General features: G+C 43.4%; 2 protein-coding genes and 4 non-coding genes across 7 annotated transcripts; 4 read left to right on the top strand and 2 right to left on the bottom strand.

Annotated features, from left to right (window-relative positions):
* Positions 1 to 12,497: 12,497 nt before the first annotated feature.
* On the top strand, positions 12,498 to 39,357 carry LOC118473345 (ribosomal protein S3, mitochondrial). 2 transcript variants are annotated; one of them, XM_035962581.1, is made up of 2 exons: positions 12,498 to 12,595; positions 14,438 to 39,357. In XM_035962581.1, exons 1-2 carry the CDS (start codon positions 12,522 to 12,524, stop codon positions 16,041 to 16,043), a joined length of 1,680 nt encoding a protein of 559 aa, XP_035818474.1. In that variant the 5' UTR covers positions 12,498 to 12,521; the 3' UTR covers positions 16,044 to 39,357. The 2 variants fall into 2 exon arrangements, with proteins under 2 accessions (XP_035818474.1, XP_035818473.1); XM_035962580.1 differs by lacking the exon at positions 12,498 to 12,595 and having other exon boundaries at positions 14,292 to 39,357.
* On the top strand, positions 37,960 to 38,655 carry LOC118473346 (ATP synthase protein MI25). The gene has a single exon (XM_035962582.1). The coding sequence runs from the start codon at positions 37,970 to 37,972 to the stop codon at positions 38,627 to 38,629; it is 660 nt and encodes a 219-aa protein (XP_035818475.1). The 5' UTR covers positions 37,960 to 37,969; the 3' UTR covers positions 38,630 to 38,655.
* A 5,145-nt stretch (positions 39,358 to 44,502) lies between the features above and the next one.
* TRNAF-GAA (transfer RNA phenylalanine (anticodon GAA)) lies at positions 44,503 to 44,575 on the top strand. The gene has a single exon. It is a non-coding gene; the product is annotated as a tRNA-Phe (tRNA).
* Positions 44,576 to 47,523: 2,948 nt separating this feature from the next.
* TRNAD-GUC (transfer RNA aspartic acid (anticodon GUC)) lies at positions 47,524 to 47,597 on the bottom strand. The gene has a single exon. It is a non-coding gene; the product is annotated as a tRNA-Asp (tRNA).
* A 3,641-nt stretch (positions 47,598 to 51,238) lies between these two features.
* On the bottom strand, positions 51,239 to 51,310 carry TRNAE-UUC (transfer RNA glutamic acid (anticodon UUC)). The gene has a single exon. It is a non-coding gene; the product is annotated as a tRNA-Glu (tRNA).
* A 2,049-nt stretch (positions 51,311 to 53,359) lies between these two features.
* On the top strand, positions 53,360 to 53,434 carry TRNAP-UGG (transfer RNA proline (anticodon UGG)). The gene has a single exon. It is a non-coding gene; the product is annotated as a tRNA-Pro (tRNA).
* The last annotated feature ends 18,196 nt before the right edge of the window (positions 53,435 to 71,630 follow it).

The raw sequence follows: 71,630 nt of genomic DNA, 5'->3' as shown, positions 1-71,630 counted from the left end.
AGTCGGGCGCAGGTGCCAGATCCTCAAAGTATCGTAAAGTTAAGTTAAGTATCGTAAAGTATCGATCAGCCTAGTGTACCAACCACGTGGTACGACGGGCACTCAAAGACCTGGCGAATGAGGGCCCACCCAAGAGCGCTTATGTCATATGGGAACTCTTGGCTGGAAACAATCCTTATGGTTTTTATATCCGGTTAGAATAATAAGAAAGAATCAAAGTCCAGGTTGGTTGGTGAGCCTAGTGATAGGAGACTATCTAGCTTGGTTCGGAGAGCACTTGTTGGGTTTAAGATTAGTTTTTTGCTAAATGTTACGGCCTAAATGCTGAACTATTGACCCTACTTGTTCGGATGGGTGTTCACCCCAAAGTGTTCCCGGACTGCATGCATACATCCGTAAGTAACTTAGTGCAACATGGCAAATTTCATTGAGAGGAATCAGCAAAGAAAAGAAATCTTCTCCGGGTGACTGGATCGCCCCGGAACCACAAGAATCCTTAGAATGGGATTCCAACTCAGCACCTTTTGTTTTGGGATTTTGAGAAGAGTTGCTCTTTGGAGAGCACAGTACGATGAAAGTTGTAAGCTGTGTTCGGGGGGGAGTTATTGCCTATCGTTGTCCTCTATGGTAGAACCCGTCGGGGAGGCCTGAGAGGCGGTGGTTTACCCTGTGGCGGATGTCAGCGGTTCGAGTCCGCTTATCTCCAGCCCGTGAACTTAGCGGATACTATGATAGCACCGAAGGTTGCCAATTCGTCAGTTCGATCTATGATTTCGCATTCATGGACGTTGATAAGATCCTTCCATTTAGTAGCACCTTAGGATGGCATAGCCTTAACGTTAATGGCGAGGTTCAAAAGAGGAAAGGCTTGCGGTGGATACCTAGGCACCCAGAGACGAGGAAGGGCGTAGCAAGCGACGAAATGCTTCGGGGAGTTGAAAATAAGCATAGATCCGGAGATTCCCAAATAGGTCAACCTTTTGAACTGCCTGCTGAATCCATGAGCAGGCAAGAGACAACCTGGCGAACTGAAACATCTTAGTAGCCAGAGGAAAAGAAAGCAAAAGCGATTCCCGTACCCGTACCGTAGTAGCGGCGAGCGAAATGGGAGCAGCCTAAACCGTGAAAACGGGGTTGTGGGAGAGCAATACAAGCGTTGTGCTGCTAGGCGAAGCGGTTGAGTGCCGCACCCTAGATGGCTAAAGTCCAGTAGCCGAAAGCATCACTAGCTTACGCTCTGACCCGAGTAGCATGGGGCACGTGGAATCCCGTGTGAATCAGCAAGGAAAGGACCACCTTGCAAGGCTAAATACTCCTGGGTGACCGATAGCGAAGTAGTACCGTGAGGGAAAGGTGAAAAGAACCCCCAGTGGGTAGTGAAATAGAACGTGAAACCGTGCTGAGCTCCCGGAGGGGAAAGTGATCTCTGACCGCGTGCCTGTTGAAGAATGAGCCGGCGACTCATAGGCAGTGGCTTGGTTAAGGGAATGGAACCCACCGGAGCCGTAGCGAAAGCGAGTCTTCATAGGGCGATTGTCACTGCTTATGGACCCGAACCTGGGTGATCTATCCATGACCAGGATGAAGCTTGGATGAAACTAAGCAGAGGTCCGAACCGACTGATGTTGAAGAATCAGCGGATGAGTTGTGGTTAGGGGTGAAATGCCACTCGAACCCAGAGCTAGCTGGTTCTCCCCGAAATGAGTTTGTTTCTATGGCAGAAATGAGCTTAGCTTCCTTTCTGGAGTGAAGTGGAAGCATGAGTGCTTACACGAACGGAGGAAAGCGAATTACTTACTTGCTTGGGGCTCGGTGGAAAGCTATTCCACTGGCCGGATAAATAGTGGCTATCCCGGCACCTTGACTTGAATTGAGTTGACTGCTTCTTAGCATTGACCTCTTAGCCGAGTTCTGTCACAATCGCCGGCTAGGCTGCTTACTCGAAAGGGACTGACAACTCTTTGAGGCCGGTGTGAATCTACCCATTTCTTATCCATTGGCCAGGTCCCTGTTCTGTCTTTCGTATTCTACTCGCATTGAGTGAACTGACACATTGATTGGTATTGGTACCAGATGTGAATGAATGAGATCATTTCTGTTTGTCGGGATGGGATGGGAGCTGATATCGGTCCTTTGGACCTTGATAGGTGGAAGGGGAGTTCATGAAGTCGGAAGTTTGATACAGCCTAAGATTGGATCTCTTGATATCTGACCTTGTTTCCAATTCGGCTGCCAGCAGATCAGAAAAAGTGTGTCCAGCATTCAAGTAGGCAACCCTATTATTCCAAGCGTGGGCCGGGGCAATCATTCCTTGCTGCTAGAGACTAGAGAACAGACAAGAGATTTGAACCGAGGCTGCAATCAATCAACGGCTTTCCTCCCTTCTTCGTGTAGTGTAGATTGGCAGTACGGGAGACTGTTCTTCTTTTGTTATTGGAGTCGAGGTACCCACCACCGGGAAAAGGAAATCGGCCTTCATTCGTTTTTCTTCGTCGTAGTCGTTTTCGTCCTCGGCTAAGGTATCATCAGATATAGAAGAAGCAGAGAGTGGGGTAATAGCAAAAAAGGAATATAACTCGTCCGAGGAAGTGGGCTGTGGCAAGGTCTCTTTCGTAGAGAGGGTAAGTTCTTGCACCAGCATAAGCTTTTCTTGCACCTTCTTTAGCATAGGGTTGGGTTGGAGGTGAAGTTATGGCTCAGCTTTCTTGATCTGCTTTCTTGAGTGACAGTAGTTGTTTCTTTTCGAATAGGAAGTCACTCGGATTCGGATAAAGGAGAAGGACCACGATCAGAAAGAAAAGGGGAATGCCGAACTGGATACTCTGCTTAAAGGAATAAGCCTCCCTTGGATAGATCGAAGAAAGAAGCACTGTGCGTTACCAGGTGTAGTGGAGAAAGCAAGGGCAAAGGTTTCATCAGAAAGAGATGCTCGAGCGATACCAGGATCACGATACGATTAATCTGATGGCGCAGCACGAACAGGAAATAGATAACCGCAAGGAAAGGGAACAGTTTAGTCCCTCCGATCCGTCAATCAACGATAGGGTTACCCAGAATTCTAATTAATAGGAAGGTTGGACTACCTCGAATGGCAACATGCTCGCTGATTCCTACCACTCCTATCTACATAACTGCTCCAGAGAAGGGAAGGCAGATGTCGAACCAGCGATTGAGTGTACTAGTTCATTTAATGATTGCAAAGCGGAGGCTAAGGACATAACGAACAGTGCGCAAAGAAGAAAGCATGGGCATGGATACGAGACCAGAAGGAAAGAACGATCACCGTAATGCGATTAACCAGAGTAGCCGCCAGGGTGCAGTGCACCCTACGCTTTGAATTCTTCTTGGCAGCTCAAGACCTTTCTTGTTCGTTCCTTGCTCCCAGCAAAAGAAGCAGCTTCTTAAGTGGATTTATCCGGGACTGATACTCTTTTCCGAACTAATAACCAATGATTTCCATTTTGACCAATGGATACAGCTCATGGTAAGACAACATATGGCTTCTTCCTTGAGGGAATGTTCTAGCCGCCTCCTTCCGCCGTGCTTCCTCCGATCAAACAGCTACCTAGGCTTCCTCGCATACTCGGCTTTATCTAGTTTAGGATTGACTATTCTCTGGTGGATTATCTGGTGTCATAGTAGGAATCACCCCTTTCTTCTCAGATGGTCCAGTATATTGGTCAAGGCAGCTTGCTCCAATCATGCTTTGTTTATTGAATGAAGAGTTCACTCGTAGAAATGTCCGTTCTTTCCTTTGAGCATATCCGTTTGATTGCTCGTAGCGCTAACTAGCATAGCATCCGTTTTCTTGCTTGGTTTCTTTAGTATCACAAGCCACGGATTGAGCAACTAGCGCGGTCGGGTAGCTGCTTTCCTCTTTTCCAACCTCTTACCAACTCGGGATGGCCTCCTCTCGGTCAAGGATCCGACCTTCCCCTCGCTCCGGGGTTCTATACTTTCGATGCTTCTCTCGATAGCTATCCCCTGTTTAGTTTCTCGGCTTCCTATCTCTTAGGAAAGACTAGCTGGATCAGGTTAAGGGAAGGAAGTACGGGTCAAGTAAAGAAATACAACTGTTATCCACGAACAACCTTTTCTCATATGAATACCGTGCGCCAGTAAGTAGTCCATCAAAGCTAACCCGGGTTAACTACTCTCTAGGAAGCTTCCCCGTCCTAATCTAAGGAATGAATGAGGGAAAGTCTTGTCTCTTCTTTTCCGACACCCACTTCTGGATTGCCAATTCTCAGATTTCTCGGTTCCTTCTTTGGCTCGCCTTGACGGATTACTTCGATTACTACCGGACTTCCAGATTAGCTGCTTTTTACGCTTCACGCCTTTCCCTGCTGGGGTGGTGTCTTTCGTAGTCAGAAGCCTTGTTTGGCCATCAGGCATTATGTAGTTGGCACGGGATGCGTACTCCTCTCCTCCTAAGAAGCAAGGCAAGGGATTTTTCGCAAACTAGCGCGTTGTCGACGATGAAAAGAATGCGAACCGAAGACCCCTTCCTCTCGAAGTGCGGTGCGTGCCATCGTAAGTGTGACCCTCCATCTCATATTTATTCATTCAGCAGAAACATAAATCTACTCGAGGAATCACTCCTTTCTTCTTCATTATATATAATCTAAGGTGATAAAGAGTAGGATTTGGAAATTCCTGATCCCGCCAAAGCAAAGTCCGTCCCTCCTTCCTGACGAATGCTTATTTGCCATCTAATTTCCCAGAAGAGCAGAAGTATATCTGGGGATCGTCCACATTGAGGACTTGCCATTTGCATCTTTCATCTCAATGAAATAGTATTTTATCACGTTGAGGATTTCCCCGGTAGTTGTTTTGGTCTAATCTTGATTACTAATCATCTGGCTTAGCTCGACCTACCAATTTAACTTATCCTAGGGACTCGTTCGTTCACCGTGGACTATACTCTACTAAACTCAGAGTCGAGGTCTCTTCTTCTGGAATTGATCCTTTTCTGAGTTCGCTTATCAACTTATCTTTCCTATCGTCGTACTGGTTAAGGGTAGAAATCCAAGGATAAAGGAGAGGAAAAAGCGTTCATTCTGCCCAATGCCTTGAACCCGTTCGGTCTCCCTTAATTGTGATTGAAATGACGATGGCAACAGGTTTCGCTTCTGCAGCGGGCATATTATAAGCATCAGCCATAAAATCTAGAGATCGCAATGCGTTACCCACTTTTGGATCCGTAAAACGGAGAACATCAGTCCATAGAGGGACTTTCCTGAATTAGTGATACGAAAAAGTAAACGAATAAATGTGGGAAAAGTTGGGGACAGAAAAAGTTCCGTAATCGTCCTATTTTTTCGTCCTTGTGGAAGCGAGAAATGCGTAACGACTTGATTTTTAGATAGAGGATATTGGAAAGAAGTGCGTAGGTAGGCCTCAACGTGTTCATTGAGTAGCTTGAGGAAGTTTGCCATTGTGAGACGGTTAAGGCCACCCCTAAACTCCTGGACCAGTCTACCAGTGCTAATACTTTTCCCCCACATCTTTAAAGGAATCCTAACTTTGATGCCCCCACTATCTGTAAAAGAGACAAGCAACCCTGTCCCACCAAGAAAAATGAGAAGTTTCTCAGAGGTAATCTCCTCCCAGCAGGTCTAACTTATCGCAATAATTTTTGAGTCGCATTAAAGAAATTTGGAATTCGTGGAATGCCTAACAAGATGGTGATCCACAGTAAGAAGATAGTATGTAACTAGAGGGCGAGAGTTGTAAGCCAATAGGGGGAAGTAGAATGCTCAGGTGGGAGGAATCCAAGCCTAAGCACCGGATAACTCGTACAGAAGGATAGAGGAAGAGAACCGGGTGGCTTGACACCTGGTGATGTTAGAAAGAAGACAAGTGCTTATGCTTATAAGGAACCCCAAGGTTAGCTTATAGCTCTTGAGTCTTATCTTATCCCTCCTTCATCCCTATTGCTTCATGCTATGCTTGTACGACTTCTTACTGATTCCTATCTTCTCGGCGTTGGCTTGTACTTCTGCTTATAGGGTACCTGCGTTCTTCATCAATACTGAAAGCGGATGGACTGTTGGCCAAGCTAAGGCAAAGCCGAATCTCAACTAAATCTGACTTATTTTCACAGAGGAAGAAGCTTCTTTTTAGCCTAGTGCTTAGAACGAAAGCCATTGCAAAGAAGCGAAGGGCGCTAAGCGGGGATGGTCAAAAAGTAGAAACTTATACTTTCTGGTAAACAACTGGTTAGAAAACCGTATCCCTGCCCCATTAAGCGTGCTTGGGAAAGACTCCAGCTTTATGAAAGAGGTAGGCCCCCGTAACCAATTTGAAAGGGACACTGGCCTACTAGGAATTTGCAAATAGAAAGCCAGGACATGAAAGTAAGACAGATAGGAAAGGGGATACCTAACCCCCCACCCAGGAAAAAAACTATGTGTGGTCATACTCTCTGCCACAACTTTACTTTACTTTTGCCCCTTTCCGCCCTATGGTTCTTGCTATTTGTGGGTCCTTTCCAAAGGGTTTCAAGTGAGATAACTAGTAGTGTAGTGCAAATAGTGGGCTCGTAGCAGGCTGTCTTAGGGAGTTTGACAAGATCCCAAGTTTGATTCTTTTCAAGTGCTCTTAGCTCCTCCAACATGGCCTCTTGCGGCTCCTACGAGCTTAGCTTACTATCAAACAAACTTATATCCTGCTTTTCATCTGTAGGTTTTCCCCCATTCATAGGTCATCTACTTCGGCTTTTCCTTCTTCATCTTGTTGTTGAAGAATATCGTCTCCATCCATTTAGGGAATTCATACATCTGGACTCGTTGCCCATTCATTTCACTTCTGCTCGCAGCACTTCCGTACGGGCCAGCAGTGCCTAAGTCAAAGCCTTTGATTCTTCTCCCTTAGTGAAAGTGGGGCAAGATTAGACCTATGATGAGACTACCTATTAGTGTGTTGCTTTGGTGCAAGAGGTGATCCTATTTTATCATTCGTTGAGGAGAAGAAAACTGCGAAGGAAGTGATAGATCATGGCACCGGGGATGATGCGATTCAAATATTAGGGAGGCCACATCCAGTACCACACATTTTCTTCCGTGGATAAGAAAGCCTATTATATTATATTAAGTAAGGGCCTATGGCTTGGGCTACTGTGACATCTGTTTAGTCATAACTGCTTTTATAATTAATAAAGGCACTGCGGCATCTGTAATGGACTACCTTCCGCTACTGTTTAGTCTGTTCTCTTTAACTGTCCCTTTATTGTTTATAGGACTCGTATTGAAGTCTTGGAGTTTTATTTTACTTGATCTTTCTCACCCACTAGACTCTTTCAATATCATATAGAAAGGATGAATTAAATATCATTAATCAAGGCGCGTAGCGATTAAGGTGAATCAAATCCTCACTCTGTCCTTGTGTTCATGATAGCCCTAGGCAGCATAGTTGGTGTCCTGTAGGAATGGTTGTAGAAGGTAGGCAGTCCCAATCCTAGCCCATTGCTTTTACTTAGTCCATACACTCCATGGCTTACATGACATATCGGACATACTACAGCATGAGGCATACTGGACAGACTGCATAGGCTTAAGTAGTAGACTCATGGCTTACATACTGGACAGACTGACTCCTGTAATGCTTATTGCCAATCTAGCTAATGGGCTGACTTCATTGGCTTGCTCTCCTCACCTATGGATTCGTATTGAAGTCTTGGATGATGTAGTTTATCAATCTTAGAGCATGGTTCGTACCATACCTGTAGTGCCGTTCCTTGTGGTTCTTCTCCTGTGGTTGCTTTAACGAGCTGGAAGCGCCCTTCGACCGGCCCAGCGTTGCCGAAGAGGATTCGAAGACAAATGGCAATGAAAGGTTGTGGGAAGAGCTTATTTGAATGAAAAGAGCAGAAAGAAGCAAGTCGGGGTGAAGAAGACGTACGGTGAGACAAATACTGACTTGTAATCGCTGAGTCTACTGACTTGTATTCGCGGAGTCTATAGTATGCTCTTTTCTCTCTTTCTTGCAACTTCGTTCTTTTCTTTTTTGCATCCTTTTCTCAATGTCTTATTTGATCTCTTCCACCTTGCCTATGCCTATCGGGTATCCTGCCCCGGTGTATGTACCATAATGGATTTTAGCATAAGAACAGTGCTCTTCCTCGTTGGCTCGGTCCCCCCTCTCTCGTTGTCAGTTTGTCCACTAATTCTTCTTACCAAGGCACAAATCTGCTGCATCTATTTCAAGAGTTGCACCTCACTCGTCACCACGCCATATTGGCTTTTCTCTTTCCACTGCCTCAGCCACCACTCCTTAGCTGCATAATCCTTGACGAGATCGTAATGTTTAATTAGTTCCAGCCACGCTGTGTCAGATTTCATTCCTGATGCATTTTTCTTTTATTGTCTGGTGATTTTGAAAAGTCGGCACCCACAGATCTTCAGTGCGAATATTAGAGCAGACAACTCAAAATCGTGCGTAGGATAGTTATGCTAGTGGGCAACTGGCCTTTCCCATAGGCTATGACACAGCATAAGAAGAAAGCTTCGCTCAGCCTAAGTCAATAGGGTATGATCCGTCTCTGGCACGGGCATGGCTAGAATGGGCACGAACTGGTCATTGTCATAGGGATGCTAGCCATGGTGTAGTAGCATGATTATAATAGGGTTGAGGTCAAACTTTCTATTTGAATAGGGACCAGTTAATATATACATTTTGAAACTAGAAGGTGTTTCCTTAGCTTCAAAGTCTGGGTCGAATAAAGAGAAACTCCACTGGTAATGTGAAAAGAGCCCTACCCGCCTTCATAGAAGATAAGACGGAACAAACTTCTTCTTTGAAACTAGGCTAAGGCTTGTATTCTTTAAAGTATTTGTTTTCATTCTTTACCTTTCTTGCAGCTTTGGAAAGAGTTATCCAGCAAAATGAGATTCAAGTCCCTTGCCCTGGTACTTTCCTTATGATAGATGGTAGTTCGGTCGTTTATTCGCCCTCTCCCTAGTTTCAGTGAAGAATTGCTTGCTCTACCTACTACAAGAAGAACCTATCGTAGCATACTATGGAAAATTGAAGGGTGTGCGGACTTAATGACAAAGATTAAGGCCAGTACCTGTGTGTACTTGTGGTGTGGTATAGTAAGTGGTAAAAGGCAGGCTACTAAAGCGTCCGATGTGTGCACCTTTTTCACTGCTTCTACTAAGCCTTTTTGCATGGATTACGAACAAGACCCTCCTTCATCCCTATTGCTTCATGCTATGCTCTAAAAAAGCATTACCATTCATCCTCTCATTTTCCATAAGAGCAAAAGCAAGCTCAAAATCCAGAAACTGCGTTCGCAGCGGAACGGAAAGAAGACCCTTCCATTTTACTTTGAGGTGAAATGCAGAGAGTACACCAATTAATGTCTGCGAGTTAGGCACCAAGAGCAATAAGAAAGCGTTGGAAATGTTGGCTAATGGATGCAAATCTCATCCTTTGTCTTTGAGTTTATCTCTACCGCTGACGTCCACAACACTGCCTGGATTGAGACTCATTATCTCCTCCTGCCCCTACTTCTATGAGAGAATCATCCCACTTTAAGCCATATATCCCCCACATTGCTAATTAGTTTCCTTGCCAAAGTTTTTATTTCGGTATGTTATTTGAATACCGAACTTCTGTTCAAGCTATTTTTTAATAACCTTCACTGCAACAGGATAGATCCCTTTCACTTGAGATTCTTATTAATTATAGAGCTATCCAACCTTTTCTTCCTTCTTTCCACATCAAATCCACAGCACGCATGCTCAGGTTGAAAAGTCTTAAGTTAGACCATCTTCGCCAACTTATGCATGGATCCAAAAACGATATTCCTGCTTGACACACTTTGCCTTTACCCAGGATCACTCTTCTTCGGAAAAGCATACTCCATCTACTTTTTAATAGCTCCACTAAATGCTATTGCGTGAGGGTACTGTGCACCTACTTACATCTTAGCCTTGTACTGCGCCGGGTGCTTTGCTCACTATGAAAGCTGGTAATAAGATTCGATATAAGGAATGACTCAGCTACGCTTCCTTCTTCCGCACCAGTAGCTTCTAAGTCCAAATAAGGTTATTTCCTGGTCAATCGATCACATGATGACTTCTTCAATAACTCTTTGACCCTAACTATGTATGCATCTGCTTTGCCAATAATGAGATTTCCAAGCATTCCAGGCTTTGACACCACCTTTTTCTAGGCCATGTCAGAGCTAAAAAGAAGTTGTTAATTGATAAATAAAAGCAAAGAGATTTGAGCCATATGCATAAAGCTTAAACTTACTTATTGGCATACGAGCAGAAGCACAGGAAATGATGAGAGGCGCGCAGCGATTGATTACTAGCATATTCAATTAGACAGGTTTCTTTTCAATCAACACAAGCAGCAGGCGTAGCTTTTCATTCACTCGCTCTAAGCACGGGAATAGAATAAAGGTATGGGTCCCCCACCTTACCATCCGTTCTGTCAGACCAATTGCTAAAGAGTTTTATTCGATTTGAGACAATCAGGAGATGGGCCTTTCTCAAATTGAACAGCCGGCCGCTACTAAGCTATACTATATATAGGCTCTAAAGGTCTTACTTTAAGAGTACTCCTATTATGTATGGGTGGATCCGCTCTACGTAATGAAGCCAGCCTAATTGGATAGCAGCAGGACTTGCGAAGTACCCAGGCAGGATAGTAAGCTACTCATAAGGTTTTAGGGAATGGCGTTTGGACTCCAAGTCTATGCCTCCAACCATGTTACAAGTGCCCAAGTCTAAGTTCTTCCAAGAGTTCAGACAGGGGATAGGGTATTTACCGGTAAGCTCTTTCTCAATGCATATTTTAAAATCGATGGGGGTGGGTCGGATTTGAAAAGAAAGGACCCCTATTACGGAAGTAGCTCAGTCAGTCAGCTATCTTGAACGTTCTTTGCAAGCACTATTGAGCACTAAGCAACTCTTGCTGTCCCTAAAGGGCCCTTCTACCTTTTCAGAGATAGCTGGTACATGACATCCATTATATGCTATTTTGGAAGTGAGAGAATGCACAACATACTGACAGATAGGCCAAAGGCTCCCTTGGCTCCAAAAAGGAAGGACGGTGCCCTCTTTCTCGCTACATCGGTTTTCGTTTGGTTTATGCTTGCTTTCGTACTGTGTGTGATCTTTCCGACCTCTTCTCTTCCTTTCTTTTTGGCGAAGCGAAGAGAAAAAACGGGACCATGAGCACAGGAGCCGCAGGCGAGGGTACATGGACCGCATACAGGGTAGTTCCCCGCACTTGAAGCATAGCCCACGAGCACGGCGATAAGTTCGTTTGGTAAACAAACGGCTCTGCCCTAGCTTCTACTTCCTAGTTTAGTTGATATCTAGGTTCCAGTGTAGTAAGTCTTCCAAATGTATAAACACTTTTCTGGTGTGGTTGAACCTATGATTATGATCGGTTGGGCGATCCGCCTATAGCCAGCCTTGGTCCAGGGCGAGCATTCACAAAGGTTTTTCTTCTAAAGGAAAGAGGGCTAAGAAGTTCCAGGTGAGCGATCTACTCATCTTCCTGCTAAAGGCAATCTCTATTACCGGAACGTTTTTTCTTATTCTTTACCCAGGCAGGCCTATCTCAGTTCCGTTAGTAGTTAAAGAATATAAGGTACCATGATGTATTATTAGTTGGAACCAAGCATTATAGAAAGTACTAGTTATTACAAGCCTAGGTAGAGTGCTTTTATCCAGCCAGGTGAAGCTCCACTCAACAGCTTCCATCCGCTGGGCTCTTCTTTACAGTACAGGCCATCAACAAGTAGAGGAAGGTCGATTGGATCATGTCCGAATCCCATTGCAGAAGAGTGAAAAGCAGATTTATGTATACATACCATATGACTGAACAACTCTTTTGACTGCAGACCCGTAGGAGGAAGGTGGAGTTAGTTAGATGAATTGCACCCGACATGGCTCGATGCGTCGCAGCACGCCATCCGTGGAAGAACACACATGAATAGAATAGGCCTCCATACTTGCCCAGCCCACAGCAAGCATCAGTGGTGGTCACAAAACCTGCACATTGTAATTCGATCATAATGTGAGTGCTTCCCCAGAGGCAGAAGCTGAGTCTACAAAAAGGTGGGAGCATAAAATGTAGGTGAGTCAATTGCGTGTGGCCTTCAAGTATTTCGTATTGTAACAATATTCAATCGGCATCCAAACAAAGGTGCATGTACGGTTCCTAAGGGATACAATTTTGTCCTAATCAACCAAACAAGCAACGGATTGAGCAACTAGCGCTAGGCGCATCCGTTTTCTTGCTTCATCGAGAAAGATTAAATAAGTTGATAGCGCGATCTCGTACTAACACATACTCTCTAAATATTGAAGAACTTGCATGCGGCCACAACCGCGGTATGAGTTCTGATCTCAGACTTTGTTTGGGGGCTGCTTGCCCCTTCGCGTCGACAAGGAAACTGTGGACGACAATGGGTTTAGAATTAGAATAGAACGAGGACCCTATCGAACAAATAGAGGAAAGGGCAGAAAGGGGCAAAAGTAAAGTCTAAGCGACATATGGCACGAAAAGGAAATCCAATTTCGGTAAGACTTGATCTGAATCGTAGTTCAGATCCAAGTCGGTTCAGTGAGGGCGACCGCGAAAGTCACCGAATGGGTTCGGTCCGTCTTTTCCTGATCTTTGTTTGTCCCCCCAAAGGCGTGAGAGGACGTTGCAGATGTCCGGGACGGACACGACTTCTTCTAACGCTAGAAGACCACAGGAAGAAACCCGGGACCAGAGCATGTCGTGAAAGACGCACACGGGGCGGGCGTGCTTCGACCGTGTCTCCGGGGCACAGTTGAATGTAGATATCATGAACGCGAGGATAAGGATACCAGGCCGAGAAACCCGGGCAAGTACTCTACTCCCCTAATGTGCCGATCGCTAGCGCATCCAGGGCCCCGGCGCCCAGCTCCGCTGGAGAGGCCGTCACTGATCTTAAAAGTGCGTCTGCGGTTCGGATAGACTGATTCTGCGAACGCCTAGCCCCAGGAATCAAGAAAAAAACAAGTGCTAAGTTTCATTTCAGATCAGTGAATAAACCGAAAAAAGAGACCTTTTTCGCTCGGCGCCGCACTATGCTCCGCTTCAACAAATGAGAGTTTTCGGTGGAACCGGTGAACCACGCGAGCTGGTTAGATGCGTGGGGCAGAGGGCTCGTAGTACCTGATAGCGCAGCTATGCAGTGGAAGGGAAGGAGCCTAAATCGACCCCCTTCTTTCTTTTTTATTCAAAGACATAAAAGCACAGTACAAAGAGATTGGACTCTCGGATGAGACCTTGCAGCTACCGTTCCGACGCGCCCCTGACCCTATCTTGATTAAAAAAAACCGAAAACCCTCTCTAAGGTGGAGCCTAGTTGAAGCTGTCATTCAAAGAAAAAATGGGAATCAAAATCCACTTTTAGGGATATAGATGAAGTCTCGCTCAGTAAAGAGAGTTGTAGATTCGTAGAAGAGGATCAGAGTACGCGCGCTACAAAAGGCAGCTAGCCAATGAAAGTAAGTGGAAAGAATATAGTACTTTTGTACTGACCCCTCCGGGGCCCCCGGTTGTTTTGGCGCGCCCTACCCCAACGTTAGACTATTGCCTTTTTAGCCTACGCTTGCTGCTTGCAGCATGGATTCGATAGATCTATCGAATCCATGCTTCCCCCGCCCCGAAGCGAGACTCTATCCAGATCTCAAAGAATAACGAGCTAGGCGGCCGGCGGGCAAAGAAAGGGGGCGGGCCGGCCGGTCGGGGCCTTGGCGATACGTTCTTCTTTCGAAGCGTTTTGCCAATAGAGCGAGGGCGTCCTTCTGGGGTGGGGCGTTTACTTGAAAATGACAACCGCCTGTTCCAGCAGCGGGGGCCTTGCACGAAAGCAAACCGCCCGATTAAGTAGCAGTTGCTTCGCTGATGGGCCCTGCGAGGGGGGCATTGTCCCTCAGTTCTTACCAACCTCAGGTGTGTAATCGACATCTAACTTATTATCTTCTATTTTTCATGCAAGCTACTGAGATATGCCTCAGCTGTCCATTTCTTATTCATTCAGGGCGCCCCTAGTGGACTTGGCGGTGCTCCTTTCTAAAACCAGAACAACTCTGAACGTTAGGGAAAATAAGGGAAGACCACCTGAGCGAACCGACCGAAGGGACTTTCTTACTTATCCGAACCGAACGTTAGCGGCTTAAGCTAAGCCTATCACGAGCAGCGTTGCTGCTTGATCGGCGGGGAGGAAGATCTCCAAGTATGGGGCAAAGGATCAAGCGCTTTTACTTTGCTTTGTCCCCCGGGATCCACCACAGGTTGGGTTTGAGAGCCGTGTGATGGGTGACTATCTAGCACGGTTCAGAGAGCACGTGTATGTAGTCTGCGCTGGTGAATGGAAGCCCCCGCCGCAAAAAAGAAGCGGCTTTTCCCACGGCTCTGTCACCATTGACTCTATTTATTATTATGGTAAATCATTGTATCAAGATGTCAATCTTAGATCTTATTTCAGTTCGATACGTCCACCTACGAGACTCACCTTTGGCTTTCGTCTCGGTAGGTGTATTATTCTACATTTTCCCAAAAGGACATTCATTCATTTCTTTCTTCCCCGTCGACCACTACGACTAAAACGACGCGACAAATCAAGACCCGGAAAGGATAAGGGCCGGTGGTGGGCATTTGGGAAAGTCGGGCCGATCGGGTGTCTTCATTCAAGCGAGGGTACAGAGGAAGAACGAAACGAAGTGAGAGGCCGGGGGGCAGGGAAAAGAGTCGAGTCGATCGACCGGGAGAAGCAAAACGAAATCAGGATTTGGCCGAAAAAGATGCAACGTTATGGATACCATGACCGATCACCATCGAGAAAGAAGAATTTTTCTAAATCACTTCGGGTGAGCGGGGCCTTCAAGCATCCGAAATACGCCGGGGTTGTAAATGACATAGCCTTCCTGATAGAAAATGACGACTCCTTCATAAAAACAAAGTTATTCAAGTTCTTTTTTTTACCAAAGAAGTCCCGCTCTGACGGCCCGACGAGTCATCTACTAAAAAGGACCCTCCCCGCTGTGCGCCCCTCCTTGAATTATTCGGTCATGCAATACTTTTTTAATACAAAGAACAAAATGCATTTCGACCCCGTCGTAGTTCTCAATCATTTCGTGGCACCGGGTGTGGCTGAACCATCTACGATGGGGGGAGCGAAGGGAGGAAGCTTAGATAAGAGAATACGCTCTCGCATCGCTTTTTTTGTAGAAAGCTCGACCAGCGATAAAAAGTGTTTGGCCCGAGCCAAAAAGAGGTTGATCCACTTCATTCGCCAAGCGAATGATCTTCGCTTCGCGGGAACAACAAAAACCACCATCTCGCTCTTTCCTTTCTTCGGTGCTACCTTTTTTTTTTCAAGGGATGGGGTTGGGGTGTATAATAACCCATTTTATGAGTATGCCCGGGAACAACTCCTAGGTCAATTAAGGATCAAATGTAGGAACCTCATGGGTAAGGATAAGGTAATGGAATTGATAGAGAAATTCATAGACCTAGGTAGGATAGGCAAATTGATAAAGGGAATAGAGATGATGATAGAGATCATACTGAGAAAGAGGAGAATTCCGTACGGGTACAACTCTTATTTGAACGAAGTGCAAAAAATGCGATCTTTTTTGTCTAATAGAACAAACACTAATACCTTAATTGAGTCGGTAAAGATCAAATCAGTTTATCAAAGTGCTTCTCTGATTGCTCAAGACATCTCTTTTCAACTGAGGAACAATCCAATCTCATTTCGTTCCATTTTTAGTAAAATAGTTAAGGATATTCCATTAATAATGCCAAAAGGGGTGGAGGGGATACGTATTTGTTGTTCTGGTCGATTAGGGGGTGCGGAAATAGCTAGAACTGAATGCGGAAAGTATGGAAAAACATCTTGTAATGTATTTAACCAGAAAATCGATTATGCTCCTGCGGAAGTATCTACTCGTGACGGAATTTCAGGTGTCAAAGTGCGGATCTCATATAGTCAAAATAAGAAGGGACGTGCTATATCCGAAACGTACGAAATATAGTAAATATAGTAAATGCAGATGTAGTAGGGGTCGCGAACCGGATGGTACACAACTTGGTTTTGGAAGATATGGCACCAAAAGTAGTAGAGCTGGTCGTCTTTCATATCGAGCCATTGAAGCAGCGCGTCGGGCTACAATCGGACAATTCCGTCGTGCTATGAGCGGACAATTCCGAAGAAATTGTAAGATATGGGTAAGAGTTCTCGCAGATCTTCCTATTACGGGGAAACCCGCAGAAGTTCGAATGGGAAGAGGAAAAGGAAATCCTACGGGTTGGATTGCTCGTGTGTCCACGGGACAAATCCCATTTGAAATGGATGGTGTGAGTTTGTCAAATGCTCGACAAGCCGCTAGATTAGCGGCGCATAAACCATGTTCGTCAACCAAGTTTGTTCAGTGGTCGTAACGTAATTGGTTAGTGGGGAAAAACCGGGCCGGGACTCAAAATAATTTTACGAAGTGTTTGTTCCGGAAGTGGAAAGACAAAGAGGGATAGGGAGCTCGCCTCCTTCTTTTTTGTAATCGCCGAAATGGAAATTGTACGACGACCCTTCTTGTTCCAGGCATACGACCCTGAGACGTGACGGTGTCACTTTTCCGGCCCGGTAAAGTGACAGTTATATAAAAAAGAATAAGAAAGAGAAGCGTGATGTTGTCAGCAATCAAATTATCGTAAATAGATAGTATAGTACGGTTGCGTTGTTTCAATTTCTGTTCGTCGGTCCTTGGGTTACGAAGAAGAAGATGCACAAAGACTCCCATGTCTTTCTTTTGGTTGGAAAACCCAACCTGCGATTTCAGATAAGTCTTTCTGCTTAGAGCAAAGCAAGAAGCGGAGCTACAATCATGCTTTCTTAAGTATGGAGAACAATATTTTACTTAGTTCATTTGAAACGTCAGTACTACTCTGTGCTATTTGTACTATTATTTTAGTAGGCACGGCCACGTGCAGAAGATTAAGGGGGAACAGACCTCACTTGGTAAACGACCGAGGGAAGATGAAATTCTTGACTTACCCCAAAAGCGAATTTGGAAACGGGGGAGTCATCATCCTCCGGTCAACCCGGAAGCCCCACAAATCGAGGGGGTCCCGGAAGCCCCTCAACTAGAGGCGGGGACTCCAGTGGCTTCCCCCGTCCAAGTAGAAGAAGTGAAGCAAGAAGGACACCAGAAATGCAGGGACATAATTGGAATTCAAGATGAATCACGGTAAACACTTGTAGATCTTTCAGCTACACCATATGACCTAAAGTGAGAATAACTATTCGTTCTGGTATCACCCCTCTAAGCACCTCTTAATGATCCTAATTACCTAAAAAGAGAAAAGACTGGGACCGTCTCAACTGTAGCAGGGGTAATGTGCCCAAGAGCTCCTATCCTAGGCTTTCCCAGGCACCTAACCTAGCCTTGACATAGCATTCCTGTCTACACCTCTAGGCTACGAGCAAATAGTATTTCTAATACATAAATTAGAGTGCTTTGTTGGCTGAAAGACTATGGAATTAGAGAAAGAAACAGTCTCCCACTGGCAATTCTTCACAAGTTCGAAACTTAACACGAACCCTTGATCGCTGTAGCTGAAGTGGTAAAACAAGAAAAATTGGTTCTTTTAGCCTTTCCTTCCCTATTTGACTTTCCTTATTCTAAATGGGAATCTTTCTTTGAAGAAATAAGAAAGGACTACTTGGAAAGTGACACAGACACTGGTACATCAGGAAAACCTTTAGAACTCACCGTTCAACTTGATCTTCGCAGGAAAAAGCTTCTTCTCTATTAGGACCTAATAGCAATAAATAGACCAGCCAGGCGAGTGAGAAAGGAGGAAACATTACTCTCTTTCTGCAAAGTCCGAGTCCCATTTGATGAGCCAAAAGAACCATCTCTATCTCTTCTTATATTCCAGAGATTACTCGCTCACCTACAATGCTTTGGGCCCAGTCTTCTCTATGCATGGATGGCTTTGAAAGAAAGATAACTAGAATCAATCTCTTCTCCTAGGAAAAGAATCGGATTTCTTCGAAGAGCTGCGAACTTGACCAGAAGAAAGGTCAGTGTAGAGAAGCTCGGTCAGTGATAGTCTTCCCCCGACCGTATTCTGACTAGAAAATCTGGCTTCTATTACAATTACAAGTTCCGTTCCTAATGAAACTACTCAAATAAAAAAGTACGTGTACAATACAGAATTGTTATATGGGAAGTTTACTATTGGATATAACATGAGAAGAGCAAGCGGAGAACCTGTGCCCTTTATCATAGGTCATGCTATTTCTCTTTGGAAGATTCAAGTGGGAATGCTGCGCCCAACATGGATGTCTATGCTATTATTGAGAAAAAATGAATCAAAAAAGCAGCAGAATACGAGAAGGATTTATTTTCTGAAAGGGTGTATACATTAGAGTGTACCTGCTTGGTAGGCATGAAATCACTGACAAAGAGTTGCCTAGCTCCGATGAAATTGCAAGCATAATTTGGAATTTAATAGAAGCGGGCATAGCTAGGGGTGAACCACGAGAAGTTAGAGCAAGAGCTCCGGGTAGGTATCGTAAACATCCTGAGTGTATCACGGCATTGAAGCAGAAGAAACAGAAATGTTTTCCTTTCATTGTAGCCGATATAGAGACTGTTATACTAAATAATGTGCTTGTACCTTATGCTGCGGGGCTCTTAGTGGTGAATCCGGGGGATGATGTGGCTGCCATGGATGATCAAATAGACACATATTTTTTTGAAGATTACAATTTGATAATACCTTCCCTTGAAGAAAGGAGTACTAAAATGTTGGTAGATTTTATAGAGCGTATAGCCAAACTGGGATCTACTCACAAGGGCGTGAAAACAGTTTACTTTTCGAATCTAATTTCTCGATCCGATCGACTTAATGAAGTTTTTAGCCAGTCATATGGTCGAGTACACCATCAAACCGCTGATGAGGAACAAGAAGCTTTACCAGTTATCAATTTATAGGAAAAAAAGGGGGAATAAGAAATTGGTGTTCCATCTACGAGATTCATACACTCAACTCCCTAATAGTCTAGAAACATTGGCTAAGACTTTATGTCCGCACTTAGGTTCAAAAGGCTCAATAGCACATGACGAAGTTCAAGTGTCTTCTCTTCAGGAGAATAGAGCCCAATTGTTGGATTATATGGAGCTGGATATCAGTCTTTTAGGTGATGTGATGCTTCGGGCTAAATCAATTTATTGGACTAGATACAATGTGGATATCGGGGTATGTTTGACATTGTCATCGCTAGCTAAAAAAATATATCGAATGAAGTATTTGCAAAATATGAATGAAAATGAGATTCACGAAGGGATTTGTGGCAGCCATCAAGGAGCCAGAACCTTAGCTAAGCGAGTCCTACGAGATGGGTTTTATTGGCTGGCCTACTTTGCGAGCAGAAGCGTAATATTTAGTGAGTCTCAGTTTGAAAAGTGCCAGTACCACAGTCGTATGACTCACAGACCTCCGACAACCTTGACGAGTATAGTGACCTGACCCCATGGCCGTTGCTTTTGAACCTGGGGAGTTTGCTTTTGTACTTAAGCAAGGGAATTTGATGAAAGTGATTGAGCTGACCTACTATCTATAGTAAGACATGCCCTTTCCACAGGAGTGGAGGAGCTCCCACGTGATGGTGTAGTGTGAGGCTGTTTGGAGACCCCTCTGGAACTTGACCCTAGCTCCATTTCTTTTCCTCTTAATAGCAAGATTTTCTTTGTCGTAAGACGGTCGATATGGGTCTTTCCATTGCATCCACACCTCACTGGCATAAGCTTATTAAATGGTTAAGGGTGAAGATCGGGCATGGCAAGGACTGGGCCGTATACATAGGTTCTTTGAGCTGCTGTAAAGCTTCTTACGAGTTCTTTTGAAACAGTTCGGTAAGCGGGCTTGCTGATCTACCCATACCCAGGCGCTTCTGAACCGATAATATCTTAGCCTGAACTCCTTCATTTAGTAGCCGAACATTTCACATTGCCTATATCTTCTGCCGGGTCTGGACACCCTCTGAGGCGCGAAGCGGTGAGCTCAGCTCTGAGACTTGCGCCTTTCTAGCTAATAAAACCTCTTCGACCAATCCCCACATTAGAACTCCGCGTTGTGGAACTACGACATATGTCCCTCCCGCGTATTCCCTAATAGTGCTTCTCGGAAGGCCGTCTTAACTCGGATTGTCCGTCCTTTGAGAGTATTCCCAATTAGGTTAGGGATTTTTATTGGTTGGTGAGGTATTTTTATCATTCCCTTCGTATTGCAGGAAGTATGCTATTACCAATGTGTTGCTTGTACTGGAGAAAAAACCCTCAGATCAGTTGGATTTTTTAGAGTCACGCGTTAGGGTAGGAGTCTTTGATCATCTCTGAATCAAGTATATATTTTGGAATGAAAAGAGGATTTTCCTAGTAGAAATCCCTTATATAGAGTAAGTATAATATATTAGTAGATCGCCATTCTTTCTATCTATATCATTTGGAGAAACTCAAGACTTTGTGAACTGGATGACTACAGCCCCGGGGTTCCCTCACTCAAAACTCTACCAAGTGAGCTGAATTGAGATACTCTATATAGATTTCGAATGAGCTAATCCGTATAGTGAACTCAACGCCTAGTTCACTTCACTCTTTCGCTTACCAGATGTGAACCAAGCTTCTTTTCTTTCTCCCATAGTTCTACTATCAGTGTTTTGCTTTGTTCTTCAATCCATTGATTTCTTCTAGTTATTAGTACAAGTAGGGCGTCTTACTTTGCTTTTCTTTCCAAGCAAGCGGACCACCTATTCAAAGAGATCTGACTTCTCCTACTACTACTTCTTCCTAGGTAAGCAATTCCACTACTTCTCAAAAGCCTGACGCTCCGCGCCTCGTGCCTTTCTTCAATCAACTCGTAGGCTCCTCGCTTGACTATATTTTATTAGTGCATATATTTCTATTTTCGTAGTGATTCATTGCGACTCGTCCCGTTTCATTAAGGTCATTGGAAGGCTGCCGGAGTAGCAAACTTCTCTCAAACCAGCCCCCAGCCAGAATTTTGATTTACCTTATCGCTAGTGCAAACCCAAAATACAATACGATCTCATGTACTCTTAGAAAAATTATATGGTTGCAAATAGACAACAGCTAGACTAGTGGTAGTAGTAGCAAAAGTAATGGGTTGCTTTGAATGAAGAAAATAATACGAAGCTAGGCCTCGGGAGATGGGAGTTATTAAGAAGAGAACGGATGACACAATCACCACCACTGGCTTTACCCAAATCCCCCCCTTTGCCCTCGAGAACCACTACAAGAATACCGCATCTTATGAAAAAAAAAAGAAGATAATTACCCACACCCCAATCATGATTGAATCGTTTCATCATATCATGAAAACAAGAATTAATGATTCTCCTTCTAGGCTGATCCCTACAATGGCTTACCATTACTGTGTCTTCTTTCTCTCTCTATGGAGCACTGTTACTCTATTATCTTCAGAAAGGATAGTAGATGGAACAAGAGACTCTCGAAGAATTTGCTATCGAGCTCTAAGTTGAACGATAAGTAACGATGGGTAAAGCAAGGTATGCATGGGCTAGACTAAGAGATGTAAAAGGATTACGAGGGTTTGCTTGAGAAGGTTCTAATAGGGGATCGGGATTCAGGCCCAGAAAACAAACCACTGACCGACCAGACCAATTCAAGAAAAGAAGGACTCTTGAATTCAAAGCAGGATGTGGAAGCTGAAGGAAGGCCCAATTCATCACAGAGCAAGCTTCACCTTCTGTTTTTTCTTCAACCGAAGCACTCTGGCATAAACGTTTGTTTAGGCCATCCCTCCAACAAAGTCATCAGTCATCTGTTCTATGAGAGGAGAATCCCAGTCAAGCCAGATGATCAGCAAAGTTGTTCAGCTTGCTGTCAGGCCAAGGCACACCGGATCCAGAGACCTAATCTACGATAGAATCACTCTAGGGTTTGATCCTCATAAATACACATCGATTCACTCATATCACTATGAACGCGCGCATAGGAAAAGGGAGAGGACAGAGCTCTCCATTCCTTCTTTGAGAGAAGAGATTGTTGAGAAATCCACTGTGAGAAGGCAGGGACAGGCTAACTGGTTGGTCAAGGGCTACGACTCAGCTTAAGAAAGCAGCACACTGGACCTACATGCGGGCCATCTGAGAAAGAAGAAGACGCATCTGAAAATACGAAATACCAAAAAGAAAGTAACTAAGAAAAGCAGTCCGCACTCCCATCCCAGAAGCAAGTCCGATCGGAATTCCTACTCCTGCGTATTGCCTCTCGCAAAGTACGAGTTTAGTCCAAGAGATGAGGGTTCTTCCTTTCTGCCACTCCGTCCAAACCACTCACACGCTTCTTCGCTGTACTCTCTATACTCCTGCCCCTGGTCTTTATGCATTAGTTTCTTCGAACCTTCTCTTTATTCTGGGTGAAGTAGCTCTCTGGAGTACTAATAAGGGGCTGGCTTTCCTAAGAGTTATTTATAAGTCAAAGTTTAAATTATAAGGTAAAGTAAAAGTTGTAGTCACTCTTGTGCTTGCAGACTCTTGACAAAGGTTTCTTTCCATTGACTAGTGAGATGACAGGGCGGGAAATCCAGGTAGGTGAATCACTGAAAGGAAGATTTCTATCACTACAATGAAATTTGTAAGCCCATCTTATTAGCTTATGTCATTCTTCCAAGTAATAAGCCAGCTTTTAACGCCTAAAGTATACCTTGAGTCTTTTTACCTATGGGCAAGCAAGCCCTTTTTCCATACAAAACTCATGTTCCGTAGGACAGAAAGAAACTGACGGGAAATACAGCACGGATTATAGGGAGTTATACTGCTATTTCTATTCAGCCGTAGACCTTAAATCTGAATTGGAACCCTTAAGAGCCCCTTTTTTCAGTCTCAACTCACCCACATCGCCAATGGAGGAGAAGTGCTTGTGGGTGGCCAATCCCTGGCATGCATTTCCACGAAATGGAATAGAATGCTTAATAGGCAGGCCCCTCCTTTCATGTTAACATACGTCTAAGATTTTAAGTTCGAATCGTTGGTGCATAGATTTGTATCGCATTTGCTAGTTAGTCTTATGTTACCTGACCTGACAGAGCTCAGTGGCTTGCTTTAGAGAGTAGAGGATCGCTTAAAATATTGCATTTCCGCATAGATGGACTCATGGGTAATCCAATCCCCTGACAGAAGCGGCTTCTTCTCCTTGTCAATGACTTTATACACCCATTCTCACCCGTGCTTGCTGGTGAAGCTACCCTTATGGAATAAGTTGACAGGAATGATACGTGCACGCCTAACAGTAGTCGATTCTAATCATTGTCTTGTACCCAACATGCATGAAGAAAGAGTTTAATAGCATTTAAATAGTTGTACAAACACTTCGTGCCTGTGGCCTCTGGAAGCAGATCTACGAGACGGAAATGAAATGATTGAGAGAGAGAAGCCCTAGTAATTCAATGTGACCAGCCAGCACCTATTGGTTGGGATTACTCAAGGTATACCAAAAAGGTTGAGTGTCTCCTCGCCATTCATTTTGGAATGCCATCTAGGCGAGCAATAGTTCTCCGTTTCCTTCGTAATATTTGGCCGAACCCTGAAAGAAATATATAGGGCCCAAAATCATAAGATTCTCTGGAATCTCCACTGTTGCCTGACCCGAGCAAGTAGTAAGCAACTGTAGCGAGCACTGACTAGTTTCAGAGAGTCACTGCTTTTCTTCCTTGGATTGGAATACGCGTTCCAACTTACTGAGCTACTGGACAAAGAGGAGTATATACCCGGTCCAGGAAAGCTAGGGATAGTTGTTGATGCAAGGGAAAAACAAAATAGCACATCTGTTTGCTTGGCTGTCCCAACAAATTACCTGCTCTTGACTGAGCTGACTGTTCGTTTCACTAGTCCTGTAGCAACTGAGCCACCAGCCCATTTCGCTCCAACTTTCCTTGGTGCATATCAAGCTGTCCCTAGGCATTCCACTGTCTCGCCTGCCTTGGAACCTGCTTAACTAACTACTGCTGAGCCAACTAGTGCCTTCCTTATCACCAGAAAAAGCTACTTGTTATAGTCGTTCATGTAGCACTGTGCTACCATTCCTTTCTACCCAACTAAACTAGTCATTTACTCAACACACCGGTTCAATATAAAAATCCCGATGAGTAAGTTAATTCACTGGGTCCACTAAGTCTTTCAATGAACTCGCATAAATAAACTATTCGAAGAACTCAGTCCAGTCCAATAAGTAGATTAACTTGAAAGTAAAAGAACTCCAACCTGGAAGTACACGCATCAAGTAAGTAGCAGCAGCTGAATGACCTGGAACCCGCATCAAAGCCAGCCAGGTACGAGATTCACTCTCCCGAGCCTCCTCTTTATTCAGAAATGAAACCAAGCCATCTGATCTAACCTTAGGAAGGCGGTATGGATTGACTATAACTAACCAAAGCCAGTGAGTGGGATCTCATTGGTAGCCTAGCCTGGGATAAGCAAGGAGCGCGCATCACAATCCATATGAGGGTGGAGTCGTTGGTTCGAACCCAACTTGTATATTCTATATATATAGGAAAGAGGAATCTCTAGAAAGAAAAAGAAGTCTCTTAGTAGAGAAGATAGAGATTTTCTCTATTGATGTGAGCCTATATAGTTGAAGAGATTGAAGGCTACCCACAAATCTCATATATAGACGAGTGGAATTCACAAAGTCACTTCGCTTCACTTTACTTCAAAGTCTATTGATCGAAGTAATGCGGTTCACATCCTCATCTTCGGGTTGGTTGCATATTTTTTTCCTGTGTCCACCAGGAGTTCTCGCTACCCTTGGTGTGTGTCTTGGTGGCAAAGAATGCATTCATATAGTTGATGTCTTTTTGGGGAGAGGTGAGATCCCTGTTTTTTTGTAGGCTTGGTCTGAGTGAGTCTGAGTTTGAAGAGTAAGCACTCTCACTTTCAAATAAGAAATAAGCCAAGCACAGTTGGAAATTCTCAATCTCTTTCTGCACTTTCACACAACATAAAATTGTGAAAAACGCTGAAGAAACAATGCACTCCACTTATGCTGATTCAAACATGCTAACAAGAAAGCAAACCCGAAGCGAGGTGAAATAGGATAGGGAGTTGGAGCTTTCATCAACCCGGAACGATAGTGGAGGAGAGCCCGGATCCAGAGTTTGATGGAAGGAGGAAAGGGTGAATTCAACCGGTCTTTTAATGCCATCGTTCCTAAATGTTAATCCTCATGCTGTCTACGATCTGCTCAGAGTTGAATTCAAGAGATAGGAATATAAGACAAAGTTTAGATTGACCGATCTTGTAGATAGATTGGATAAGAAGATCCAACAAGCTCGCCATGAGCAATTAGTTCTCAAACTAGCCACCGCCTACGAGGGGTATGTGTTATACTCCCCCTCCTGACTTGAGCTGTTATAAGAAAGGGACAGGATCTTGCTCCATAAGTATGAGGAGAGTCGGTACAGTAGGCTCATACACCAATGCTTTTTCCCTACAACCGGATCCTAGAGGAAAACCTAATGCACAATAGGTAGCTCTTAACTTCGTCTGGTTATGCCCATAAGTCATCATGAATGCGATAATGCCCAAGAGTTCACGTAAAAAACTAGGCTCTAAGGTTAGGATAAGAGCACTCTAATCTAGTCTAGGTAGATGAGGGAGATCCACCTAAGCCCACCGTCTATAAAGAAGCACACGATCTAATCTAGTCTTATTGTTAGTCTCTCTATAAAGATGATCCATCACCTAAAGGGCGGACTCTGGACAGAAACTGAGGATTTGCTATAGGAAAGACCCTACCCTATAAGTTAAGACAATATGCTACATTCTATGATATCCTATTCAATCCCCCGGTTAGCATGCGATGCTCGTCGTGCTAATAAATCCTCTCTTCTTAAAGCCCAACCCAAGTAGGACAAAGAAATGCAAGTAAATACCCTCGATTCATTCCTTTTATGCGAGTGGGAAAGCTAGCTAGAAATCAATGACAAGGAGTAGAGCCTAGAGCAAAAGGGCCAGGCGTCAGGTTAGTTAAAGCAAGAAAGTCAATGCTGGTGCTCGCTTATTCAATCCTTTTTTCTCTCCTCCTTTGTGCTAATCACTAGTGCTAAGAACTAGGTCAAAAGGAAAGTCAGCCCTTAATACGGAGTTTTCTACTTGTTCTTACTTGTGTTAGTGAAGCCTGATAGTTCAACTTGCCTGTCCAAAGTCAATCTATGAAAAGTCTTCCTTATAGGCGCACCCAGCTGTAAGAGAGTAGAAGCAATCGGAGTAAATAAATCCCATAGTGAAATGAGCGTTAGATGTTGACTAGACAAAACTAGCTAATACATGTAGTAGGGTAACTTTGCCTTTTTTCTCGGTTATGTGAAAAGGTAGAAAACTCGCTACACTTTATAGGAAATGAACTACTCTTAATGCAAGCTAGTCAAGCTGGATGAGTTGTTAGGAATGGCTCAACCCAGGCAGCGCTAACCCTGTCTTTCCCAAAAAGTATCGTCTTTCCCTAGGGAGGACAAAGATTAACCAATAGTAGTCCCGAGGATTGTATGAGCAAGGTCCGAACTGTTTCTATTAGTAGCAACATGAGGAGCCCCGAAGGGAGAATAAGAAAGATTAACCGACGCCGCGTTTTCAGAAGAAGCAATTGGATAAGAATCATACGCTGTGAATGAGCAGACGAATCGACCGAGGGCTTACACACAAGAACAGAACCTAACTCTACTTCTTTTTCCTCCTCTCCTCTTTACTGCCCCCGCTATCAACAGGTCAGTAAATAAATATATGTAGTGGAGAAAGAAGAGTAGCCCCCCAGGTCATCAATTAGTAATAGAATAATCCCATCCCAGTAGTAGTCCTCTTGCCAACAAGATTTGATCTACTTAGACTAACGGAAACCATGGCCTAGTTCCTCGAGTAGTTACTCGTTCTAAACTAAATACGTTCGTAGCAGTAGCTGAAGAAGAAAGAGATCACTAGAATTCCCAAGGAAATCTACATTACTTGGCCGAGGAAGAACTAGAGTTGGCAAGGTTGACCTCAGCTCTGAGAAATAAGAAATCCGGCACCTATTGATTGAGCTCCATCTAACATATCGATATCGAGACATTTTCACGCTTTTGATTTCTTTGCTGCTCTTTCCTCTATTGCGGCGCATGGATAGGATAGGCGGCTAGGAATAAGTGATTTTAAACCTGAGGCAGAAGACGAAGCTACCGACTCCAATGTTGATGCACATTAACTAGGAGTTTTTGAGATCAAGCAATCAATCCTCGCCTCGAACTGGTATAAAGGAAGAAGCTGGTGGTGCAGGTTTGTATCAAGTCAGATGTAGAATATTTACTTTACATAAATGGGTTGCCCAAGGGATACGATTTCCGGAGTTCAGGAATAAAAACTAGTTCGATTCAAGGAAGAAGTTAGAAGCGGGTGGAAAAGAATCCCGTGCCGGTTTACGTTCGCATACAGTCGCAGGTGCGGAAGAAGTAGAAGCAAGGTCAATTCCAGGCAGAACGTCATTCGATGCTATTTCGATTCAAGCAGAACTAGACCCGGCCACAATAGTAGTTGAAGTATTAGCACTCAGAAAAATCATAAGTAGAATCGGGCATGAAGAAATGCTTTGGTTGAACCAGGCCTATTAGCATATGCATTAGCAGATCTTCTCACTCTAGCGATTTCAAGCGGACCCATCTCCCTTGCAAAGCGTTAGCGCTAGCCAGGTCAATATCAATAGTTCATCTCTATTGGTCTTACTTCACCCAGCTTCCATATCCAACTCAGACGTAGCTGCCTTCTGGCACTTTTTGAACTATATCCCATGACTTGACCTTGCCCGAAGTCAACAATCAAAGGTCAGAATGAAACCGTATCCACCCACACAAGAAACTTGCCCTGAAACTTAAACCGGCAGAACCGACTATGGTTAGAGCTGGATCTTGATCTTCCTCGAGAAAAGCACTGATCAAACCTGGAATGCCTTACTAGCAGGAATGAAAAGGTATGTATGAACCAACAAAGGTCAAGTTTATATATATTAGACAAGATTTAACCTTCCTTCACCGTGGCTTACTTGGATGGGAAAGTCGTAGATACGCGTTCTATTCTAGTCTAGAATAGGATCCATGTATAAACCAACAGTCCTAGATGGACACGAAAAGTAAGGTGATGAACGAACTTCAGAATACAATAAACAGAATCAAAACAAGCAAGAGAACTCTTAAAAGAAAGAAATCTACTGCTCTATCATTGACAGATATCTTTTAGTCTATAGCCCGCCCTACCTAGGGGGAACTCACACTCGCTAGAAGGCAAAAGCACTTGAAACAGTAGTGAGGTAAGAAATAAAACTACTCGCTTATTCTCAATATGCCTGCTCTTCGAATTCAAAACTCCTCAGCTATACCCCTTTCTACATATGTATATATGAAAAAGACAGCAGCTATACAAAGCTTTATCTCGCCACTTGATAACTCGTTTGCTTCTGGCTTGGCTGTCTTACTGGATTTCATCTATCCTTAGCTTACTGGCCTAAGATGTATATGCTTGGAATATTCGTAATCTCCCTCGTGGTTACGTTTTATTATCTTAGAAGGAGTTGCAACCTACAAGGCCTATAACGCCGGCCGTATCAGATCTTTCCATTGCCCTATGGTCACTTGCTTAAAAACTGAAAAGAGACAGACTAAAAAAGAGACTGAACTTCACTTAGGCTTTCTCGCAAGCTTATTAGAGCATTGAATTGACCTCTACTAATCAATGAGTAAGATGGCTTGGATTCTACTAAATCCAAATCCAAATAAAAAGAATGCTGGCTAGGGTGACGCTCGTGCTTCTTTCGAGTAAGGCAAACTGAGTAAGGGGTCGTGTTATTAAGTAAATTTCTTAGCTATAAGCCTGGCCTTTCACTTTTATTAGTACCCCTTTTTCCAACCTTTTCCATTCCATATCTCACCAGTCTTCTTTCCCTGGGTTGTTCTTGAAACGCGTATTAAGTACTTCCCTCCACAAGTCGATCACACCAGATCACAAAAGTAGGAAAGACCGGGTATCAGAACTTAAAACTCATAAACGTAAACTTTTCTCTTTAATAGCTTCAGTACTCATTCATGCCTATTGGCAATAATATGTTTCATCATAAGAATACCGTGAAACCTAGACATATTAAAAAAGTCCATAACTGGGATCTTCTCCACTCTCATAGTTGCAACCATGAAGCCCCACAATTTATTGAGTAGCGAATGACTGAACATCAGTCATGTTTGAATCATGGAATCGTAGAATCAACGCAATGATGTGCTTCATACTGGAATCTCCTACTACAGCTGGACAGGTTGCGGGGTCTGCGGCTCCCATTTCGGGGCACTATTGCGGACCTCTATTGGTCCCCTAACTTTTGCGGAGAATCAAGATCTAACACCTCATTTCTTTTATTTCTCTATGATATTTTGGAAAGAGATAGATCCGGCACTGCACAATCCTCTGGCCTTGGCCTCCCCGCAACCGGTCATCTCTTCTTTTCATGGAATTGCTTGCCCAGCTGGAAATGCAGTCAATCAGGTCTCTCTGCGCCAGGAAATGGTCCTCGAGTGCAAGGGCAGAAGGGATCCAGAAGTATGGTCGAGCAGAGACATACCTTATCTAAACTGGGTCTGGCTCCGGTTTCATCCTGTTATTAGTTCTCAGGAGTTGGGAGAAGAGAAGCAATGACTAGATTGGTGGTTCCTATGTTTCCTTTCTGCCTTTCAGCCTCTCCCGGCGGGGCGAGCCGGCGCATCCTTTCCGCTTTCTATTCTAGAAAGGGGTTTCTATCACGACTGATCCGCAGTTCGATGTCTTTAGCCTGACCCGAAACACCACTCCCGCGAGTAGAAAGAAAGAGAGATGATCTACTTGCAACTTGCTACTGCTGGTACCTTGCAATCGTATCCCGGCACCTTTAAAGCACTTTCCGGTGTCTTTCGCTCAGTTGCTAGCCCTGAGCTGCCTTGCCCAACTAATACTAATGCACTAGCATCTACGGACGTTCTGCCTTGATTTGACATAGATAAATAGGATGAAATGGGCCCAAGGGAAAGCATTCTTTTACTTCATGGCCTGGCACTATGCAGGATTCGATCTCTTTTCTCGTAGGAGGATCTTCCGCTTCATCTATAGATTCGTTTTCTCGTTGAACTCTTGCTTGAAAGCAAACATGATATAGTGATATAGGCCCGGGGCCAATGGGAATCTCTTTTTCTCTTAGGCAAAGCAAAGCAAATAGAAGTGAAGTAAAGCTTTCTCGATTCGATATAGAATAGAATAGTGACGAGAAAGGGCAACTAGATCACAGGATGGGGCATGAAAGCATTGGATTTGAGCTTTTAAAGAAGAATTCATTCGATCAGTGCGGGTTCACTGCCTTGCTTGAAGCCAATCTCTATAAGGGAGATGCAAATACTTCATTCTTCCATAGTGCTGCCAATGGAAGACACAGAAAATGTCATATTGCTTGCTTCTTTGAAATAAATACTTAAGAAGCTTGTTTTTTAGTGAAGATCAAAGGAAGTCACTAGAAGATACTTTCTGGCACTTCTTTCAACTGGCTAAGATATTCCCATAAGCGGCGCTTGCATATTATGCTCTACTTTCCCCTTCCTTCAACCTTGCATTTTGATTTAGAAACATTGGCTCATTTAGATTTAGTTAGATCTGAGGCCGGCATAGGCTGCAAGAGATGTGCCGCATAAGCTGAAGTATCTAAATAAGATAGGCACCTGGATCTGGAAACCTGACAAGCTCCATGACTCCAGTCATCCTAGCATCAAGTACTGTAGATACTGGTGTGAAAAACCTTCTATGTCGTCAACAACTATCATAATTAACCCAAGAACCAGTTTGCAGCCAGTACCAGTACCTGTAATGGAGTGGAGTCATACCCAAACTTTAGGAGCCACAACCCACCATTTTCCCTTCCTTGCTTATGGTTTGGGAATGGTATCTCCTTGAACAAGGTAGCTGTGTCACATATATTCCGTTAATGGGATGGATTTTCTGCTTTCGGATGGTGTGATTTCAACGTTGAGTACCTACTAAGAGTTAGTTCTCGATGGGCAATAAATCATATTGATGAAAAATCACCAAGGAGCATGAAACAAAACACATAACTTACGTACCCATTGTACTTAGAGCCAATAAACTACCAAGAATCTTCTGTCTCAACCACTTTCTTATTGTCTTTACATCGATTTCTAAATATAGGAAGGGAAAGTAACGGAGAGCAAGCAAAAGAAATAAATCTATCAACGACCGACTTCGGACTAGAATCTAGAAACATACCTAAGGGAAGAAAGCATATTTGAGGTTTACTCCTTCCATGTCTAGTAGGAGTGCGTGCTTCTTATCTTGACGCTATACATTCGGTTCAGTCAGTCCCTGAGACTTCCCAAGGTAATCTTACCAAACAAGCAACGGATTGAGCAACTAGCGCGAAAGCCGTTGCGCGTTAGCGCATTCTCCACCACATCTTGCTTGGCTTGCTGAATCAGCATATGGATATGGATTACTTCATTGAATTTCTTGGCCCGAGCTCTTGTGATTGGTCTACTTGGCAGGTGGAATGGATCCTTAGCAGGTTCATGTGTTCCTTGTTTACGTAGCTCTTCTGTTGGATCACGTAGCCCCTCCGTTGGATTACGTTGCTCTGCCCTTGGATTACTTGAGTCATTTCTTGGTTTACTTGGCTGCTCCGCAACATGCTGGTTCCTTTTGTCATAATACCTAACGGCTGTGGGCAGAATGAATGAAAAAGCAGATGAAAGACACTATACATACCAATAGAATGATAAATTTAGAATAAAGCTAGGTGACGTCACGGCATTTGAGAACCAATTGCTTCTTTTGCTTTTCACCAACCTTCATGTACAATCTTATTTCGTATTGGAGTACAGCCTATCGTAGGCCCAGCAAAGGCAAGACGGAAAGCAAGCATTAAGTGAAGAAGCAAGGTCCAAACAAAGTAGTGAAAGATTTACATTGAAAAGCTTCTCCATGTCTATATCTGTCCGATGGACCAAGCAAGTTCAAAGGAAACGGCTTCTCTACTGCATAAAAAAACCAATCCAATGAAAAGGTTAACGATTCCTATAAATTGAGAAAGAAGCATGTTCTTCATGCCCAAAAGCGGATAAAGTAGATGGAACCTGTTCTCTAACCTTCTTTTTGTAGCAGATACTGCATAAAGTTTACCTGCCTTGTAAGGCTTTTGTAGGATTAATCAAATTTTCTTTTTATCGTTCTATCTCAGAGTATCCATTCATTCGATCTTGCTATCCGCTCTCAATTGAATCCCTTCTCTGTTGTCGACAGGTGTGTCCGCATCAGGACCAGAATCACGGTCTAGTACCTCCGTACTCGCTCCTACTTTATTAATTAGGAAGTGAAGTAGCCCCGTCTTATTTTCTCGAAATGCGTAGATCAATGCTAATGATGTGATTACTGCCTGGATTCTTGTCAAGGGAAATAGAAAAACACGACTTTTGCCATATAGCGAGATGGACTTTTGACTACGGCAATCTACTGGACCGAGGGAAAACCTTCCTCCTTTGTCAACAGTGAGTAGAGGCAGGCTATTGGTTGGTTCGAATCAAGCTGTCTTTCTATCTCTGGCTCTGGAATTGACCTAGCATCTACAGACGTTCTGCCTGGAACATAGAATAACGTTCTTCCCTTTCCGATTCCGATCTTCACTAGGCGTGAGAACTCTTAGGTAAGCTGCAGAGCAGCAGAAGTGAGAATTGGATTGCTTTGGAACTCTCCAATAGCGTTTTCTTTGCTGGCTTCGTAATGGATTGAGGAGCCTATTTGCCTAAGCGAATCCCATTCACTGAGATAGCGCTGCGCTGGCTTTCAAATGGATCAAATCTTCCCCCTTTCTCTCGAGGTCAAATCAGCTATCATCCAAACGGGGTTTCTGACGAAGATGCTTTCTTTCGTATCGGTCGTATCAGGAAGTGAGAACAGAACTCTTATATTATACGAGTGATTTCTATTCTAGCTGGCACTTCTACTTCGGGTAACCTATTACAAGGAATGTTTTCCTGGCCCCACTAACTATGAAATTCTTCGATTCTCATCTCATAAGATCTGCCGGTTCGCGCCGCACTCTTGCTTGAAACTCTACTTTCGACTCTCTAGATGACCCTGACACAGAAGCCGATTCTTCTTTCGCTTTCAGAACTACTTTGGAGCAGCTACCACTGATTCCGGTGAGGTTGGAGGTGCGAACTCAATAAAATAATTGGAGTTGGCCATCGGAAAGTTCTATTTGGCAAGCAGATAGGACAGTCAAGGTGCCGGGATACGATTGCAAGGTACCAACAGCAGCTTCTGTTCGTGGATACGCCGGTGGAAGGTCAGCAGTGCCAGTCAAGGGGTTCTCGTCCTTTGGGCAAGCTTTGTTGAGATGTTCGTGGAGCAGTCTTTCGTTTCAGGAAGCAGGTCAAGCATCGGATTAAAGTAGCGGGGGAGATTTGAGAAATCGATTTGCAGAACAGGACGGAATAGGCATTCTAGAGAATAGCCCCGCTTTTCTTATGCATATGCATGTGCCAGACTTTCTCTTTTAAGAAAAACCCTTTTTCTCTTTCTTTTCCTTCCTCCGAACAAGTCATCTTCCTCATCCGAATGAGAATTTACTGATTGCCAAACCACCTAATTATCTCTATGAAGGACGCATGCTCACACATAATGGGAATTGCATATCCTTGGGTTTTTTGGAGAAGAGTCGCAACTCGAAAGAGCCAAGAAGGGGAGAGAGAGGATGCGCTAAAATAAGGTAGACCGGACGGGAGAGAGAAGCGCCATACTCGCATTAGAGAATCAAGTCAGGAGAGGGAAGTAGACGACAATCATGAAATCGATATGCGGGAGAATACACAAAAGATAGGCAATATACTCCACCTAGTCGTTCTGTTTCGAAAGTAGGAGAAGCTATCACTTTCACTCAAGTCACTCTAAGTCTAAGGAAGGGTTATAGCCATATCTGTTTAAGGATCTGTCTTAAATGAGACCTAATCCCAGCCCCCTTTTGAACATACATTGTTGGATTCTTCTTCTAATGATTGGGAGAACCCACGCCACACTAATGAATGACCTCTTTAGATTAGAAGAAATAGAGGAACATGCGTCTTCGAACGATGCAGTCTCACTACGACCTGGAAATTCTCTTATTCCCCTATCCAAAAAGGGAGTCATGATGCCAATGAACCCCAACCCTGCCACACGCGAAACACACAGCGATCTAAATGCAAAGAAGATATGATATATATGGGCTTTTGGATTTTCAAAGAAAGCATGTTGTTGTTCTCCGAACTCTTCCCTCGAAGAACTTTCGATATTCGCGCGCCCTCATCCACGTCTTAAATATTGGAATAAACCAGCGCATTGATTTTCTATTTATCATAACTTGGGCTTACCACTGGGAATTCACCATTTCTCCATACAATACAGCTTTGAACTTCACTGAAATTACAAATCGATTCCTGGCTCGAGTAGAGTCTATGACATCAAATGAAAAGAGAATCCTAGGTTGTTTCATAGGCAAGACAATCAAAGCTCTTTTATTCTATGAATTATACCTCATTGGGTCTGAATCTGTTCTGTAGACTAGCCCCGTCAATCCTTTGCTAAATAGTCTTTCTTCAGTCGCCGATGTCACCTTTGGTACCGGAAATCCTATATGACCATCGTTGCTGCGAATGGTTCTCTTGGGGCGGCCCACCTAGAACTAACTCCCTTGAGTCCTTGACTACATGAAATGGGGGGTCTGACTGGCAGGAAAAGAATCGAATGGACGGAAGAGCACTGTAGCAGAGCATAGAGATCCGAAGCAATGCATTCAGCAAGATATCATGGATTGTCGCGAAAAGCTAGGATGGAAACTGGTTATTGGCTATGGCCCAAGCTATTGTCTTGCAGTGGAGGCGAAGCAAGCATACTCATCATTGAGGTCCCACCTGTCTTTGTTCTGCCTTCCTATATGCTTTTCACAGTCTCGTGAGGGAAGCTTGGCAAGCTAGCAAATGCTGGGTGGGGAGGAGATATCGGCGATCAAGAAACATATAGCCGGTTAGGTGTGACTTATGTGCAGAGTGCCTTAGTTCAATAAACTACAGCAGAAAAGCTCATTTCTTCCAGCATCATTTCTTCTGTAATTAGATTAGAATGGAAGCACAAAATTCACTGTGCTAGCATGGTACTGTCACAAATCAGTGCTGTGAATTTCTTTGTACTACGGAGTGGAGTGCTTTAATCCACTCGATTCCCTTGGGGAAGCAGAGGAGTATTCAGTGCAACTGTACCCGCAACCGAGCTATCTGAAATTGCTAACTCACCTCTGTCTCTTGATACGACTATTATTGAGGGGAGGGAGAGTCCATTCATTTGCCCATCCTGGATAACGGGTAGAGATCCTAGCGGTGAATAATAAGAAGCCTTTGGATTTCATCTAAGCTGTTGACTCCCAGTATGGGATGGGAAGACTGTGCCTATCTATGGCCTCTCTTTGTTAACGCCTTAACCTCGTTGCAGGTATTCCGTAAAATGAAGTCATCTATTATTAGGTAGCAATTCAGGAGCCTTTCCTGTACTTGAAGGCGGATTAGCAAGGGAATGAATCTGATGAAGCTGTTCCTCCGCTAGAATAAGGGGGGCATGATCGCTGATGCAGAAAATCTCTCCCGGGGTGAGACCCAATAACGAAAATCCATGAAGCAGTGAAAATATAGCCTGGTTAGAGTGCCCTCCCTCTCCTTTAATTTGTCATAGTTTGTTTGATTTATCAATGCGAAGAGTGAATCAAAAAATTGAACTAGTGCGCTAAGTACGTTGCTACAGACCGGAATGGAGAATGGCAATAGCATTTGGAAGGGAGTGTTTCTATTTCAATAATTAGACAACAGCCGTCAGTCAAAATACTGATATCCCCCTCGTTCACTTAAGTGGTAAGAAATGCTTTAGGTGAACATGCATGCAGCAATAATTATGTCTTATTCAATTGTTATTGATTCCTACTCCGTACTTGACTATGAGATAGAGGAAGGATCTTATAATTGCTTATATAAGCGAATTCAAAATTCTAAGACATAGGTTTCATTATGCGGGGCGTAGCGAAAGCATTCAACCTTCTAGGACTAAGCCTAAGGCCTATGGTCCCTCAAAAAAGAGAGATCAATCGTTCCTTACTTTACTGCAAGAAAGAACACATTGAAAGCTACAAGCCCTTACACCAGGGATGAAGTAGCTGCTTCGATAGGACCAGGGACACTACCAGACTGAGTTGAGTCTGACACTAGGGAACTTGGATTCATAGTACGTGCTCTACGCGATACACAGACAGATAGAATAGCCGGAGTACGGTAGGAATGGACTGCTGCCAAGCGAGTGGATTTATGAACGAGCCATTCATTTCATTTAAGTAGAACCGCCCCTTCTACGCCGCCTACTTACTTAATAATCAATTGCTCGAGCACTTATTTATCTTTATTTCAAGTAATTTACTGTCTGCTTCGACTGCCCTCAATTCATTGATTCGTATTGCTTTCACTACTCCTACTGATGACTTCGTGACTTTCCTCCTTCTAGGTGCTTCAAATCTACGTTATCAATACGGAAGAGGGCCACCTTACATGAAGCCCGCCCACCTTACGGGAATGGTAGTAGGGTTGTCGAACCGTCGTAGTGAGCGGGGTGTGTTGACAGCTTTCACACGGGCAGGACTACGTGTTAAAGTCGATGGCGAAGAAGAAGACAGGGCTTATCGGGAAGAGGGGGTAGTATGAGTAGGAGGTTTGATTGATTTCATTCCTGAGTCTTCTTTCTTGCATTCCATCGTTACTTGCGGTGCAATCTGGAAGTCTCAAAGCGAGAACTGATTTCACTTCTTCCACTGAATCCCAGGCTTGAGGGCTTCACCCATTTTATAACCCCGCGGTAAATTATTACTTTATCAGTTTCTGTGCTCATGAGAACTAACAACAGATCGTCACCAGCGTCTGCAAGTACACAAAGGAACTGCTGAGTTATGTAAAAGCCGGTTTCATCCCTTGGTCATTATGGGGCAGTGTCATAGTCTACACTGAGAACAGTGAATTTCATCTCAGGAACGAGATCTATAGTGGCAAGGCGGTAACCGCACAGCATAAAGAACTCCCTAAGAGCATGGAGTGAATATCCTACTCATCATCCTTGAATTAGTAGCCAGCCCAAGCATTGCCGTGTACTTTGCAATATCCGAATGTGGGTCCGTTCAGTTGGAACACGACTTCAAAGCCTTCTGACGAAGGTGGAGATAAGATTACCCGAATGATATAACGCGGATAAATAAAAGGAATGAAGTTGGGATCAGAAATTAGTTGCATTGGTGGTGTGGGTAACCAAAGCTGGGTGCGCGTAAAGATATTGGTAAGGACAATCTCATGCGTGGCATCTGATGCAGTGATAAGGAACTCATTTGAGGTGAGGAGATTTCCGAGTTGATCCAACTGTCCTATCTTTCAATTCGCTTATTGAATTTGTGGGCAAGGACGCATATCTTCAGCTGAGGAAATCTTCAGTGGGCTAAGAGATCCAGGGTTAATCCCTGATGTGGTCACATATAGAATATGAAAATATCAGGATGCTGCGGCGATTCCGCTAGAGCTTTTGAGCTGCATGAAGAAATGTCAAGTTGCTCCTCAGAAAATTAGTAGAATAGTTTCATTGGCCTTCGTCAATGGGACAAACGCTCCAGTGTATGCGTTACAGTTACTGGGAAGCTAGCATTTTTGCTTGTCATGGAATCAAGTCTATTTGTTCGAATGTTCTTTTTTTGGAAAAACCAACCACAAAAAAAGTCTCCCTTTCTCTTGGAGCAGAGCTTCATCATAAAAGTGGAGAGTCACAATGAGATTTAGTGGAATGGATATGAAGGGTATAAATATGCTATTTGCTGCTATTCCATCTATTTGTGCATCAAGTCCGAAGAAGATCTCAATCTATAATGAAGAAATGATAGTAGCTCGTTGTTTTATAGGCTTTCTCATATTAAGTCGGAAGAGTTTAGGTAAGACTTTCAAAGAAACTCTCGACGGGAGAATCGAGTCTATTCAGGAATCATTGCAGCAATTCTTCAATCCTAACGAAGTCATTCTGGAGGAATCCAATGAACAACAACGATTACTTAATCTACGGATCAGCTTGCGAATTTGCAGCACCGTAAAAGTAGTAGAATCATTACCAGCGGCACGCTGTGCGCCTAAGTGCGAAAAGACAGTGCAAGCTTTGTTATGCCGAAACCTAAATGTCAAGTCAGCAACACTTCTAAATGCCACTTCTTCCCGTCGCATCCGTCTTCAGGACGATATAGTCACAGGTTTTCACTTTTCAGTGAGTGAAAGATTAGTATCCGGGTCTACAACTTTGGTAGAAGCTTCTACCGTAGAACAAATTCGAGAGGCCTTCTTATTAGAACCCAGAGACCTAATTCGAGAAGGCTTTATAGTCCTCAGAAAGGTGAGGGTGGGGGGTATCCCCGGGACCTGTGGAGACGGGGTGGGCCTGTAGCTCTGAGGATTAGAGCACGTGGCTACGAACCACGGTGTCGGGGGTTCGAATCCACTTCTGAGCGGGCTGGCGGCTCCACCGGGAGCGAGCCTACTGAAGGAAAGTTTTATTGTTGAACTTCTTATCCAATATTTATCTTTTGTTTGGAAAAACCAAACCCACAATCTTTAAGTCTCCCTTTCTCTTTTGGGAGCAGAGCTTCAAAATCAATCAATCTTTTCCATGATCGAGTTTCTTCATTATGTGTACCAGACAGCGACGGATAATGCTAAGTTTTTTTCTATATTACTGAGTATAAGTGTCGTTGCCTCTATCTACCTACTACAAATACTCCGCAATTATGTGCGGATTCTAAAATTAGTGGAGGAAAATAATAGAAAAGAGGGTAAACTGTTGGGGCTCTGCGTGGTACATGAGTTTACCTACTCATGGAGAAGAGGAGTCACCCTAAGACCCATTCATTTTGGCTCGAAAGAGCAAAAGTGCGGAGTAAAAGAAAAAGAATCGGAAGGAGAAGTGTGATAAGCTTTGAATGGGATGGATAGTCAAGAAAAAAGGCACCTAATCTTTACCGTCTCCACTGAGATTTCAGACCAGAAAGGAGTAGACTCTAGTTTCAATTGCGTATAGAAAGAGATTCGTCTTGTAAGAGCGAGCAGGTTGAAGCGCTTAGGCTACTTCAGCTATATGCTTAACACATGCAAATCTAACGAAGTGCTCCTGGACGACTCTTTCTTTGAGATTCCGTAAGTAACCTAGTGCATGTGCCTTTGAAGAAAATGAAATGAAAGCTTTTGAAGCGAAGATTTTTTATAAATCATAGCCGGGAATCAATCATGGGCAGATGAAGTCCCCGTGCTGCTTTTCAAAATAAGGCAGAAATGCGTACAGGAAGGATGGGCTCCGGGTCACTCTCTTCACTGATGCTTCGAAGCTTCCACCTTTAACTCGTCAAAGCAAACCTACTGAATGTTGAATCTCGATCGATGTCAGAAACCAACCGTAGAAAGAGAGGTCGAAGCACCTGATCACTCGTTCAGCTCGTTTTTCGCTCGTGCCTGTATGAATTGCATCAGTCATTGTGTTTTGGCGGTGGAGAAGTACAGAAGTAAACAGTGTGTTAGTATTTAGTTGTGCGAAGCGTTGTTGACAAGACTTACTCAACTCACACCTGCTTCCGGTGACAACTACCACTCTCTTATGAATGGGAGGGTAGAGTACCAAGACATAGGGATTAGCCAGCGAAGGCGGTTTATTTAGTACCAAATATACGTATTTTGAATTCTTTTCAGTGATAAGGAAAACTGAAAAGCTTCTCAAACCAGAGTAGGAATTCGATCAATCGCTATCAATGCCAGGAGGCAGATCAAGATTCATGGGAACGAGAACCTTTTCCGAGAAGAGTCAAGCGAGGGATAGGATAGATGAATAGGTTTAAGCCTTTCTCCGCTTTTAGGGATTCATTTACAATTTCTAAGGCTTCGTTTTTCTCCGGCAAGCAGCTAGGGAAGCATTTATTCCCAAGCGATAGGGCTTATAGTTCAGATTGATGCCTTAGTCCACTCGGAAGATAGAACTAATAATGGAAAAAGATATGCTTAAGAACTCCAACAGTAAGTTGATCAGTTACTAATAGTATAGTTCGGTAGGGACGGGAGACAAAACTGCCACTGATGAGAAAGCGATAAGAAGCCTGAAAGCGATTCTTACACAAGATACGATGACAGGAAGATCAGGAATGGAACCGGAGAATATGAAATTGGCTCTCGACCCAGGCCTTGCTTTGTTTACCTGTCCTATCGTATCGAATAAGGTTTCCTAGCCTAGCCCATCACGGTGTCTGCTACCGAAAGAGAGAATAGGTCTAAGGGCAGCATCTACTCGTTCATCGCTTGCCTCACCTCGAAAGAGGCATGGCTTCTCTCTTCACTCACTCGCCTGTTCGCCTGCTTCAATAGCATGGAAGAAGGTGTTCTAAGAGCATAGTTTCACATATCTCTTGATCAATAATTCACTTATAGCTTATAGAAAGTAGAAAGACTCTTATTTCGAAGATCCATATCTAATCCCACTTCGTTCATAGCGACCGCACTTCCCATGCGCGCTCTACTCTTCACTCTTGCTCACCTCTCTTCTTCAACAAGGATTTGCCGTTCCTATCTGTTTTTCAAGGTAAAAGAAGGAGCCGGCCTGGGGCTGCTGTGCCCTTCCTAATGGTTTCATAGCTTTTGCGCGTATCGTAGGATTCGTACGTCTATAAAACGTAGTCCTCTATGGCTATTCCTGAATCGTGGGAAAAGGTATGCGTATACTTAAATTGAATTGATCGTCCGGGTATAGAAATGTGTTCAGTCTCCTTTCTCTTTTGGGAGCAGAGCTGAAAAAGATGGGAAATTCCAATCTTTATGCATAGACAACTACATCCTTGGGTAAAAGGTAGACTCAAAGAGCAGCTCACTAACACAACCTCGACGATTCAATAGCCACGGTCGGACATTGACTTTTTACACTCACTTATCTACATATTGGCAAGTAGCAAGTAATATATATGCTATGCTTAGTACTCGAAAATGAGCTTAGCTTAAAAATGGAATAGGTGTAAACGTCCAGGAAAAGATCTCTAGTTAACAAAACCAATCCTAGACCTAGCAGATAAGGCGGGTAAGAAGCATACTACGCACCCTTGATCCTTTCCCCTCGCTCTGAACCTGTGTCTGCCCTTTACCCTGCAGCCTGGAGGGGAACTTAGACTACTGGCACTTTAGATGGCCGGGCACTCCTTATTTGAACTCCAAAAAGCTGGAAAAAAGAGAAAATCTCGGATAGCCTAACGAGTTTTTTTGCCCTCGAAAAGGGAGCTACTATCCCTGCAGGATTTCCAGAAAACGGAATGTACCTAGGGAACCCTATTGATCAGATCAGAGACTGAACCTAGTGATCTTTCTCCTGCTGGCAAGCATCGATACCTGTCTCCTAAGGAATTGATCTTCTCTTTCATATACCAGGATAGGATATAACCTCGAAGGACTGCAATTGGAAGGAATTAGCACTCACCATAAGCAACCGCAGAGAAGGAAAATGACTGGCCTTAGACGGAGGAAAGAAAGAGGTAAAGATACTAGCTTTTAAGAATTACTGATTTTGGCTTGCCCAAGAGGTCAGATACTGATAAAGGTTATGGATAGTGAATAACTACTTAGGAATAGGCAAATACTCCGGATAGATAGGCAAGAACTATTCCTTATCCATAGTCAAATACAGCTTACGCATAGTTTACTACATCTCCAAAAGAGAACAGAGATAACTACTTAGACTGGCGCTATCAACTACTTGAACTCTATTACAGTCAAAATGGAAGAAGTAACTACTTATGATTATGACATACCTCTTTCAGTAGCATCTACTACTTCAGATATTATACTTTAGGCAAAAGGGATTTAGGAAACTAAAGGATAGTTATTGACAGTATAATACTCTAGAAAGGGAATATGCGCAGAGAAAAGGGTTTTTCTTTCGCCCAAGGCTTTCCTTAGATGACTAACTTGACTTTTCTTACTTAGACACTGGTGAAACTTCCTTTCCTAAACCTGCTTTCCTAAGCTTTTTTGAGAAACTCTAACTAGTCTTTTTTTTTCAAGGTATCTCCATAAGGTATCCTATCTATTACTACTGGTATTGTAAGAACTGCTAGGCCCTTTAGATCTATATCTATCTTACTATCGAAAAGTGCTTCTACTCCTAATAAGCAAATTCGCTATTTTCGTATCATTCCTTCCATGCTCAAGGGCTATTGGGCATTCTCCTAACAGTACTAGGGTATTTAATACCATGATAGAAGTATTAGGATTAAGACTAAAAAGAATACCATTCATACCGAACTATCAAGAATAAGGTGGATTGGCTAAGGAGGCGGAAGTTCCCAGAGAATAGGTCCCGGTCAATCCCAATCCCTCATTCTGAGAATAGTGAGAAAAGCAGTTACTTTATCGTCTAAATGTCGGAAAAAAGGATCCTATCCTCCAGCTGTCCTTCCCTGGAAAATCGAGTTCTTTTTCGTCGTCTGTATGAAATAGAAAAAGTAGTCTGAAGACAAAGGTCGAGGGACAGAAAATACTCCTCTAGGGAGCTCACCTATTGATTTTAGAAACCTATTTATTTTATAAATAAGTCTTGGTTCATAGTCATAGAAAGGATAAGCCTGGATTTCATGCTTCTTACTCACTCTTTCAATGCTATGTCTTTAAGAGATTGAGCTTTCCTATGTCAAGGACGAGATCTTGTGCCCTTCATCGATTGGAGCGGCATTTAATTTAATGCATGGACATGGAACTGTTCTAATCCCATCATACCTTGTGATACACATTTCTGGTAGGCGGGTAAAGATGCCAGGGCGGAACAAAAAGAGTAAAGGATTGGCAAGCAAGTATCAAGCAGAAGTGGTCCACTTTTGGCAATGTTGACTTGGGATGTTTCTTTCCGCTTTGCGAAAAAGGAGTCAGTCTATTATACGATTGATAGCAGTAGCAGCCACCAGTAGAAGTGGTTCATAGGTCAGCCGCTAAGCCTGGAAGTGAGAAGTTCTTTCTAGGCGAACTCTTTAGACTGGCTGGATAGCGAGCACTGGCATACGAGTCCGGGCTGCTGCTAGCGAAACAAAGTGCGAGGGATGCCTATAAAATTTATCCTAAAAGATCTTATTTGAGATAGGTCAGATTGGACTTAGTGGCCAACGTGCCGGGATGGTAGAGTCAATATGGGATGTGGAATTCCAGGAAACGTTCTTATCCGCGCTCACTGATAATGTGAACCTGGCCCTTAGTTTCCTCCAACTGATTCCAGTTTTTTTGAGCCTTTTGAAGTCAGTCCTTAATAGCTAAAAATGCTTTGTGGGTTACCTTGCTTTATTCGGATATGCTTCTTTTCGGACAGGAGGGGCTGATTGACATTCAGGCAATGGCACATGGATTCTATTGAGAAGGGCTGAGATGCGGCGCCTTGAATTAGGTCTCTAATGTAAAGTTAAGTAAAGTAAAAAAAACTCTTCTTTAGACCAGAGGATGGGTATGAATTTAGTTTCTTTAATCGGTCTAGCCTGGGAATGGTAATTGGCAATTTGCGGAGATTCTAAAAGGGTATGGTATAGGTCCGGGGGTCACTTTAATAGGGAGGTTGTAGCTGCTTTGGTGAAGGTGGCTCGTCATGGGTTGAGCCGGTCGATGTGCCGGGGCGGCTGATTATACCCTTGTTGGAATTGAGGAACATAACCCGGTGTGGGTTGGGAGGTGAAACACAGTCGATCTTATGATGATCCAATCAATTGAAAAGTGATACGCTTTCTTGGTTTGGTAAAAGCGTTCTTAAGTTTCCGTTTTTAGACGTACATCACGATATCTTTTTCTTCCTCATTCTTTCTTCGTTAGGTTCAAGTCTGACGAGAATAAAGAGAGAATCCCATTCTACATGTCAATACCGACAACAATGAAATTTATAGTAAGAGGAAAATCCGTCGACTTTCTATTCAAAATCGTGAGGGTTCAAGTCAAGTCCCTCTATCCCCAATAAAAAGCCCATTTTACTTCCTAACTATACTATACTATTGTACCAACCTCTATTTTTCATTAATGGTTCAAACAAGATTCACTATCTTTCTTATTCTACTCTTTCACAAACGGATCCGAACTTACTTCTTTGGATCTTATCCCATTCATACAAATGAACATATTATAGTATAGTATAGGCAAGTAATCCCTATTATTAAGTAAGTCATTATCATTATCCTGACATTTACTAAGTCCAATTTTAGAATACTTTTTTCTTTTTTAGTCCCACATAGATACAAGTACGTACTCTACTAGGATGATGCACAAGAAATGGTCAGGATAGCTCAGTTGGTAGAGCAGAGGACTGAAAATCCTCGTGTCACCAGTTCAAATCTGGTTCCTGGCACAGAAAAAAGGATCTACCGAATAGGTATTGATACAAATTACTCGAGATGGATTGGGATACATATTCTAGAATAATATAGAAGGAGTATTATTTTTTAATCTAAATCTAAATCTAAGTAGATAAATCTCTAAATAGAGACACTTCTTTTTCTTTAGGGTCAAAATCTCGGGTTATTTTCTTTTAATAGAGTTGTATCTCTCTGACCAATTACAAGGATAGAGGTGGGGATACCACAATCGGGTAGATACAACTAAACTCATGGAAAATCCCAATAAATCCATAAATAGAACAACTGAAAAGATACAAAACATGGCAAACACTCCATACTCCTCATGGTCGGATTATTCTTCAAGGTCGGACTTACCCAAAACTACAGCAATATCAAACATATGTTGCAAACTGATGAAGAGAGCATTCTTAACAGCTTTGCTAAAATCAACATGTATAAGCAATCTTTACTTGCTAAGAAGCTGTGCGATAGAGTTTTCCATAATGAATATAAAGTATTACCACAAATGGAATACACCAATGAGACTGCTTTCAGTTACTATACTATATAGATAGACCTATATGGAGTCTCGAATGTATATGATTTGATAGAAGAGTTTCATGAATTGCCTCATGTTTTAACATGCTGCGGTCAAACCCTTATTTACGACGGTGAGATATTATCTCAAAAAAATACAAACATTCGTTTAGTAGCTAAAAATGCATGGGAGAGGTTAGGAGATCTTAGAGACGATCCAATAAGAGATCCTGTTATTGATACTATATATGAAGGGGCAGACTATCCCCATAATGAGTTTTTATCACGAAAACTGAAGTGGGCCGAGGATTGAAAGGTATTTTGTTGGATACAATACAGTATTTTCTAGTGCTATAACGCAAGTTAGAACTTGCACTTTTAACAAATCAAACAATAAGTTTGTCTGGGGTATGTTTAATATCCTTGTATTAATGGGGATAGGAGTTGTAGTTTGGTACAGGTATGTTCAGTGTGATAACCCTTTTATTATCCCCCAAGAAATAGCTCACCCATTGGCAAATTTGAATGCTTTTAAGAACCCAGAAGCCGTTATTAATGGTTACAAGAGGGTGACTTTCTTGATCAATAAAGACATAGTGAATACTGTTCTTATCTTAGTACATTTATGAATGATCCAACCTTTCCTTTACGGAGGTTTTTAACGTTAACCAAGCCGAGAACATGGATAATAATGTTGCTATGAAGCGAGTGTCGGCACTGCCATCATGGTAGCAAGCTTTATAGCTACCAATGCGTTGGTTTTACCAACCCCATAAGATGTTTGGTAGAATACAATAATGATTATTCATATAGGGTTCCATGCAGATTCAACAATGACTGTTTCCCTTATTCTTTTACAGTAAGAATTTAGAAGAGGATTTACAAGCGTATTCTAATAAATTGAGCACACATTTCGTTGAACGGTTGGTTTCCTGTATAGTGAGTTCGAGTCTAGGTTACTGTACCTAAGATGGATTATATAGCCTAAGTCGGGGAACAGCTGAGTAGATATTAGCTTTAACCATAGCATCCTTGTGCATCAAATGGGTAGCAGTTTCATACTGTGACCCTTTATAGCTATAAATTCGTAGTGGTAGGCCGCGGGCTTTCCTGTTAATCAACCCCCGAACTAGGTGTGTTATCGAAAAGTAATCTCTGTCTGGGTTAGACCCTTTTGGAGTAAGAGAATGTATAGTCGAGGAAGACAAAACAGAAGTGGTGAAAGCTGACAAACTAAAACCGTTAAATAGTTTACTTCTTTTATTAAGGAAAGACGATGTCAACTGTTAGCTATGAATGTTTAAGGCAATCAGGTTGAAGGGATAAATGTTCAACCTCAGGTAATACTTTCTGTGGAAAGCAGTTGAGATTGTGATAAAGGTTGAGTAGTCATTGGTTGGAGGGATTCCAGTCTTTTAAGGATAAAGAATTCAGCTATTTCATTTCTAGGAGGCATTTCTATTTAGATTTCAAATAAAACCCTAACCTAAAGGCAGACTAAGACTAAATACTCCCCTCCCACCATTAAGTGAGATATTTGCCAACCCATTCTTTATTAATCCCCGCCGCCCCCCTTGTCCTGTCCTGGGGGCTCCCCGGCCGGGGAGGCAAAGGGGATTGCTATCGTCACCCTTTCTCCCGGAAAAGAGAAAAAGTGACTAACTTTTTTTCTTTTCGGTTGGTTGGTCCAAAGAACGAGAGTCAGCTTCCTTAAGTCCGTTCTTCCTCAGTAGCTCAGTGGTAGAGCGGTCGGCTGTTAACTGACTGGTCGTAGGTTCGAATCCTACTTGGGGAGATTTGATTCATTCTGAATTCGAATTGATAGTTATCGCTTTTCTGACCCTGTCCTTCTCCTTTTTCTTTTCTAAAGACGCAGCAGAATCGTCAAACGGGACATAAAAAGTGGGAAGTTGATTGTAGGATTTCTATTCCTCACTCTCGTATAGGTGAACTTGGTTCGTTCAATGAAAAGGATCCACTGGGAATGAATGGGAAGACTGGGGTAGTATCTTCATTAGCCGGAAGGAATTAGTCTCCACTAGCGTAATTCGAAGAACGAACAAGAAAAGGCGTCACTGTTTAGGTAGGAGGATGGATGGATGTGGTCCAATGGCTAAAGCTCTGCCAGCTTCTTGTAGACTGGCAGTCTCCGAGAGGAACCTTAACCCCCCGGGGGGAGGCCGGGTGGGATGGTATACTTTTTTTTCGCCACAAGTGGGAACTCAGTCCTTGGTAAGACACAAGGGGGGAAGGAAGATCTTCACTCATTCATTTTCATTAAGTGCCTGCGGTGAGACGCGACCCACAACAAACGAAGGGGGTGGAGGGAGACCGAAGAAGGAACAATTGTCTTGAATGCTACGCTGGGATCAGCAGCTTCCAGTGAAGACAAAATGAGTCGGGCAGGAAGAGGAAGATCGTGCGGGGAAAACGGGGTTCGAACCCGCGACTTCTGGCGTGACAGACCAGCACTCTAACCAACTGAGCTATTTCCCCCTTTCGTAACTACTGTCGATTCAACAGTCACCTACCGGTTACCTTTGTAACTATACCAAAACCAAAGTAGCTGTACAACAGAATGCCCTTCGCCTTTAGTACTTTTTTTTTCTTTTGACGACAAAGAAATGGCTCTGCTCGCTTAGACTCGGGGCTCCGCGCTCTATCAGCTATCAGTTAGTTGGCGCTACGCGCGACTTCAGTTGACAAAAGCGAACAAGATAGCGCTAGCGCCCGCGGAGAACTTTCGTTTGTTCGCCTTCTAAAAGGCCTACTGACCTGCCGGTGAAAAGCCGGTTACAAAATAAATAATAAGACGTAGGTAGTGCAAAAGTACCAAAACAACTGAAGCCTACATCCCACTACGTCTGGGTTCCCCCTTCCTATGAACCTTGAGTCAGAGGTCTTACCTTGAGTCAATAGGTAGGGTCAACTATACCAAACCAAAGTGGAAGGGCCACTATCTAAGCTATTAGTGGGCTGGTTTGAACTATTGATTTACTGAATCGAGTGAAGCTGTGTTGCGTAACAAGACTATAGGTCGCCAAGGCCTAGAAGTACAAGTGGTCGCCCTAACGGCCACTCTCAAACTCACTACTTGAGTGACGAAAGTCACTTAGCTTCTTTAATAGGGCTTGCCCTCCGGGGCCCCGGGAAGAGGAAGAAGGAGATAGAGCAAAGGGTCTCCTCTTTCTGTCCGCTCTTCCCGGCATGTAGAGATCCGATTGGGCTTATAGTTTAATTGGTTGAAACGTACCGCTCATAACGGTGATATTGTAGGTTCGAGCCCTACTAAGCCCATCTGACCTGCTTAATCAATGACTCCGGTAGTCACCTGAACCACTCTCTCGGATAGCCCACAGCCTCTCTTCTGGATGCGAAAGAAGATTCGATCAACGTACAAGGTTTGCCTTCTTGTGATGTGAGAAGGAGGGTTCTTAATTGTGTTCTCAGTGCAAAAGGAGTCTGGTTCAGTGAGTCTGAAGAGAGAGAAGATCAGTAGAGCAGTTCGGGGCTTTGGGATTTGCCTGATCGACCCCTACCAGTGTATTAAATGAAGATTGACATTCGTATGTACAATTTACCGGTTCTTCCTCCCGAATTGAGACCCATTGTTTATAGGTCTGGGGATAAAGTAAAGTATCGTAAAGTTAAGTTAAGTATCGTAAAGTAGTTGACAAAGCAAGTAGGAATAGGTCATGTCACAGATAGGCAAGTATAGAAGCAGGAGAAGCTGATAGACATTTGTGAATAGCAAGGCCAAGCTGTATACATATAAGCATTTTAAGGAGTTGTTTGTTGGCATATGGTTTGTTGTCACCACGGGATGCTTATTGTTGAGAAACATAAAAAAGGTAGGCATATTGTTCAGTTCACGTTTAGGTCAGTATAGAAGTAAAGCACGAGATAGGTGTTTACAAGCTAGCTAGGGTTTCTAATAGGTATAAAAGGGTAAGCTAATAACCAAGTAGTAGGGATAGGTCAACGCAAGTCACGGGTAGCCAAGAGAGACGTATTTAAGACTTTTAGTTCCAGGATAGGCAGTCATGTCAAGTAAAGTATAGCTTAGATAGTTCCTATAGAAGTATAGCTAGCCAAGTGACTAGGTTTAGCGGAGATAGAAATAGCGGGCGAGATATCAGGAGACAGGACTAGGACTTTGAACGAAGCAGGAATCTTGTCCTTTCTTTCCGCCCACCCAACTATAATAAGAGTTAGAAAGCTCAATCCAAGACATGAAAGCGGATAACCAAGGTAGTGTAGTCATTGGTTGGAGGGATTCGCCTACTGGTGGGAGGCTGGGAAAACATATTCAATCTCGTAGTGAGGAATGCATTTGAAGAGGGATGAAGGAGAGTTTCTGATTGAACTCCACCACACTGTTTGAATTAGAACTGGTTGCGGTTGCAGTTTGGGAAGGAGAGAAACCATTGCTCCTAGGTTTAGGGCTCAAGAGGGCACAATTTTCTTTTATGGTGGTATTCTTTTCTTTTCCTCTTACCTCCCGCTCCGTGGATCTGTGCTACAGCTCTACCTAGGATGACCTTCTATTATCATGTTATGTCCCTCAGCTCCCCATGTGGAGTCACAACCTACGTGCTATATCTGGAACATGAAAAGTGGTTTTCTAGAGCAGATTAGAATTTCTTCACCGTATCGTATGAGGTAGTACTAGCTTTCATCTCATCTGATGTTCGCCTAGTCCTAAGCAGCAACAAAGATTAGATAATCTGTAATATTGAAAATGGAAAGAGAAGGGATGCAAGGGTATCCCTTCTCTTTCTTTTTTTCTTCTGCTAATCCGGCTTGGCTTGGCCCTGCTCTTTACTGAACTTCAACAACAACCTGATCCCTATCTGTTAATCCGATTCGTGGCCCTGCTGCTTTCGTTGCTAGCACTTCCGTTTTCTTCGAAGGGCTGGCTTTCCTATGAATTGGAATTCCTTGCTTCTTGCTAAAACCGTGCCTCCTTTCCGAGTTCCTGCTTTCAAACTAGTACCCACCCAGATGAAAGGAGAGTACGGCTGAAGGCAGGGCCAGTCAGTGCATTTTCTTGCTTTTTCACACTAGGATGCTTTGCTTGACAAGGGCTATCGTTGCAAGCGTTCCTCTTTCAATTCAAAGTATCACGAGCAAAGAACATTTGTAACTAGTTTTCCTCCGTCCACCATGGAATGAAGATGATCAAATCAAGGATTTGAAAGGGAAGTAGGGTTTACTACTTGCCAACCAGGAAGGTAGGACTTACTCGGATAGGGAGCTCGGGGAGCAAGCAGTAGAAAAGCAAAATAGCGAAGACAGGGAAATGGGGGAAGGGGAAGTTCTTGGTTGAGTGCGGTTGTTCTCCGATAATCCGGTTGAGAACTTTTCCAGCGATGCAGAGGAGAGATCATTTACAAAGAAAGCTATGACTAGGCTAGGATATTCTTCATAAAGATACTCTGGACAGGATCATCGATTCGCTTCCATGGTTGAAAGTAGTGGGACTGCCACATAATACAATGAAAATGAATTCATTCTCGGTTGAGCAGGAGATTCTGATCCAGAAGATGCCGCAGAAGACTTTGAAACGGTTACAAATGGATTGGCTCACTCCGCTCTAGATTTGGTTATGCCAGCCATAGGCAAAAGTGAGAAACCTCACCCTCGGGAGAAAGGAATATGCCTCCTACTAGAAGCGTTGGCCAAGGAAATACCCCCGTATGAGCTGCTTTCGGCAATGGGTGCTGCGGTCAACTAGACCAAAGAGGAAGGGCTACTACCTCCAGCTCCAGTTATTAGTGGGCTTTTTTCTCTATGGGAATACTTAATCGAATTCAGCCGTTTTTCCGAAGAAAGAAGACTCCTCTCTATGGGGCAAGGCATAGAAGTACAAGTGGGAAAACGAGGAATGGGGCGTCAAACTGTTGGAAATAAATGGGTTAGTTAAGTGCAAAGCTGATGGGTCTGTCGATAGATAGTTGGCTCGCTTAGTAGCAAAGGGATCCGGGTAGGTAGATTAGAATGAGACATTCGTTGAAAGAAAGGCCTAGTCTGACGCTTCCTAATTGAATGAACTGATCGAACTTCTTTTCTTCACTCCAAAGCAAGGAGATTATATGATAATCAGCACCAACGATTTGAAGGCCAGGATGAAGTAATATCCCTTACGGGAATCGAACCCGTGTCTTCGACATGAAAAGACGATGTCCTAACCACTGGACGAAAGGGACCAAAAAGCAATTCTTCATATACCTAAGAAAAGAGAAGAGAATAGAAGTGGTTCCTTTTCTTTCTATACGAAATTCGACGATTTCGTTTGTGTTCATGTTGGCGATTTCAGATGTGAATGAGGCCGGTCGTCTCCCCTTCCTACGGGTTCCCAGTGACACATCAACCACGCCCCTTCCTTTTCTCCGATCATAAATAACCTGATCTCTTTCTTTGTCTTTCATCCCCTTCTTTCTAATTCAAAAAAGAAAGGGGGGGCGGTAAGGCGCCTATGGTTTGACAGGCAGGCTCGCAACTTACAAAGGGCACTCGCTGCTCGCAGGCCTGCTCTTTCTATTATGATTTCTATGTCTATGAAAGCTCCTTTGACTCCAGCCCCATAAGCTATTCTTTCACCAGCACCTACGAGACGACTATTGCTATTATTTTGCATTGCCATTCTTCTGGATACTTCGAGGGGATCTGTAAAGAGAAGAAATGGACAAAAAAATGAGCTAAAGCCAAGCGAACAACTCGAGTGAAAAAGCCAGGAAAGAAAAGCTCTAACTTGAGTAAAAAAGCCAATAACCAAGATAAAAAAAGCTCGGCGAGCGAGTAGGTTAGGTAAAAGACACTAAGCTAAGATTAAAGGTAAGTAACTAGTATCGATCCACGGGAGCAAGGAACAAGAAAGGTCTTGAGCTGCCAAGAAGAATGTACCTGGGTCGGGAGCAGGGGTTGGTGGAACAACTGGACAAGCCTAAGTATCTAGCTTTGCTCACCTTGTTGAAACTAGCCCCGTTGCAATAGAGAAATCCTTTCCCGTTGAGAATGAACAGCTTTACCATTCCACTGTCTTTGCTGGAACTGCTGTCCTCACTGAACTAACTGCCCGTTTCACTTGTCCCGTAGCTGGCTTGGAATAAGAAAAGTCTTTTCTTCCTTCCCCGAAAGGAAGAGTTTTGGGCTTAAGGCATAATTGCTCTATTGCGGCTACCCTTGCTATGTTATCCGATGCTGTTCACAAAGCGGCTCTTACTATAGCTATAGACCCGGCTATCTCCGAGTTGAAATTGAACCCAGCCCCGTCCATCAATCCAGAGCTCAAGACAACCGCGATACTTAAATCGCTCAAATAGCCAGCCACCTTAGACGGACACAGCCATTAGAAGAAGAAACGGAAACTCGATGGAGTACCAGAGATCCTCGACAAAGAAAGTCCCGATTCGAGGAACGGAATACATTTCCTTGATTGAAAAGACCGGTAAGAGAAAAGAAAGTAAGCATAGTCTTCTGAAAAGACCGGGAACCGTTTGATTTTCCGTCAACGAAGAACAAAAAGTAACGCTGTGCAAACTCATCTGATCCCTGTTTGGGACTTCTTCTTCATGTCACGAGCCGGAATCGAACCGTAAAATGATCATTCATTCAAAGTAGACTTTTGTCATAGGGCAAAGGAGCTTAGAAGGGTGATGTAGGGAAGTCGTAAGGGATGACCTTAGATGTTGTATGACGGAACGATGACTTAATGCTTCCATTTTTGCTTGAGAAATGACGTAGGTGATAGACTCACTCCTTCTTTCCATTTTTGATTGAGAAAGCGTCTGGCCCAAAGAGGTCTACAGTAGTGCCTTGCGAGGTCGTAGACCCGGTAACCCATCGTTCGCCTAAGATCGAAAATGCGATGTGACATCACTCTTCATTCAGTTCAGTCCATTTGCTTAACACATGCATGTCCAAAGAGATGGCGATGATCTGTCAAATCGAGATTGTGTGGGTGTTCAGTGGATCAAACCCTGTATTAATGGTTCTGGCAGGCTGCTGGCGTGGGACTTCTTTCGCTGGGCCCTTTGGACTCTAAATCCTTCCGGAGTGAGTGGTTCGATTCCACTCTCAGAACGATCAAGTCATTCCGAAAGAAAATGCAAGTGAAACGAGACGAGAATCAAATAAAATTGTAGGCTTATTTCCTAAAAGCGGTGGTTCTCGCCTCCCTGTGCCGCGGGGTGGGCGACTGCGGTTCGAGTCTTTTTCGATCGGGTAGATCCATACCATATGTTCCGGGGGGGAGACGAGGTGTAGCGCAGTCTGGTCAGCGCATCTGTTTTGGGTACAGAGGGCCATAGGTTCGAATCCTGTCACCTTGATGTGGTATTCACAGGGGCCGAAGTGCAAAGCCCCGTAGCCTATCCGTGGTCGGGAAGGCAGGCGAAAAGCACGCACCAAAAAAAAAGAAAGCTATAATTTTCTTTTTTTCTTTTCTTCTTTCGTGTTTGAAACCCATTATCAGGCTTTTGCTTTTGATATTCTATATCTATCTAATATTATAAAGCTATTTCACTGGTTTGATTTACATACCTCAGTCATGTTATTTGTCTAGCCTTCAATCAGAATAGCCTCTCCACCGGTTCCGAAGATTCTTTCGGCATCAATGTGCTTTTGGAATCTTCCTATGAAACAAATAACATTCAGGAACTGTTTAGGACAGAACAGGCCGCAGATCAGTAGAAAGCGAGCTTTTTTCGCGTATAGCCAAGCCAACCTCGAAGCCCAATTAGCGCACGGGCCCTCAACTCAACCCTGGCGAGTACGCTAACTTGGTCAGGGAGCATTTAGACGGTGCAGTTAGTATTGACCACTACCGCCAAGTCCATAATTCCTAAATTGATGAAGTACACATAATGGAGCTCAAAAGCCGATTACAAAATATACTTTTTTAGCATCTTGAAACCGCACATAATAAATATTATGAATGAATCACCTTACAATAACATACGAGAGACTGCTTTCGATTTTTTCGAACAACAAGTCGAACCCAATGAACAATTCCATTCAAAGGAATGTTCTAGAGGGGGCCCTTTTCCGCTATATTCGCGATATTGAACAAAATGGAAGAAATTCTTCACGATTTCTAGAGTTCCGGGATTACTTCACTGATATCGATTTTTTCCTAAGCACGGCCTCTACTCTAGGTTAGTTCAAAGTGTAGTACAACGAACTATCGATACACCGAAAACGAGTAAAGATGGGTACATAAAATGAAGACATCGTGGATTACCCAAATTGGGACGACGATAGGACATTTCACTTTCTTTCGCAATATTTCTGATCATGACTCAACCACTAGGAAAGGGGATTGCTTACTCTCAGCCACGTTTTTCGCTTATGCTTAGTCAAGTGAGGATTCCATTCGAAGTAACGTAACAGGAGCACCATCTTCAAAACTTCTCGGGATCCGGAGTTTATCGAGAAAAGGTCCCATCCTTCAATATCATGATTGGGTCAACCAGGCCAGATCATAAGTTCAATAGTTTGATCGGGTCGACCAGGTCAGGCCCGATCATGAGTGAATAGAAAATCGAAAACGTACATAGCTGTTCCAGCGGAAATACTTTGTTTAATTCTACCACTTCTACTAGGAGTAGCCTTTTTAGTGCTAGCTGAACGTAAAGTAATGGCTTTTGTGCAACGTCGAAAGGGTCCTGATGTAGTGGGATCGTTCGGATTGTTACAACCTCTAGCAGATGGTTTTAAATTGATTCTAAAAGAACCTATTTCACCAAGTAGTGCTAATTTCTCCCTTTTTAGAATGGCTCCAGTGGCTACATTTATGTTAAGTCTGGTCGCTTGGGCCGTTGTACCTTTTGATTATGGTATGGTATTGTCAGATCCGAACATAGGGCTACTTTATTTGTTTGCCATATCTTCGCTAGGTGTTTATGGAATAATTATAGCAGGTTGGTCTAGTAAGACGGGGGGCGGCCGTTCGGTCGCCTATGATATACGGACCAATTGGTCAAAAATGGGTTTGTGCCGCAGGTGTTGAACGATCTACTCTACACAGGTGTGGGCTTACAGGGCTAGGGCTCATAAACCCTTTCTTTCATTGGGTCGGTCACTTTTCCGGGCCGGGATCGAGAAGTGGAAGTCATAAAAAATGATCTTCGCACCCGAAAGGTAGCTTGTCAAGCTGGTCTCACTATTGGAATGGAAATTCTAGCTTTCTTTTTGGCTCTTCTTCTTTGTCAACGCTACTAAGGACCTGACGGTTCGCCTACTTGATGAATGAAAGAACATGAGAAAGGGTTCTAAAAGAAAAGGCGACGAAAGTATACTACACTACACTACAGTACAGTCAAAGTCAGCGGCTGAGTGCCTCGCCTACTATTTTTTGTAGGCGAGCGAGTTAGAGAAGAGGCTTAGGGATAAGAGAGTGTCGGTGCGTACGTAGCCTTCATTCTACTACGCTACACAAAGTCACTTAGCTCGACGTTAATTAAGAGAGTAAAGGAGGAATACCCTACATAGAAGAACCGCTGTTCGCTTACAAAGGTATAACCTTTCGCTCCCCGGGGCAAAGCTGCTTCGCACCACTGATAGACGACTACTTAATTAAGATTCCATTTCAAAGGCGCTACTTTGTTTCGCAAGCCTTTGTCATTGTCAGTCAACTAAGGTTGGCCCTCGGCCCCCTGCGAATCCGTAAATCAGAGAGCATGCCGCAAAAAAAAGGATGGTCCCCTATGCATTGAATTCTTTCCGGAACGAAAAGAATTCAAGTACCTGACCCCCCCATCATGGTGAACCTCTCCTTGTGATCGGGATGAGGTAGATGCCTCCCAGCCGGGGGGCGGATCGAATCGGAGTTTCCTTAGGTAGCCACCGACCTACAGTTCTCCTTAAACTTCTGTGCTTGGTGGAAAAGAAGCGAACAAAGGTACGCTCGCTTGCTGTCTTGTTCTCTGCCGCGGACTGGGATCGCTCGCCAGCTAGGCCCTCTAGAAAAAAGTTGGAGCAACATTGTATGAGAACATATTACCCATCTTCGGGGACAAGGGGCGGAACGACCTCTCGATCTACTTACTGCAGCCCAGGACGGGCGTCGTCGTCTAGGCGTGACTTCTTGTTTTGATCTCCCCTACGCCTAGGACGTTGTCTGGGCCAAGAGCCATAGTTAGTTGCTGTTTCCATTTGGTTCTTCTTTCTCGTTGTTGATACCGGCAAGACCCAGCCAGATGATGATGTCTGCTGGTTGGTAGTGAGAGGACTCTTAGTACCCGCAAAAAAAAGGGCGCTGGTCATGTGATTTAGTTTCTTGCTCTCCCTTAGCAGCGGGAAAGGAGTCTATCTATCTGCCTAGCTTTGGTAGATTTCCCCCAACGCAATTCAAAAACGGAAATTCCACGAATCCCTGAGGTGGATAAGCCCGACGACTCAGCAGCAGTGCGGAATTGAGTTTCTGGTCCGGTGGATCTGATCTATTCTATTCTGGGGCAATACATACCAAAAGGTTCGAAAGAAGGAAGGCGCAGTATATAACCAACCCGCCCATAGCCGGTCTAACTGCTGAGAGAGAAAAGTGCTTTTCTTTCCCTAAGAGTCCTCGAGTACACACAGCTATTGCTGATCCTTTGCGAGATCAGGATGAGACCCTTCAGAATTTCTAATCAATCCATGTTAGGTCAACATCGAGACAGAGCATCTCAGTTGGCTCTGTCAAGGAAGTGAAACAGGCATTCCTAGGTTGAGGTTACCATAGGATTGACCCTCAGTCAGGCCTCCGATTCCAAGGAGTTGATTCAGCAAGTTCCCCGTGCTACCCCGCGGGAAGTCTAATCGGATCAATCGGTGGTTCCGTAATGAGTAGTCGAATACACATTGAGGGGGCCTTGCCTCCTCCTTCCCGCCCACACCTTCATTCTTTTCCTCCTCTGATCTTAGAAAGCCAAGAGACTTGAATTTAAGGCTTCAACAGTTATAATTATACGAATTCTACATACTAATTCGAATTAGCCAATAAATTAGCTATCATCTTTTCAATATAAATTATTGCAATATCAATGAATTGCAAAAATGCAATATTCAATAAGTAAAAAACAATACTCTGAAATAACCTACTAAAAAAAAGGATATTATTAAACACTAATAAGAAAATAAGATTTGATTTCTATTCATCTTAATGTTTCTTATTATTATATATGCCCCTTTGTTTAGGGGATTCTATGTCTAATTATTCCAAAAATTGGATTGATTGATACGAGTTGATTTCCTGTTACGATGGATGGAAGAAAGAATGGATAGTCCAATAGCTGCTTCAGCAGCCGCAAGGGCTATAACAAAAATGGCGAAAATGTAGTTGTGGAAGTAGTCTTGCCCACTTTGCCTTACGCTCATAGAGATCTATAAGTATCCCTCTTGTCTAAGTAGGTAAGTACGCTCTGCCCAGTACTTTGGCATTAAAGCCTGAGTCCTTTGACCTTCTTTCTTGAATGTTCTGGAATCCCAAAGTTAGAATTGAATGCAAAGAAAGAAAGTGAATTCCAAGTGAATCACGAAAGAAGCAAAGCCGTAACTCGCTTCCGCCGGCAAGTAGGCATGAAAAGTAAACAATGGTGACCCCTCTTGCATCTCCTCCTTCAAAACCCTATCCTCGATCAATGGTATTGGAATTTGAGCCCAGACAAAGCTTTTCTCCTCAGGAATTTCATTAATGAATTTTATTATCTTGATAGACCGATGAGCTATAATGTCTCTGGGTAGGGGGGCCCGCCTGGATCTATGATCGTCAATATTGGGGTGCTATCATAAGGTGGTTAGATCTCAACCAAGTAAAGGGCGCCCCTGAGGACGTAGACTTAAACTAGGGGGCTGAGATTGTCTGCTGAGAAGCTCTGGAATGATAGAGAAGGCAAAGGATGCTAGTACTGGACGAGTAGTAAGAAAAAAGAGTTCCTGCTGTCCAACTACCCGATTCGTTAAAGTAGCACTGGTAAATGCGTAGATAGCTGTCCAACTAGTCTATTCGAGAAAGTAAATAGCAACGGAGACATACTACTAGCACAGGTCGCGGGAAGGAAACCCGGGGGAGGAGGATGAGATAGCTTGGTGGGTTTGTTTGTAACAACTAGCAATACTCGTTCGGTTTCAAAAGTAGAGCTATAAGACCGGGTAAGCAATAGGAAAGAAATGTAGTTGTAGTATAGTACTGTACAACACAACTAGCACAGGAAAACTATTCGAATCGCTTGTAACAGCAAGCCCGGAGCTAGCCTAAAAGAATTCCATATCTGAGCGTTCTAGTCATTCCTGCGAAACTAGAAGCTACTACTCGTTCCAAGGGTGGAGGAGAAGTATCCGTCTTGTTCTTACGCCGACGATGTCTGGTTTATATTTCATAATAGAAGAGGTGGATTGGATAGTTTATATCATGGAGAAATGTGCCTATCTCTCGATCAAATAGTAATCGGATTGTAAGAAAGAAGTTATGGTAGTTTTGACTTAGGGGCCTACTGCCTATTAAGAACCTGGAGTGAACCTTATTTATTTTTGGGGAGAAATGACTCTTGTGAATTGTAGAAGCAATAGCATGTACAAAGCTAGGTTGATCTACAAAGATAAAGAAGAAATAGACCTACCTTTCCAACTATCTTTTGAAAACACTAAGCAGGGATCAAAGCACTATTAATAGGTCCTCCTGAAGTAATCCTTAACAGTTGTGAAATAATGGCTTTTCTAACCAACAGGTCTATTGTTTCAGCCAGTAATCCAACCAACAACTGAAGTTTTTCCCATCCCAAGTCTAAAGATAGAGATGAACCCTCTGCTGTTCAAGATTGGCTTAGTGTTAAATCATCCACTGCTCTCTTTCCTCTTGTTTTTGGTGAATTATCAGTGTGCAGATGAATTCAATCCACTGCTATTGAAGAAGCTTTTGGAGGCATATCCTCTCTTGTCTTGTCGGACTAAGAGCTCTTGTCTCTTTCTTTTCCCACGGTAACTAGAGATTGAATAATAGAAGCCAGATTCAATATCATAAGAAAATAGAGATTGTAGCGTAGAGTCAGGCTATCCCATGTTAGCAATAACAGCTTTGGGATCTTTCCTGTTAATGATGAATAGCTTGCCTCAACAGATAATCAGAATTCTTTCTATTCGCGGTATAACAACCGGAAAACGAATCGATCTAGATGCCCCACTCTTGCCTTGAAGGAATTGAATCATCAACTGACTTACTTGAGGAATAAATCAGCTGCTTTCGATTCTTGTCTATCGGATTCTATTGAGAAGAAGGGACAACCATCCATCCTCCCCGATAACGATAAGTGGTTGTCTACTTCCTTGAAGCCCTACTTCCCTAGAGAATTTATTTAAGCAAGTATTGGCGTAGGAGGTGCGAAACCACGGCAATGCAATGACAGATAGGGTTTTTGGAAAGCGGGTAAGGAGGCAGGTAAGTATTAGTCGGTGGATAGCTGTTTTGGAAGAACACTCGGATTAGGGGGAACCCCAAGCGCGAGCGAGGAAGTAAGAAAGTAAGAAGCTAGCAAGGGTTGTCAAACCAGCTAAGGATGTAGCTGTCATCAACCAGAAGCAAGTAAAGACGGGAAGCCCTCTACTCTAGTATTTCGCTTAGGAGGGGATGCCACCTCGGAGAGCAAGCCTGGTCTTGCAAATGAATTGAAATGAAGTAGTTGTTTATTTAAAAGCAAGGAAAGATAGCAGTTAAGGAATATCGGATCGGGTTGCTCGGGGAACAGGATCTTAATGATCAAAGAAGTGATTCAAAGAAAAGTGCCGGTAATGTAATGGTACTCCGCGCCATGGCTCTGGTACTTAGGAATGATTGGGTTGTCCCTTCACTCAGAAGATAGGGTTGTTTCTTGCTTTGGTTGAATCAACCCTTCACTCGGGCTAGACTCCTTCCTATTGATTCCCTTCTTCTATAGACAGACCCCCGGCTAGGGCAGCAGCGTTTTAAAGAAATACGAACAGTTTGGTTTTCAGTGAGCCCGCTTCTTATTCTTAGTGATAGGTTTCTAAAGTATCTATCGCTATGTGCCCCTCCCCGGAAAAAAACAAATAGGCTCGGGCAATTATCAGCTTAGGGACAGCAAGCGGATAGTAGATCTGGCTCCATCCCTTGAATCCGCTGTAACTGATAGAATCTTGTACGAGAGACCCGCAAATAAATAGGGAAACCCGCTTAAAACGCTTTTTAAGTAGAAGCTGAGCCATTACCTGCTAGCATATCTCCCCACCAGGACTCCCCCCAAAGCAAAGCTAAACCCGTTCTTTAATTCAATACCTAGAGACCCGAAAGCTCCAGTCCAAGTTGAGGCGCAGTAGGAGGGATTTCTGTCACCATTATTTATGGACCACGTAAACATACTTTTTTAGTTTAGATTCTTATGCTGGACCTGCAGCCCTAGCCTGGGACACCACTGTGCGACATAAAGATCGGATCAAGTTATGATTTTCTCATTAAGAAAGAGTACCCGAGAAGAATAGATATGATCCGGAAACACTCTTATTCGACGAGGCGTAGAGCGTTTTACTTTCTTCTTTACAATTTCCTTAATGCGCATGAATGAGAGATTACAGCACTTAGTATGAGCATATCGGCCTAGCTTCTTAGCCATAAGAATAGTTCTACCTACCAAGTCAACCCTACTCTTGCCCACAAGAAATTATTATTAGATACTCAATTCTTCATTGACTAGCCCCCCCAAGCAATTACCTATGCCCTCCCTAGCTTATCCATAAGATAAGAAGAGACATATCTGAATAGATAGTATTAGACCACTTCTCACAAGCCCAGTCATACATAAAGGAGGATTTCTTATAGGCAAAAAGAAAACACATCTATATCGGCGTCAAGAGTTACCCAAGTCCGAAGTAATGCGTCTTTCTATCTAGTCCAACATGCTTACCCAAGACCCAACTTCTTCACTACTTGACCTACTTTCTATAACTCCCAGACTCTGCTTATTATGCCCGAAGGAGCGTATTTAGACTGAATAAGTAAATAAGGCGCGGAGCGATAGAACATCTCTCAGTTCACTAAGGATGAAATACTCTTGCTAGCTTTCGATGAATGCCTCCAGTTTTGGAGTAGATATAGGCAAAATTTAGCAAGTAACATGGTTGCTGTCACAATTCCTTAATCTTCTCGGCTGGAATCTACAATGGGCTACGTACGCCCTTGTTTTTGAATCACGGAAATGCAGAGGTTTTAATTAGTGCTTACCTGCAGTCCACCCTTTCTTTGAACCTTGTAAATGATCGAATTTACAGATATGAACTGAGTGCCATTTGATGAGTAAGATCGAACAAGGGAGAGGGATATGGAAAGGATGAAGTAATGAAAGAGGAAGTCATTGCTAGTAGTAACGACTTGTCACGATCCATTGGTTCATATAGAATCCATGTCCTAGGTCTATCAAAAAACATTCTTTTCGCTAAGCGTATATAATAAAATAGAGTGAAAGGGTCCACCCCGAAACCAAGGGGGTACTAACTAACAGCTGAGTCCTCTCCGAACCGCAGGAGATAGTTGCCCATCATACGGCTCACCAACTTCACTTGCCTCTAAGGGGGGGCTCGCTCCGGGCAGGTTCGGATCACTTACTATACACGGCCCTACGAAGGGGTTAGGAGCGTTTTCAAGATGATTCTTTCTTTGTCGAGACGAAAAAGGAACCCATCTTTTCGATTGAAAAATGTGAGTCTGTTTTGCCCACTTTATCCATCCCCCTCTATAAAAATGATAAAAAAGGCATTTTAAATGCTTCTTATTCCCGTGTTTGATCTTATCCATCTCTGCCCCGCTTCCATGTGGGCAGAGACCCCTGTAGAGAATGAAGAGGAGCCAAGGATCTTACTCTCAAGAGTGCTTCGATAGGCTCCACTCTCTCCCCTGAATAAGTCAGGCTCCGTTAGCCTGGGCTGAGATGGGGATAACGAGTCGACGATTGAAGCCCCCAACGTTCTGCCAGACACTGGACAGGGGTAAGCTCTGTAAATGTGTAGAGCCAAGTGTAGTGTGGTGTAGTAGTAGGCACTTCTAGGCCCCTTCCCGGCTACTGGATCACTCCAGTGCTTCGGGTACTACGGACCCTCTGCCATCCATTGCAGCAGAGCCGTTTCATGAGCGGGGGGGCTAAGCGCAGTTCTTTGAATCAAAGGTTTCATGAAATCAAAATCGATTCTTTTTTAGATATCTGGATAGATGGATGGATCTATCTTTCTATTCAGATATCTTTTGCAATCAGCCCCAAATCCTTGATTTGGCCAGGAAACAAAGCACTGCTTTGGGCCCAGGAAGCGAAGCTGCTTCTCCTCCACACTTCTTTATTTCTCCGTGCCCCTTCCGCCTTCGCGCGCCATTGGCGCTTTGCTCTCCTCTTATTTCTTCATTGGAGGGTTCGGATGGACTTCGCCGTTCTTTCCCAACGAAAATGGAAAGGGCTGTATCACATCGAGATGTCGATTCGTTTTCCGCCCCAAATGAGATGGGGAATTAGTCACCTCTGTCCCTTCATCTTTATGAAAGGAATCGAGGCCCGGCTCGCGTCGTTCCAACAACCGACGGGGAGCACCCCAGTATACGATCGCGCGCAGTAACTGGGAGTCCTATTACACCTAAGGCCAACTTCCATTCACCAAACCCAGGTTCATCTCGTGTAGTGATTGTGGACTCGTACAAGGATATGGAGTCGACGGTTGATGTATCAGACTCGACCCTGTCTTTCGTAGCATGCATTCCCATCTGTGTTGCAACTGATTCGGTAAGCTACGTGTCCGGTGCACGGAAAACAGCCTTCGGTCTCCCAACCTTACTCATGGCAACCTTCCGGCCGCCCAACGACCTATAACGCTAGTCACTACTCCCACTGGGGCTAGGAAGTAAGCCCCACAACCCAAAGCGGCGAAGAACAAATAGAATTTGCTACAAAAGCCGGCTAACGGGGGTATTCCTGCGTATGAGAACATTGTAATGGAGAAGGTCATAGCCAAAATAGGATTCGTTTTGGCTAGAGCGCCCAAATCCGCTATATATTTGACACGGGTTTGCCGTAATGCTGGAACTATGGCGAATGCATCTATCGTCATTGATGCATAAATAAATATACCAATTAGTAGTGATTGAATTCCTTCTATGGTTCCACATGAGAAACCAGTACGAATATAACCTACATGTCCAATCGAACTATGAGCTAGAGGTCTTTTTACTTTCGTTTGGGCCATGGCGGCCAGTGCTCCTAAGATCATAGAAGCAATGCTGCAGAAAAAGAAGATTTGTTGTAATGTACCCCCATAGGAAGCAACAATAGAAACACGTGACATATTTGCAGAAATAGAGATTTTAGGCGCAATAGAAAGGAATGCTGTCACCGGGGTGGGTGAACCCTCATAGATATCAGGTGCCCACATATATAGAGTCAAAAGAGAGATTGAGTCCGAGGGGTTATTACTGGCCGACAACAATGACAAAGCTCTTATCCTTTATGAGGATGGCTGCCTTGAGGTGTGGAATTCAGAAGACATTTGATCATGGTATCCCTATTGTAAGAATACCCGCGAAGGTAAAGCTAGGTAGTAATTAGGTTCTAGGTAGAGTGAAGGCTCAAGCTAGGTTTCTTTTGTTCGCCATATCAGGTTGGCTTTAAGGCTGATAGCGATAGCGGGGAACTAGGGAGGTATGTTATTAGGTATTCCAAAGCTGAGGTGGTTGGACGATAACAAATAATGCAGTTTTCCTTCATCCCCCCGGAGGGCGAGCTCGGATTCATAAAGGGAAGGGATTGGTATCCTAGGTTGAATACATAGAATAAAAGGTGAAGAAAGGATAGAGTGATTGTAAGGAAAGGAATTGATACTATAGAACGTAAAAGAAATGTGCATTTTATTGAATGTATAGCCTACAAAGTGAGATCCTTGAAAGGAAGAGTAATACCAAGGAATGGATTCCGTATCTGGACAAGAGGGAGTTAGACTCTCTTTAAAGAGAAAATGATCATCAAGCGACGTTGAAGAGATAATGCTATTATACCTCGTGAGGACGGCTTAACCCTATTCCCTCAAGCAAGACTTAGTACAGCTAATGAATTAGTAACGAATAAAAGGTTGAGTGGGTGTTGGTGGTAGTACGTCCACACTAAAAGAGTATAGTTGCACAATTATCAACCACCTATTTTTGATCGTTCTATATCAATATTGATACTATATCAACATATAAGTCGGAATTCAAGTATCCACACTCAAGAAATAAAAAGAAAGCTAATCTTTGTTTCATGATGGATAGCTACTCTCGATAGAAGGGTAGAGGGAGGTAGCTAAGGTTGGTATTACGAGGAAGGTTGCTATTATTAGATAGAATTTTTTTAACTATATATCATATTCTTAACTAGGCTAACGCGGTAAAGGCAAAGGTTTGATAAAAGTAGACACAATAGTAGGGGAAAGATGTACTTCAATGAATTTATCTCCGTAATGTACAGTACATCCTTGAAGAAGGGAGAGTGCTGAAATAGATGCACCCAAGGCCTCACCCTTAATCTTTTCATCCAGTATGATAGGAGTACTCGGCTAGTATGATAGGTCTACTCGGCAGATAGGAAAGCCTACCTCGCAGAAGATATCTACCATGATGCTACTCGGCTCTTAGAGGGGCGATCGATCTTTTTTCCAACTCGCTACTCTTCACCAGCAAGGAGATTAGCTCTTCGCTTCAGCCCTCTGAACTTATACCCAACTATAGGACTGTAGAAATCAAAATGATGGGTAGGGGGAGGCCTAGTGATGGTAGATGTGGTTAGGGTTGTACCGCAGGAGTGTACCCTCGATGGTGGATAGATCTCCAGCTTTTCTTACTGGATTTTGTTTTGATTGATCTTGCGGGTTATCTTATCTATCTATTTATTCAGCTTTCTTATCAGGGTTGTCAGACTTCTTCTTAGAAGCTTTCTTCTTACTAGAATCTTTGATATTCTGTGTACCAGATTTCATCTGTTCAGATTTAGCGAGTTCTACTCGGAGATCCTCATTCTGCTCCAGCAAGCTCTTAATTAGCTTATAGGATGTGGGATTCAAACTATTAACATCCCCATCTCCTACATGAATAGGTTTAGTTCCAACCCATTTACCATACCGGTCAAAAACGAAGTCTCGCTTCTTACTTTCTATACCCATAGTGATACGCGCTGTTTTCTTTTCCACCAGCAGCTTATGCCAGTTCCTACTGAACTTTAGTTCGTATTCGAAAGTATGCTTGAGATGAGGGTCATCTAGCTGGTTTATGAACCACTTCTCATTAGCCATTATTTTTCCAGCACCTTTATGCTTCACGATCTGCTCATCTCTTACCGTCTGTAACATGTAGGACTTGGGAGCTAGGAAGACCCCTTTAGTAACATCGTGTTCTAGCTTGAAAGCACCTAATTTGGTCGCAGATACTTCATCAGCGGGAAGAGGGTGCTTAACAACAATAGAATCCGTATCAGTATAGTAGCAATCCTCCCTTGCTATATATGGATACATATGTATCCTCGCATAGGCTGTGACGGCTGCTGAGATTTGCACTGCTGCATTAGCCGGGGGTTTTTCGCGTTTTCGCTGTAATTCAGCACTTCTTTTATTTTTGTAGGTTATGAGGAACCTATCAGCACATAGTTCTTCGCTATGCATAAATCCTTCATGCTCCATAGGGAATTTGAGTGCTTCTTCTTTATTAAGAATTAAGGTGGTAGTGCTTTCAGGGTTAATACCAAACCTGCCGTAGAGACTATTCATAGTGGTCTTGTGAATAAAATCTAAAGCTTTCTCCCCTCTAGCCTTTGCTTCAAGCCTTCTTCGGTAGATATCATTCACAAAATCCTTGAATGGTGATTCCATTCTGTCAAACAGATAGCCGCAGATTGGGTAGACCTTGTAACCGATACTTACAGCATACTTTAGCTCCTCAGAAAAATAGACACCTATAAACCTACCAGTTGGAAATATGAGCGTACCGTCACTCTGTTTATAAGGTAGAAATGGCTTGTGCATGTCAGCAGGGCATATTATGAACGCTTTAATGAAACCAAACATATCCTTCAGCTCAATCTTGGTTTTCTTTAACCCAAGATTATTTTTCCATCTAGGCTTGCCCGCTGGCATCTCTGATAACATAGAATAGGGGTATAGAGAATTCACATCGTAATACTTCAAATGTTCCCCCGTAGGTAGATATACATCTGTATGACCGCCGTAGTATCCACTCCTAATGAATTGTTCTTCATTGTCGTTTAGGATGTAGATCCTATTCTTTTCACTATCGTTTATGTATTTACGCCTAAAGATGGAGAGGGCCAGTGAAGATATTGTTAATCGATTAAGTATGTCGACCTGATACAAATCATAATAGATAGCTTTTGCTTCGAGCATAACAGCGCCTAGTAGCATAATATCTTGTTTTAGGTAAGATAAGTAATCGTCCTTATATATCCCCAGATTGTCGAGCGAAACACTGTCGTGGTTGATAACACCCTTACCGTTTAGTTTAGGACAAAAACAACGGGCTAGTTCTTCTAATTTACCTTTAAAAAGGTGGTATGAGTCTTGGAACGACAATATGTTCTTTCGCCTGCCCTTGGGGGATACTGTATAGACACTTATCTTGTAAATAATACGGTTTCGAACCAAGGGTTCTACTACCAAACCCCTGTGTTCCATTGTTAAATGCCTTAGTATAAAAAGACCATCGAACTGACCTAAATTATGAAAGTATACTACCAAACATGTTCTTGCTGATCTGGCTTCTTTGATCAACCTGTTCATCATAACTGTGAGCATCTTTGTACTCATTGACTTAAAATCTTCGTATAGTATTTTGTAGTCATCAGCATAGAACATTATAATTTTATTTTCATCTAATCCCTTATCCGTATCAATCGTCATATACCCCCCTGCGTAGGGGACGTGTGTATTGTATTCGTCGTTTTCTCCTAATTTATAGGGAATCGTTTCTAGATCGGCCACTATGAATTTCGTTTTGTTCTTTATCACTTGATTTTCTTTTGTTATATAGCAATTATAGCGAGCTACTTTATGCTGGTTTTTGGGCGTCATAGGTTTTTTAAAATTAGTGATTTCGCAATACTTATAGAAAACATTCTTTAAAGAATTATCAGATTCTTCTTTAGTAGGAAGTCGTACTACATCTAAACACCCATCGGTATAACAACTTATCATGATAGCCAGGACCTCAGAATCGCCGTAGTTTTCTGCAAACACCTTGACTGCTTTATAGATTTCCTGGAAAATGAACTCCTTAGGAATTAGCGTACCGTCCGCATATGTAAGCCTAATGGCTGTGGTTATGGTAATATTAGCTATATCGTCGTCTGTTTTTAATCTAAGTTGAAGGGTGAACTTGGCCCCACCCTGGATTTGCGGATAGGCATGCATATTCATGAGCTCCATATAGGCTATACTAAGCGTCTCAGTGCTAGCAGGTGTCGGGTATGGTTCCTTGAACTCCTGTACAGCAGTGATTTGTCGTTCATACAAACGGTAAGATCTGGATCTTCCTCTGTAGTACTTTTGTAACTCGTTCAGATATCCACGGAAAGTATTGCCATTTTGTAGAGTAGAGCAGTCATTTTTCAATTCCATTTTCAGAGCCTCTTCCCTGGCGAATCTTTCACTCTACCCCCTCTGACTAAGACTATAGAATGTTCCTGCGAATTATGACCTTCGCCTGGAATGTGAGCAAATATATCATGTCGATTGCTCAACCGTACTTTTGCTATCTTACGTAGAGCTGAATTAGGTTTTTTCGGTGTTCTCGTCGAAACACGCAGGCATACTCCTTGCTTCTGGGGACATTGATCCGAAGCACGCCCGCCCCGTGTGCGTCTTTCACGACATGCTCTGGTCCCGGGTTTCTTCCTGTGGTCTTCTAGCGTTAGAAGAAGTCGTGTCCGTCCCGGACATCTGCAACGTCCTCTCACGCCTTTGGGGGGACAAACAAAGATCAGGAAAAGACGGACCGAACCCATTCGGTGACTTTCGCGGTCGCCCTCACTGAACCGACTTGGATCTGAACTACGATTCAGATCAAGTCTTACCGAAATTGGATTTCCTTTTCGTGCCATATGTCGCTTAGACTTTACTTTTGCCCCTTTCTGCCCTTTCCTCTATTTGTTCGATAGGGTCCTCGTTCTATTCTAATTCTAAACCCATTGTCGTCCACAGTTTCCTTGTCGACGCGAAGGGGCAAGCAGCCCCCAAACAAAGTCTGAGATCAGAACTCATACCGCGGTTGTGGCCGCATGCAAGTTCTTCAATATTTAGAGAGTATGTGTTAGTACGAGATCGCGCTATCAACTTATTTAATCTTTCTCGATGAAGCAAGAAAACGGATGCGCCTAGCGCTAGTTGCTCAATCCGTTGCTTGTTTGGTTGATTAGGACAAAATTGTATCCCTTAGGAACCGTACATGCACCTTTGTTTGGATGCCGATTGAATATTGTTACAATACGAAATACTTGAAGGCCACACGCAATTGACTCACCTACATTTTATGCTCCCACCTTTTTGTAGACTCAGCTTCTGCCTCTGGGGAAGCACTCACATTATGATCGAATTACAATGTGCAGGTTTTGTGACCACCACTGATGCTTGCTGTGGGCTGGGCAAGTATGGAGGCCTATTCTATTCATGTGTGTTCTTCCACGGATGGCGTGCTGCGACGCATCGAGCCATGTCGGGTGCAATTCATCTAACTAACTCCACCTTCCTCCTACGGGTCTGCAGTCAAAAGAGTTGTTCAGTCATATGGTATGTATACATAAATCTGCTTTTCACTCTTCTGCAATGGGATTCGGACATGATCCAATCGACCTTCCTCTACTTGTTGATGGCCTGTACTGTAAAGAAGAGCCCAGCGGATGGAAGCTGTTGAGTGGAGCTTCACCTGGCTGGATAAAAGCACTCTACCTAGGCTTGTAATAACTAGTACTTTCTATAATGCTTGGTTCCAACTAATAATACATCATGGTACCTTATATTCTTTAACTACTAACGGAACTGAGATAGGCCTGCCTGGGTAAAGAATAAGAAAAAACGTTCCGGTAATAGAGATTGCCTTTAGCAGGAAGATGAGTAGATCGCTCACCTGGAACTTCTTAGCCCTCTTTCCTTTAGAAGAAAAACCTTTGTGAATGCTCGCCCTGGACCAAGGCTGGCTATAGGCGGATCGCCCAACCGATCATAATCATAGGTTCAACCACACCAGAAAAGTGTTTATACATTTGGAAGACTTACTACACTGGAACCTAGATATCAACTAAACTAGGAAGTAGAAGCTAGGGCAGAGCCGTTTGTTTACCAAACGAACTTATCGCCGTGCTCGTGGGCTATGCTTCAAGTGCGGGGAACTACCCTGTATGCGGTCCATGTACCCTCGCCTGCGGCTCCTGTGCTCATGGTCCCGTTTTTTCTCTTCGCTTCGCCAAAAAGAAAGGAAGAGAAGAGGTCGGAAAGATCACACACAGTACGAAAGCAAGCATAAACCAAACGAAAACCGATGTAGCGAGAAAGAGGGCACCGTCCTTCCTTTTTGGAGCCAAGGGAGCCTTTGGCCTATCTGTCAGTATGTTGTGCATTCTCTCACTTCCAAAATAGCATATAATGGATGTCATGTACCAGCTATCTCTGAAAAGGTAGAAGGGCCCTTTAGGGACAGCAAGAGTTGCTTAGTGCTCAATAGTGCTTGCAAAGAACGTTCAAGATAGCTGACTGACTGAGCTACTTCCGTAATAGGGGTCCTTTCTTTTCAAATCCGACCCACCCCCATCGATTTTAAAATATGCATTGAGAAAGAGCTTACCGGTAAATACCCTATCCCCTGTCTGAACTCTTGGAAGAACTTAGACTTGGGCACTTGTAACATGGTTGGAGGCATAGACTTGGAGTCCAAACGCCATTCCCTAAAACCTTATGAGTAGCTTACTATCCTGCCTGGGTACTTCGCAAGTCCTGCTGCTATCCAATTAGGCTGGCTTCATTACGTAGAGCGGATCCACCCATACATAATAGGAGTACTCTTAAAGTAAGACCTTTAGAGCCTATATATAGTATAGCTTAGTAGCGGCCGGCTGTTCAATTTGAGAAAGGCCCATCTCCTGATTGTCTCAAATCGAATAAAACTCTTTAGCAATTGGTCTGACAGAACGGATGGTAAGGTGGGGGACCCATACCTTTATTCTATTCCCGTGCTTAGAGCGAGTGAATGAAAAGCTACGCCTGCTGCTTGTGTTGATTGAAAAGAAACCTGTCTAATTGAATATGCTAGTAATCAATCGCTGCGCGCCTCTCATCATTTCCTGTGCTTCTGCTCGTATGCCAATAAGTAAGTTTAAGCTTTATGCATATGGCTCAAATCTCTTTGCTTTTATTTATCAATTAACAACTTCTTTTTAGCTCTGACATGGCCTAGAAAAAGGTGGTGTCAAAGCCTGGAATGCTTGGAAATCTCATTATTGGCAAAGCAGATGCATACATAGTTAGGGTCAAAGAGTTATTGAAGAAGTCATCATGTGATCGATTGACCAGGAAATAACCTTATTTGGACTTAGAAGCTACTGGTGCGGAAGAAGGAAGCGTAGCTGAGTCATTCCTTATATCGAATCTTATTACCAGCTTTCATAGTGAGCAAAGCACCCGGCGCAGTACAAGGCTAAGATGTAAGTAGGTGCACAGTACCCTCACGCAATAGCATTTAGTGGAGCTATTAAAAAGTAGATGGAGTATGCTTTTCCGAAGAAGAGTGATCCTGGGTAAAGGCAAAGTGTGTCAAGCAGGAATATCGTTTTTGGATCCATGCATAAGTTGGCGAAGATGGTCTAACTTAAGACTTTTCAACCTGAGCATGCGTGCTGTGGATTTGATGTGGAAAGAAGGAAGAAAAGGTTGGATAGCTCTATAATTAATAAGAATCTCAAGTGAAAGGGATCTATCCTGTTGCAGTGAAGGTTATTAAAAAATAGCTTGAACAGAAGTTCGGTATTCAAATAACATACCGAAATAAAAACTTTGGCAAGGAAACTAATTAGCAATGTGGGGGATATATGGCTTAAAGTGGGATGATTCTCTCATAGAAGTAGGGGCAGGAGGAGATAATGAGTCTCAATCCAGGCAGTGTTGTGGACGTCAGCGGTAGAGATAAACTCAAAGACAAAGGATGAGATTTGCATCCATTAGCCAACATTTCCAACGCTTTCTTATTGCTCTTGGTGCCTAACTCGCAGACATTAATTGGTGTACTCTCTGCATTTCACCTCAAAGTAAAATGGAAGGGTCTTCTTTCCGTTCCGCTGCGAACGCAGTTTCTGGATTTTGAGCTTGCTTTTGCTCTTATGGAAAATGAGAGGATGAATGGTAATGCTTTTTTAGAGCATAGCATGAAGCAATAGGGATGAAGGAGGGTCTTGTTCGTAATCCATGCAAAAAGGCTTAGTAGAAGCAGTGAAAAAGGTGCACACATCGGACGCTTTAGTAGCCTGCCTTTTACCACTTACT

This window comes from Zea mays, chromosome 9 (assembly GCF_902167145.1).
Source record: "Zea mays cultivar B73 chromosome 9, Zm-B73-REFERENCE-NAM-5.0, whole genome shotgun sequence".
Lineage (NCBI taxonomy): Eukaryota > Viridiplantae > Streptophyta > Magnoliopsida > Poales > Poaceae > Zea > Zea mays.
Note: the sequence above shows the minus strand (reverse complement) of the source record. Positions and strands in the feature narration are given on the sequence as shown.

Bases quoted from the DNA above. Each gene is read 5' to 3' on its own strand.
- LOC118473346 (XM_035962582.1), top strand. From the start codon at position 37,970: ATGAGATTTAGTGGAATGGATATGAAGGGTATAAATATGCTATTTGCT.
- LOC118473345 (XM_035962580.1), top strand. From the start codon at position 14,319: ATGGGTGACTATCTAGCACGGTTCAGAGAGCACGTGTATGTAGTCTGC.